Source organism: Centrocercus urophasianus, unplaced genomic scaffold (assembly GCF_019232065.1).
Source record: "Centrocercus urophasianus isolate 14NV4802_14NV808 unplaced genomic scaffold, USGS_Curo_1.0 seq_15, whole genome shotgun sequence".
Taxonomy (NCBI): domain Eukaryota; kingdom Metazoa; phylum Chordata; class Aves; order Galliformes; family Phasianidae; genus Centrocercus; species Centrocercus urophasianus.
In genome coordinates, this window is record NW_024884697.1 from 20,519,757 (window position 1) to 20,591,435 (window position 71,679).

The 71,679-nt window shown below is 41.0% G+C and overlaps 1 protein-coding gene and 1 long non-coding RNA gene across 4 annotated transcripts; one reads left to right on the forward strand and one right to left on the reverse strand.

The window, feature by feature from the left end:
* Positions 1-948: 948 nt before the first annotated feature.
* Positions 949-3,958, reverse strand: LOC122158705. The gene is made up of 2 exons (XR_006168297.1): positions 2,124-3,958; positions 949-1,690 (listed from the first exon to the last, which is right to left on the reverse strand). It is a non-coding gene; the product is annotated as an uncharacterized LOC122158705 (long non-coding RNA).
* Positions 3,959-5,353: 1,395 nt separating this feature from the next.
* WASL (WASP like actin nucleation promoting factor) lies at positions 5,354-54,887 on the forward strand. 3 transcript variants are annotated; one of them, XM_042815597.1, is made up of 12 exons: positions 5,354-5,485; positions 31,879-32,013; positions 33,226-33,312; positions 33,838-33,934; positions 38,137-38,160; positions 43,003-43,171; positions 45,328-45,370; positions 45,643-45,796; positions 46,557-46,574; positions 49,632-50,152; positions 50,734-50,842; positions 52,193-54,887. In XM_042815597.1, exons 1-12 carry the CDS (start codon positions 5,369-5,371, stop codon positions 52,252-52,254), a joined length of 1,536 nt encoding a protein of 511 aa, XP_042671531.1. In that variant the 5' UTR covers positions 5,354-5,368; the 3' UTR covers positions 52,255-54,887. The 3 variants fall into 3 exon arrangements, with proteins under 3 accessions (XP_042671531.1, XP_042671532.1, XP_042671533.1); XM_042815599.1 differs by lacking the exon at positions 5,354-5,485 and adding an exon at positions 5,928-6,026; XM_042815598.1 differs by lacking the exon at positions 46,557-46,574.
* The last annotated feature ends 16,792 nt before the right edge of the window (positions 54,888-71,679 follow it).

Below are 71,679 nucleotides of genomic sequence, written 5' to 3' on the forward strand. Positions count from 1 at the left end.
CTGCAGTACTCCATTCATGTTTATTGTTGGGTGTAAAATTCAGGACGCATCTCTTCTAAGGTATAAGCCAAGCAAGAAGAGTTAAGAGTTTCAACAAACCCTGTGGCATAGTAATTTTGAAGATGAGCTATGATGATAGCTAGGCTGGGGAAGTGAAAATGTTTTCTTCTAATTTTCAGAGCAGCCACAGAACTGTTCCACTGTTTCTGCAGACAATCATCAATATACTTGCATAACCAAGAGGTATTAAAAGGAAAAAGAAGATGCCTCATGTTCTACTTTGGTCCTTCTACACAGCCCTGAAAAGGACAGCAATACTTTCCTATCTTTCAGGCCATTAAGGAACTGTAGATAAGCTCAGGAACTGTAAATGATTTCAAAGTTTTGTTGTTGTTGTTGGGTTTTTTTGTTTTGTTTTGTTTTTTTTTTAATCAGTATCTGAGACCAATATATTCAAAATAAAATTCTACATCCAAAGCAAAATCAATAATATATTTTGCTGAGCAAAACAGGAGAGTACAAATTACTTTCCTTCATCCTTAAGTAAATAATTCATTGCTGAAAAAAAGGTCTAGAGAAGATACAAGAAACAAGGACTCAAGTAACAGGCAAGACAAGTGGAGAAAAAGTTCTAGCTGACACACACGTCTGCATTCGTGCAAGAAATGAAAGAACATATTGTCCTACTGCATGGGTTCTCAGGCTTCAGTCTGCTCACTCTAGCGGCAAGGATCTCTTCTGCTGGCTGGCCCTTAAATGGAGGATTCTTCTACTGACACAACAGTTTCACATTTACAGTGAGTTAGCAGAAGCTTTACTAATCAAAATCAAACTTAATTGTCAACTTTCAAACTCAACTGTCGACTTCGCAACATCTGTGGCTGCTTCATGTCCTTCTGTGACTGAAAATTATAGGATATACATTCAAGATAGAGAAAAAAGACATGATAGAATTCAGATCCTCTTTATTCCAGGCTGTTACCCACCTGAAACAAATGATACAAAATCTCAGAGAAAAATGATATACAGTGACTGGACCTGAAACGACCTGTAACCTGATGATCCAGTTCCCTTCAGAGCAGGCTAGGATTCCTGAATGCTTCTTGGTTCAGTATATAGACAGTAGAAGTGAAGGAACATCTTCTGAGTAAAATAGCTAATATGCTATTTGTCACTGATTCAGTAACAATTTAAGCCCAATTCTCTTAAATGAGGTGTACGTAGAAAAAAATAATGTGGCTTATTGAAAAAGAGAACTTGTATCTTCACAGTTCAAACACCATTTTCAACCACAATGCGACTTCTCTTTTTTTGGTGACCGCAAGTGGTTTTGCAGTAAATGGATAAGTGATTTCTACAGGCCCATCCAGAAAGGGTGCTGAGGGAAAGGAGCCTTTCCTTTTTTTTTGGTCTGTTCTGCCACCCTGTTGACACGCTCCCTGAGTGTGGTGACACTAATTATACATTCACAACTGTGATCTCCCCCAGCCATGTTTATGTGGTTGCTGCAGTGATGTTTGTGCCTGTTTCATACTGTTTCACTTGCCACTGAATATGAGATTGAAGATAGAAGTTAGTTAGGATTTATTTTTCATTTTTAAATTTCATTTCCCTTTAATCTTCAAGTTCTTCAAGTGTAATCAAACTGTCGCTTCACCTTTTGGAAAATAAGAGTACCACACTGTAGGACCTGAGGAAAAAAATAAAGATTTGAGAAACACAGTGCTGCAAAAACAAACAAACAAACAAGCAAACCATACATAAATCCTCGGAGAACTAACTTACTGCATTCAGACAATTCAGAAATTAAAAAAAAACAACTCTGAAATACACTGCAATTTGTGGCTCTAGGGAAAGAAACAGTAACTCTTCCTTACCTTTTTTACTTCATTTTCAATTGCAGAACATTCTTCCTGAAATTGGGTTAATATTTAAGCTCTGAAACTCAAAGTGTGTATTTTAGACTAGTTATGGAATTCAATTTTCAGCTTGCAAAAAATTACTGAGAATTGTAAAAGTCTACATTTAAAGATAAACTTCAGTGTTACAAAATTTCTGTAAAAGATAAGTCTGCCAAGGATCATAAAATCTGTTTACTAAATATAAATATCTATATTACAAACCTGTAAAATCATGACACTTGTTTATGTTGATACTAGTTTGTCACTTCCAACATACTTGTTATGAACTGGCATCACCGGGGAATAGAAAAAAACAAATTAATAGCTGCTTCCCAGAAGTTCAGAGGCATCAGAAGTGGGCAACACAGTTTGAAGCTTCCTACTACAGTAGGAAATTCAGAGGAAAGCTGAGGATAAACAAAGACAGCAATTTCTCTAAGAGAGGTCAGAAAGAGCATTGCAATTTCTTCAAAATATAGTCAGATAATTCTGCTTGGTGGCTTTGCTTAACAGAATTTTGCTTGAAATTGGATGTTTTATGCAGGAATAGCAGCTTTTTGCTGATATTAATGCAAATGTAAATACTAAAGGCACAAATCTATTTTTCTTTAGGTCCCTCATACTCATCATCACATACTGATATTTCCATTTCACCTCAGGACTCACTGCTCTGCTGTGATACAAAAACAGAAACAGCTTTTGCATAATTAATGAAACACAGGATCTGAAAATAGTCCTTTTTTCTTCCCTTTCCTGTCTACCCCATTAAAAAAGCAAGCAAAACCCAAACAATAGAGCCTGAAAGTTGGCCCGTGAGAATAACTACAAGCTAGCAGGTGTCAGAAGAACAGCATGAAGCAAAAAGCATCACAACTGAAATCAGGACTCTGAATGGAAGGATCTACACTGTGAGGAACAAGAAGTCAAAGTTACCAGAAATGAGGAAAAGAGCAATGAATGCAGCGGGGCACAAACATGAGGAGAGTATCAGCATTTACTGGTGAAAAGTGGATTACATTTTTAGCTATTTAGACTGTAACCACCAAGACAGGTACTTACAATTCCTTGAAACAGGCACTGGCTATAAAATAATTGTTATGCAAGGGGAAAAAAAGTGCCTTGTAAAGTGCTTCCATGTGTTTTATCTCTTTACATATATCTTCAACAAACGGAATGCTGCCAATATTCCTTAGCAAAAATATTTCCCCTTCTACTGAAATATGCACATACTTACACAGTAAAGAAATGAAGACTAAAGAGCCTATGACTGATAAAAGTACTTCAAAAGTATTGATTCCTACTGTTTACTTTCCTTTACAGTAAAGACCCATGCCACTTCTGTGAAACCTTCATGCTGAGGAGTCCTGTATATGCATACACACACACACACACACATAAATATATATATTTTTTTCCTGAAAGATTGGGATTTTCCACTACTCATTCTTCCTCATGTTTTCAGACATAGTTAGAAGCTCCTTTAAGTATGGGAAAAGGGTCTGTAAGCAGAAGGGGCTGCCATCTGTTTCTGCCAGACCTTTTGGAAGATACGAAGAGAAGTCAACAGAGCTTCATACAAAGATTTGTGTTCGCAGGTTTTCCCATGGTGCTTCTCTAGTTTCCTTCCTCCTGTGCTACTTCAGTTCTTTTAATACAAAGCATATCACCATGGCGGGTGTTGCCTTGTCTTCCAGATGGACAATTGATTTATCAGAGGAGGTAAACCCAAAGTATCACAGAATTGTAGCTGTAGGAAAGGACCTCTGGGGATCACTGAGTCCAACCCTCTGCGAAAGCAAGTTCCCTCACATTTATATGATACTTCCCATGTTCCACTTTTGCCTATTGCCCCTTGTCCAGTTTCTGCAAAACACTGAAAAAAAGTTTCATCCATTTGACTCCCACACTTCAGATATTTATAAACAGTGATGAGATCCCCTCTCCGTCTTCTCTGGGCTGAATAGTTCCCTGTCATTCAGCATTTCCTCATATGGGAGATGCTCCAGGCTCTTCCTCATTTTCTCTCTTCAGAAGTTCCCTGTCATTCTTGAACTGAGGAGCCCAGAACTGAACACAATACTCCAGATCTGGCCTTACCAGGGCAGAGAGAGAGGATCACCTTCTTTGACCTGCTGGCCACGCTCTTTTTAATGCACCCCAGAATCCTACTGGTATTCAACTTTGTCCTCAAGAAGCATGAGCACTTCTTCCACACAGCCAAAGCCAGCCTAGTCACACAGCAGCTGAGGTCAGTGTCTTTGAGCTTTGAATGCCTTCAGCCTCCATCTATGCTGGATACCGACATATGAAGCAGGAGTGAAGCAGGGCAAGAGCTCTGCTGCCAACAGGCACTGCCTGTACGCGGTGTTTCTTCCCAGCAGCTTCACCTGGGAGCTCGCAGTTCCCATTACTGCTTGCACGGCAGTGCGATGGCTGACACCCACTGCTCCCCCCCCCCCCCCGCGTGACTGTGTAAAGAGGGAATTGCTTCTGCACAGCAAGAACGCATCATTAACTCCCAACGTAACACAGCATGCGTTAACGCAATTGATAATTTGCATGGTGAACCACAAGAAGAGACATTCCCCTTCCAATGTCAAAAGGTCACTAAGGTTTTTAAGTTACAAGTTAGACCACGCTTGACTCAAAACTGGACAGCAGCTCAGCTCCCGAGGTGCGGCACACCATGGAGCCTGGCCGCTCGCTGTGCTGTCGAACTTCACTTAACACAAATGGCGTTTGCTGACGGCTCTTAGCATAGACCTCCTCACTCCCCAAGCGAACGCACCGCGGCCCCGTCCGTGCTTTCAGACCCGGGGCTGAGAGCTTTGCAGCAGCGAGGGGCCCGGCCAACTGTCCCCGCAGCCTCGGGAGCACCGCAACGCTCCGCACCCCTTCCTCATTCCTCGCTCCTTCCTCCTCCGCCCGCCGCACTCCCCGCCCCGCAGCAGCCGCCGGGCCGGCCGGGCAGGTACTGAGGGCAGGGCAGGGCAGGGCAGGGCGGAACGCTCCGCGCCAGCTGGCGGACGAGGAGGGGCGGGAGCGGAAGGCGGCGGCGGCCCGCACGGCGCATGGTCGTGGCGGCGGCGCGCTCCCTCTCTCTCTCTCTCTCACGGCCTCCCCTCTGGCTGCCGCGCGCTGTGGTCTCGCCCGCCCCCGCTGCCATGTTGGATTGTGCGGCCGCCGGAGCCGGGCCGAAGTTGGAAGTTTAGTGCCTCTCGGAGGGGCGGGCGCCATCGGCTGCGGGCGCCGGGGCTGCCTCCTGCCCGGCGCTGCCTCCTGCCCAGCGCCCCCCCTGCGGGCCGCTCTCCGGGCCCCCCTACCCCTCCGCCTCCCTCCTTCCCCGGCCCCGAGAGGGAGGCTCCGCGATGCGGCTGCTGTGAGCGAGGCCACAGCGGAGGAGGAGGAGGAGGAGTAGGGGGCCGCGGGCTCCAACGGTCGCAGGGCAGCGCCGTGCCGGCCCGGCCATGAGCGGCGCCCCGCAGCAGCCCCCGCAGCCGCGGCGGGTCACCAACGTCGGCTCGCTGCTGCTCACCCCGCAGGAGAACGAGAGCCTCTTCAGCTTCCTCGGCAAGAAATGCGTGGTGAGTGCCTGCCGAGCCGTGCCGAGCCGAGGGGCGGCGGCGCTGCCCGGCCCCGGTCCTTCCCAGCGGCCCAGCTCTCCTCCCCCCCGCCCCGTTCCCTCCCTGCCCCGTTCGCTGCTCTCGCCCGGAAGTTTGTCCGGCCTTCTCGCTGCCCGGAGGGGGCTCGGCGGCGGGGCCCGGCCGCTGCCCGGAGCGTAGGGGGGACGCGATGAATGGCGGCGGGACCGCCCGCGCGAACCCTCGGCTCGGCCTCGTCTCTCCGCGGGGATCCGAGCCGCTTGGGCCGGGGCTGCGGGCGCTGTGAAGAGCTGAGCTCCGCGGGGGAGCTGGCCGGGGGTCTGGAGGCTCGGCGCGGCCCCGGCTGAACCTGCGGCACGACAGAGCGGTGGAAGGCCCTTGTCCGCGCCGGGCCTGCCTTGCTCCGTACTTGGCCCGGAGGGCAGGTCCGTGTGCTTAGGTGCTGCACCTCCGGCTCTCGGCTCAAAAATAAGGCAACGCGGCAATTTAAGGAGAACAAGCTTCTGGTGAACGCGTTCCCCAAGTATGTCGCCGAGTTCTGCGTTTTTAGAATACCCTCTTGCAGTTCAGTGTAGAGTTGTACTCATCTGTGTTTTAAAAACGGCGACAGAAACTGCCTTTAAAAGTTAGCTCCATGTCTTAGGAGAAATGCAGCTTATCTTAAACTTTCTTTTCAGTATTTTTGAATAAATGCTCCTCTTTTTTTTTCCTTTTTTTTTCAAATGGCCACTTGAAGCCACTCAGAACTGTCACCTGAACGTCTTCCAGTGCTTTGTGTGCAGTGCTGGGTTACTAATGCTGGGTACCTGACGTCCTGCTGTCATGCAGTGACGGTTTGTCATGAGCCTGAGCTTGTGCCTTGAAGTAGGACAGCAAGGCAGTCTCAATGGTTCTGCATAACTCTGGACTTTGAGATGGTGTTGTTGATCAAACCAACTTCTGCAGGAAAGCAGGAGATGCAGTAACTGAGCAGGAAGTAAGCGATGTTGACATTGGGTGAGTTAAATAGGATGCTGTCATAGTAATTACACTGGAATGGGTCAAAAGATGTGTTCGTGAAACACGTCAAGAGGAGACTTTTTGTAAAGTAATAAATCTGTAAGAAATCTGTAATCAAGCTATTTTTCAGGCACACATTTCACGTTTGATTCCTTTGCCAAAAAAAAAAAAAAACCTAAATTAAAAAAGCACATGAAATTGTGTGAGTTTGTTTTTCTACAAGTCTGATTTTCTTGTCAAGGGAACACGTTATGTTCAGCTCTAACACTCACCTACTCACATTCTCAACTTTTCTGCGTAAATACCACTTAAGGCAGACTTTAGAGACAAATATCTGTATAGTATCTGGGTGATGTGATTTGTGGCGGGTTGATAGCTTTATAGATGTGCCTTGCTTCATGTTTTTCCTGAATTTATGCATTCTTAAGGTTTTCACTGAATTTTGGATGCCATTTCAGTCAGATTTCCCAATTGTCTCAGCCACTTCCCTTTCAACCCCTGCCCTGTATAGTCTCCAGGTTAAGCATAGGCTCATGTTGTAGTTCGTCTCTGCTGTATCCCTGAGGGCTCGAGTCCAAAAGCTCCAGAGATAAACCAGACACGTTGGGCTGAGCCAAAAAGGTGGCAGTTTGGAAACTGATTCATGAACAAATCTAGCATTTCTGTTGCAAGGGTGGCAGCCTCTATCAGAAGAGTGGAATGGGCACCTGGGGATGGTCACCACCTTTGCTATCCAGTTTGAATCCGAAATGTCAGATCAGAGCCTATGTGCACTCCTGGCACTGTTGACCTTCTAGCTTGACTGTAACTCAGTGTTAGCATGCTGTGCTGATGAATGCCCTCTTGCTGTAATATGCATGATATTTGATCTCTTAATATCCATGCTTGAATTATTCATTAGCGAAACTTAATAAATGGTAGGGGAAGAAAAATCTTGCGAGTTTCTTAGGATGCTACAAGTTTGCTTTCACACAGACTGGTCTGGCTGTGTTCTCAGACTGCTGCAAGTGGTGCATGGGTTTGATGCTGTGCGTGATGTTTCTGTCATCCCAGTATCACTTCAGGTTATGTTTTATATAACCTTATGTTTATGTTGTTGAGTGCCAGAGGAGCAGTTGAGACATGAGACTATGATCCTAGATACTCTTTTTATAGTAATAACTTGTGATGCTCTTGTGGAGGGCATAGTGCTGTAAACAGGCTTGGGGGTCTTGGTTAAGAAAGCACGTGGCTTTCTGGACCTGATCTACTTCAACAGAACTGCATTTGGTTGTCTTGGACTGGTTACAAGGCAGCTACATTGAGATTGCACTACTCAGATTTTTATTCTGGGGAAAAGCAATTTAATTCATCATACTGATTGAGTGTTCACAACCTATGAAATTCAGTATTGAACGTAATTTCAATGACACCTTAAGTCATTATGACTGATAGATGTGATACAAGTGGGTGAAGAGCCATAATTGTGTTCGTGTTGGTGGGGCTGATACCTTTATACTGGTACTCTGAGAATCTCATTGTTTAGTAGTCAAATCCATGTAAAGGTTACTGATCTTGGCTTTATTATTATTATTATTATTATTTTGCTGAGATATAAAATGCTTGTCTGAGTTGGTAAGCAGATGCACTATCTTTGAAAGCCTAATTTGTCAGGGGCTAAAACAAGCCATTGACTTATAGTTAAAGCTGTAGCTAATTTAGTTTAAATACTAAGCCAAGTGTAGAACTGCTTACAGTAGGTGTCAAGCAGGTAGCCAGCCAGGACTTTCATTGCTGCATGGGTACATGAAAAGCGTTTAACTAATTTTCATTCAGGCACGTGACGTTTGTTATCTGTCAGGTGTGAAGTTTACTCCCTTTAGTAGTTCTTTATCTTATTTGTATCACAATGTAAAATTAAGTCTGTGTAAACTTATCCTAATCTGAGCTATGAGATTCTTGTATATATTATCAGAATATTTTAATAGCTATGCTAAGCTTGTATGATTTTGCTGAATTTGCTTTAGTTTTGACCTAAGGAATATGTTTAAGGATAAAATAGTAGGTGTCCAATTAATTCTTTCTAATAAAGACGACACTTCATTAATTTGCATGATTAATAGTGATTAGTAACATCACTGATGTAGAATTACTTTTTCTGCAGAAACGGTTTTATGCTTTTTAAAGACTTCAGGAAAGAAAAAAAAAACACATGGCAGTTGTGTAGTTGATGGCACTGGAAGCGGTCGATGGAGTCAGGATATCTTATAGTGCTTAGGAGTGGGACTGAACACTCGGATAAGAAAGCAAGGCTAGGGATAGCTAGTTGCTAAGATCTTTCTGTAGTTAATGTGGTAAACAGGAACTGGTAAAGAATGCAGAAAGTGAAGTGACACAACAGTAAACCAAGAGAGCTATTTTGGCTGCTTTTAAAATGCATGTGACCAGAATGAGATTGTATGTCAGAGCCAAAGGACAAGTTTCAGTAATGCTCCAGATTAAACAATTAAAGCGTAAATGGAAGTTTTAGTTCTTGATTGATAAGAATTAGATTTCTCCAAGAAGGGACTTGTAAGATTACTTGTGCTTATGATAACATGAACTAAGACTTGACAGCAGACTACAGGTCGGAGTAATTGGAGGCCTCGTGTGTCAGAGAAGTATTGGGGCTCTGTCACTTTGAGTTTATGCTGCAGGCTGCACGTCTGTGAGGGTAGCAGAAAAGCTGAGGCTGTAGTTTGAAAAGGAGTTATCTCTTGAAGAGCTGGGAGGAAGTTAGTCATCTGTTTAGATGTGCTGATGGCTTCATGTTTGCATCTGGTCTTAAGCGAGATGTGGAAGGAGAATACAGAGGGAAAGGAGTCCTGTGAAACACAAGATGTTGAGTTGAGCCTGAATTTCTGTGTGTTGGTCCTATTCTATCCAAAACCATGCAACTTTTTCAGATGCCTCATTAGTATCCACTGTAGTCATATCCCTAAGCAGCGTGTCAGGGCTAACCTGAGAATTACATTGATTTTTAACTGTTCCCTCTGAACCAAATCTGGGCCTACAAAAGTGATTTTCACAGGATTGGGTCAGGTGGGACTTTTCAGAGCAAGTCAGTGTCCTCAAACTGCCTCCTTATATCTGCAGCAGCAGTGTTTTATCATTAAGTATTTCTCAATCTTATTTTCCTTACAGCCTGCTATTAAACAAGGGTAGTGAACTATGGAGTAATTTACTCGTGGCTGAGAAATGTTTTGAGACTACACGTGAATGCTGTACAAGATGTTGTGTCTTACTTCTGAATGTATTTGAGGGAAAGAACCAGTTCATGAAAAGTACAATTGAGTTCAGGATAAGAGAAATTCCTGTGTTTGAGTTCCACAGTTGTCAGTGGCTATCACTGGCTCTTACCTAAACTCAAGAAAGTAATTTACAGTTATGATCTGAATTTGTCTGTTTGGCTGTAGGCACTATAAATGTCTGTTAACTCATGGTAGACACCAAATATTAGGTGTCTTGATGTGTAAAGTGAGTCCTACTTTGTTAGGAAGTGTTTGTAAGCATAAAGGAGGAAATCTAGTAAGATTTGACTGGAGTAAACCTCAATCCATTAAGGCTTCAGAACTCTTGCATTCTCTTCTGAACTACTTTGTAAACCTTTTACCTTTCACAGGTAGTTGAGTCCCAGAAGCCTCCATGATTACTCAGCTGGTCACAGATACCAGGCATGCTGCTGATAATGTGCTCTGGAATCCTGTAGGACCAAGGCACAACAGGATGGGAGCAATTTGTAGTCACAAGCAGTTGTGTTGTAACTTAGCTGCACTTTGCAGCTAAGAATCAGGTGGAAGAATTTGGATGAACACTCATGAGATGTTTTGAATACAGGATTTCCACCAAGATGGCTGAATACTGCTTGTTTAGGAGAACGCCCGAGAATGAGGTAGCTCTTAGAAGATAAGACTGAATTTATTATTTCATGCAGATATGTAAATTGGAAGACTACTTTGTTGCTCCTTGAATGATGAATTTGTGATTTCTCTGCTTTATCTGATCATAAATATTGATTTGAATCTTCTCATTTTAGAGTGTTTCCTCTGGGACTCTTTCTTCTGGAGTTTTCAGGAGCCTAACATAGGCAGAGTGTATAAGGTCCTTCTAAAAAAATCTCTTGTCAGGATTGAATTAGTATTCCTGGAGGCTGTTTGGACTTGAGATTTCAAACTTCCTTTAGTGGAGTTCTGGTAATTCCCTGTCTTTTGTAGGCCTTCTCATGACCTTTATTGCTTGGCTGTTGGTGTCTCCACAAACTGCAGGAATTAAGAGTTTGTTTGCCACTGTTATTGCTGGTTGGCAGCAGCTGCACATGGCAGCAGGCACTGGTAGCTCAGCACTGAGGTGTTGAAGTGGTTTGCATCTGATGAATGATTGTCACTGAGAAAACTTGTAGTAGTTCAGTAACCAGAAGGACAAAGGGCTTTGGTTTTTATGTTGATCTATAGGCAGAGCTGCCTGCAGCAGAGATAGTTTGGGTGAGCTTTTCAGTGTTTTATTTGAGAATGTTTGCAATTCACTTAAAGGAGTGTGTTAAGATTTATAGTGTCCTCTCTTCCAGAGAGCATGTTTCCTAGACTTGTCTCTTGAGGAATCTCTGCAGTACAGAAATAAGACTTGGTATAGTGCAGAGCACTCGTGATTTCGTGACCTAATACCTAGATAATACAAAGGATGTAGCAGAAATGTGCCATGAGCACTAGACAGAGTGCTTATTAGTTGGTCAGGGTAGGATTTCCTCAAGAACGGTTGGCATTGTGTTGCTTGTGCACAGAGGGTTTTTCTTGGATGACCAGTTTTTCCTTGTAACAGTAAATCATACAAAGTGGATTTAGGGGAATTTGACGTGTATCTTCATGGGTGGTTTTAAACAGGAGTACTATCAGATGCTGTAGAGATGGTTTTGTTTCTCAATATTATTGTGGGTGTGCTGCCACGCTAAATTCTGTGGCTTCCAGACATGTTGTTTATGCCTGGGTAACCAATAAAATGGGTGAAATAGCTATACAGTTACCTTCCTGAACTTTCCCAGCTACATTCTAAAACTCTCAAGTGGGCTGTGATCTTTGTGTGACAGGAGCAGAAGGGCCAAGTGGAGAAAGATGTAATGCAGACAGTCGTGGAGATGCTTTTACAGAGAACTGCTCCCTTTCTTAATTCTTCAAATTCAGTTGGTACTTTCATCTACCTTTGAGTTAAAGGTAGGTAATTTCTGATACCTCTTCATGTTTATGCAGTGCATCACACTTCAGGGATCTCAGATTAGAATTCCGATGTTGAACTTCTTCCATAACAATATATTCTTAACAAAACTTCTTACAAATTACTCAGTTCCTGTAGACTTAATGTTCAGAGGAGAAGATCGTTGCTGGCAAAGGAACAGCTGCTGCTCCTTGACTCCATGACATGCTGACAGATCTGCAGATTTCAGCTCAGCTTAAGGCACTTGCATTCATGCATGCATCCACATGTTGGTGAAGTGGTTTAATCAGCTATCTTTAAAATCCTTATTCCTGGCAGCTTTTTTCTTTTTAACTTTTCTGAGAAAGTGTTAATGGGTTTTCCAGTTCTCCATTGTGACTGGTTTAAAGCTGAAAGATCACACTGAGACTTGCTAATCAAGGTCATAAGCGTTTTCAATTCTGTAAGATTTCACACACTATTTTCCCCTTCAGAACTTTATGTGTAATTCAGAATTCCCCTGCGTTCATCTCATTTCCCTTCAAAGTGAATGTGTTATTTTGCCTTTTTCTCCCCTTTTCTAATTTGCCACTGTGCAGCATAAGAGCAGTATAGTCATACAGGAGCCTATTTGTGCTCATTAAGCGTGTTTTATATGCTGAGGGTGCTGTGCCTGCAGTATGAGTAACACCAACCTACTGAAAGAAAATACAGTTTTCTGCTCTTCAAACTGCTAAGAAAACTGTATTTCATTATCTGAACTCTTAGCTGTGGAAGGATAACTGTTGCCTCTGAGTTTGCCAACACTTTAAAAATATGTTTGCTTCTAATGTCTAATGATGATGGCTTTCCCAAAGTTACCCAAGACAATTGGGAATATTTACAAGAAAGGTTAAGTTAAAATATGAATTCCTAAATTACATACTTTGAATATTAAGTAACGAAACCTAATGCTTATCTTTCTGTCTAGCAAGAATATTTGAGTATGGGAATTCATCCCTAAATAGTAAATGCTTGAAGTGACTGCCAAGAGATTTATTTATCCATATGTGATACATGGATAAGAAAAGAACAGAGTACTAATTTTTGTATTAGTATCTTTCTAAGGAATAAAGAAAAGTGTAAAATGCTTTATAACTTAAGACTGCTTCTGTTGTAACGTGCTACCAATGGCCTTCTTAAAGTATGTTTTTCTTGGAGGAAATCGAACTCTGTTAAGATTTTTATATAGCAGATAATTATGGAGTTGTTAATGATACTTGGGACATAGATGTGGTGACTGTTGCTCTTGTAAGCTCTGTTCTGCTGGTTTGTTTCAATGTCCTGTGACTTATGTCCCCTGAATTTGGTATGTTTGCGTCAGGGTCTCCTTCCATTCCCTCATTACAACATTCCTATCTTTAACAAGATTTCTGCCCTTCTTTACCAGCAGGAAGATTTCCTCCCCGTTTCCTCTTTTTCCTTGGCACCTCAGCTGCTTTGTGAGAGTAGCCCTTTCTCCCTCCAGCCCCTGTATCCAGAATGTGCACAAAGGCATCCCAATGAAAAGGAGAGTGTTTCTTCCTCACTGTTCTTCCCTCCACTCCCTTATCATTTTGTTCTTTATTGCACAACTGCTTTGTTCTTGCTGATGAACTGGTTGTCTCATCTGGCATGTAGCCCAAGCCATACCCAGTGCTGGGCTGGACACAGTTTGTATTCTCCTAGCTCAGTAGAGCGTTGCATGGGGAGAGAAGACAGTCGATGCTAACCAGCTGTTCTCTGCTACTTGTGTACAATGCACTTCAGCCTGAGATGTGCCCATTAGACATTTTTCCTCCTATTTCTCGTTGCTGGCCCAAAGTCATTGTTAGCATTACTGTAGAAAAGAGAACTTTTGGGTGAGAGAAGGAAAAGCAAAACCTAAGTGTGATATTCCTCAGGCTTGTACTACCCCACCCTCCACTGCTGTTTCTCCAGGGAGGGCCAAGCTCTCCAGTTCGGACGCTGCTGTATTAGGAAGCTGAATGCTGGAAGATACGGCTTCAGCAACTGTACACACTCAGATTTGAAACCACAGAATTGCTTAGTGCTGCTCTGAGTGGACTCTCAGTTATTTCCTGCTCCCCTAGCATGTGACAGCTCTCTCTGAGCACAGCTAAGATGTGGTCATTCTTTGTAAGTAGACATTTTTCTCTCTTACTCCCCCTCAGTCAGCCAAAGCAAACAGAAACATCACTTGGCTTATGACTCCAAATATACACAAAGGCATCCAAATATACTCGTCTCTGTAAAACTGTATTTGATTTTTGTGGTTCTCAGACAAGAGAAGGGAAAACGATGAACATCCTGTGGTAGCGTGTTCTATGCAGTGCTGCTGCCAAGGGCTTCTGCATGTGTCTGTGAAGGAAGAAGCTGTAGTTTCTAATAAATTAAATGTAGAGTTGGTGTTCCTTTGTTTGTCTTTAGTTATCAGCATCTCAGGTATGAAACTTGTATGACTAGGTACACAGGATGATTAGTAGCTTTTAAATATATATTTTTTTGAAACAGTTAACTGCCAGGTTACTAAAAACTTACAGGTTTGGTGCTTAATTTTATGCAGCTTTTTATCAACCAGTATTTTTTGGCCACACAATGTTATTGTCATTTGTATCTTTCATAAAGAAGTTGACTGTGTTGCACTGTAAGTTGTTTTCAGTTTGGGTAGCTGGAACTTTAAATTTAAAACTAAATAAGGTTTTAAAGTATTATCACAATTGAAAATGCTTGTAATTTTTAATCTCTAGAACTCAGGAGTGATTCAACAAACCATTTGTCCTTTAAAAAAAAAAAAAGTTGAGAGATTTGTTATATTCAAGTGCCAGTATTTACATACTCGAGAGACTTGCAGCTTCTGACTGCAAACATGCTGTCCTTCTTGCCTTAGTTCAAAGCTGTACAAGGTGCAACCCACCTAGATGCATTTCAGTTGTTTGATGAGTTTTGTGCTGAATGTTTCCCTAAGTTATGGAGCTTTCACTTCGTTTTTTTATGTCATTTAGGAGTGCTTTAATTCTTCATTGAGACATTTCCTTAACAGATTATTGGAATATCAGTGCCCCTCTGCTGCCTGTAGACAATGTATCTGGTCTGTTCCTCTGCCCTCTATTTATAGCATATATAGGTGAGGTGTGATTACTGAACAAATGTTCCAGCTGTGGCCTCAGACTTGACCCAGTGTAAGTACAGCGTGCATCCCTCACACTGGCCATGTGTATGGTACGTGGTCCATACTTTTTTATCCCTGGGAGCCAGAATTGGCAAGCTCAGATGTGAGATATCCATACAGGATGCGTAGGAGCTTTGTGCAAGCAAAATGCATCCTGTCCTTTCCCTCACCTCTGGTCTGTCAGTCAGCTTTTATTGATGCTAACAAAACCTAAGTAGGGCAGTAACATAAACTCAGGCACTGTCCTGTGATTGCCTGTTGTGTTTAATTTGTTGGCATGCTTCCTGGCATAGATTTAGGTAATGCTACCTAGTGCTCACCCAAATTAATGAGCTTGGTTTAGGAATGGAATGGCGATGTAAACACAGTTTCTAATGGGTGGTATGCATAGAGCAATCTGTGCCCAAATTGCATTGTGTTGGGAGTAGCGGGAGTTCATCTGTACAGAGGTGAATTTTACTCTACCATCTGCCATCAGGTCCAGAAAGTATCTCTGATCCTAGTTGGTGCAAACTCCAGAAGCCACCAGGAGGCAAAAGCAGTGGTGATCAGGAGAATTTAATGTCATGTCAGTTCTAGCACTTCTATTAGCATTGTATTGTAATGGCCAGCTCTGCTGCTCTCGTAACTGTCCTGCTTTGACATCAAGTCAGAGTACTGTGAGCAACAAAATTCAATCTTCTCTTTGCTCTCTGAAACTGCTTTTAGAAACCTGAGAAAATGCAGGTGGCTGGAAGTTTCCAGCAGGTGAAAGCTTGCCTTTGCATGTAGCAACCGACTGCTGTAGCAGTATCAAGTGCATCGGACATACTGTGAACACAAGGTCGTAAGGCTCCTGATCCTGTTCTCTGATTTCAGGGAGGAAAAAAATAAATATTTTGCTTCTTGTAACAAGATCTGTCTAACTTGTAGCTGTTCTGTAGACTACACTAGGTACAGCAGGGATGACTGTAAGGGCTGCTGCATTTCACTTACTGTACTTCTTGATTACAGAGCACAGGCTTATCAAGAAAACATTCCCAAAAATTTCTTTTCAGGGCTTGAAATTAGATTTCATGGAAGAAGGGGTTGTTTCAGATGAGTTTCACTGTCACTCTAGAAAGCAGTGGAGAGAAACCTCAGATTTCTTCCAAAGGTTTTTGGGAGGACTTCTCCAAGAAAGTAAAGCATCTGAAAAAAATACTTGAAGTACCTCTAAACCAATAGCTGGAGAAATTGGAAACCACAACACAGTCGTCACGCTTGCAGGCTTTCATCCTGATGGGGGGTTTCAACCACCCAGATATCTGCTAGGAAAACAAAATGGTGAGATGCAAGCAGTTCAGGAGACTCTTTGAGTCAACTGGTGACAAATTTCTGATTTGGGTATTGGGCAGACCCATCAAAGTTGAAGCATTGCTGGACCCGGAGCTTAACAAAGCCGAAGAGATCGTAAAAGTGGCAGCCTGGGCTGCAGCAACCATATCGTGCTTGAGTTTGTGATCTTGAGGAACACAGGCCTGGCAAAGAGTGGAGTCAGAACTTCAGGCTGTTTAAGGAGTTGTTGGATGAGATCCCCTAGAAAACTGTCCTTAGAGACAGTGGAGCAGAACAGGGCTGGCGGCATTTTAAAGGTGCCTTTCTGAGAGTAAAGTGTTCTCCATCCCCTAGAATAAGAAATCAGGCAGATAAGGCAGTAAATCAGCATGGCTGATCAAGCAGGGGAAAAGAAGGGTAAGTATAAGCAGTGGAACCGGGGGTGGGTTTCCTGGGAAGAATATAGAGGTGCTATGTGGATGTGAAGGGTTGGACTCAGGAAAGCCAAGGTGCAGATGGAATTGAACTTGGGGAGGGATGTGAAAAACAACAGGAAGGGATTCTTAAGATACAGTGGACAGAAGAGATCGAAGAGGCAAAGGAGAGTATACCCCCTCTGATAAATGAAAAGGGAGAACTGGTCTCACCAGACGTGGAAATGCTTAATGAGTTCTTTACCTTGATCTTCATCTTCAGTCAGGGAACAACAGGTTGGTGAGCCTCACATCCGTGCCTGGTGAGATCATAGGGTGGATCCTACTGGAAAAGACGGTTAGACATATGCAAGATGAGGAGGTGATCAGAGACAACCAACACAGCTTCACCAAGGGCAGGTTGTGCCTGACCAGGCTGGTGGCCTATGGTGGAGCAACAACATTGGTGAACAAAGGAAGGACAAATGATGTTGTTTGCCTCAGTTTGTGCAAGGCCTTTGAAGTGGTCCTATGCCACATCCTTATCTCTAAATTGGAGAGATATGAATTCAAAGGTTGTACTTGGATGGTCATAGCAAAAGGGTTGTTGTCATCAGCTGTATGTCCAAGTGGAGGCTGGTCATGAGTTGTGTCCCCCAGGGATCTGTCTTGAGACTGGTGCTCTTCAACATTATTGTTGTCAAAAATGTAGACAGTGGGATTGAGCGTACCCTCAGAAAGTTTGCTCTTGACACAACAGAAGGATCAGGGCAATGCCAGGTATGAGTACAGGATGGGAGAAGAACTTACGAGCAGCCCTGCAGAGAAGGACTTGGAGGTCCTGGTGAATGAAAAGCTGGATGTGAGCTACCAATGTGTTCTGAAACCTGGAAGGTCGAGAGTATGCTGGGTTGCATCAAAGGAAGGGTGGCCAGCAGGGTGAGAAAGGTTCCCCTCTGCTCTGCGCTTTGAGTACTGTGTCCAAGCCTAGGGCCCCTAGTACAGGAGGGATGCAGAGCAGTTGTAGCAGGTCCAGAAGAGAGTCACAGAAATGATCAGAGGGCTGGAGCACTGTGAGGGTAGATTGAGGGAGCTGGGCTTGTTCAGCTTGGAGAAGAGTAGGCTCTGGGGGACCTCACTGTGGCCTTCCAGTACTTGAAGGAAGCTTATAAGCAAAAGGCAGACTAAGTTTTTACACAGTCTGACTGACGGCAGGAGAGGAAGGGGGAAGGGCTTTAAACTGAAGCAGGGAAAACTTAGATGTTAGGAAGAAATTTTGTGCTCGAATCATGGTGAGGCTGGAACGGGCTGCCCGGGGAGGTTGTGTGTGCCCCATCTTTGGAGAGCATTTCAGGCCAGGTTGGATGGGATCCTGGGCAGCCTGATGTAGTGGTTGGCAGCTCTTCTTATGGCAGGGAAGTTGGAACTAAGTGATATTTAAGGTCCCCTCCAACCTAATCCATTCCATGATTTTCTGATATGTATAGTTATAAGTAATTCAAGAGGAAAGTTCCATGTGTCTTCAGAGACTCTGGAGATCTGTACTGAGGTCTCCTGAAATCACTATTGTGGCTGCATTTTAAATAGTTCCTGCAATTTTCTGGAACTTATTCTCTACTTGAGATCCAGAGACTGTGCTAGGGAAGGAAGTAGCATCATTAATGACAGCTAAATCATTGCATGCTATCTGTTTTTGTGTTCCACCTTAATCTTTTGGTTCTGAGAGGGTTGTGAATGTGTGTATGGCTTCTATATCCAGTAGGTCTAATGTTAAAGCTGAAGCACCTAAACGCTGGTAGTTTTTCTCTGCTGTCCTGTGGTTCCTGTGGTTGCTCTTTCCTTCTCTCCCCTCACTTCCTTCCCCCATCCCCAACCCAGTGCTTGCTGTTATGTACGTGCTGGCAGGCGCCAGACCCCTGGTGATGCTTAGTGCTGTACAGGCAGTTCTGCAGCAGCAGGCCATCTTTGCTTCAGAGTGCAAGGAAGGCAATAACCCATCATTTAGAAGCTGAATGCTTCTTGTCTTTATGTTACAGTGCTGACTTGCGTGTCAATTCTGGCTGCAATAATTGCTGTAGAAATTAAACGTGCAGGTATTGGTACAACGCCATTGTTGCATCTCACTAGAAATAATTTCTCCATAGTCACTGCATACAGGCAGACACAGATGCAGGTCTGAAATAGCAAAAGGTATTCTGTAGTTGGCTTGAACCTAATAAACAGACCAGCCATAAATGAGACTGCTTGCTGTGTATCATCAAAGCTGTTTCTCATGTCAAATGCATTGAATACTTTGTTGAAGTGCGGCATGGTGCGTGCGCTGTTTGAGTACTCAGGTCCAAAAGTGAAGTAGCTGACATGTCACTGCCTCTGGAATTCTTCAGAGATGTCTGCAAAATGTCTGTTGCAGAGCAGAGGCTTGTGCGTGGGGATCAACAGAGGTAGCAGCCTGTGTTCCAGATCAGCCCTGTAGAGCTCTGAAGTTCTGTGTTAACATTGCACATCTCGCTGTGGGTGGCAGAAGCCTTCTGAAGGATGCACCTTTGGTTAACAAAGCTGTTCTACAGGACACATTTGTTAGCGAACTTGGCTCCAGTTCATTGTGTGAATCTGCTTCATCTCCTGTCAGTAGCCTATCTGCCCAGGATAGAATTTGGTCTAGCAAGAAAGGAGGGTTTTGCCCCCTCAAATGTTGTTAAACTCTAGCCCTTTTGCTGGCATAGTCCCATTGCCAGCTTTTTATAGGAAGGTCAGTGTTTTTACTACAGTGTTTCTGACAAACATAATCTGCAGTTTGTAATTCTGAACCTCTAGCAACTTCTTAATGCACTGATAATATGTAGGAACCACTCTTGTAATTATTTCCTCTGGCAAACTGCAAGGGAGATCCTATTTCTATGCCTATACCAAATATTTTGGGTAGGCTCCCAAAATTTTTGAGCTCTATCTTGAAACAAGCTGATTATTTGATATTCTCAAAACTGTGTACCTCAAAACCTGAGGCTGATGTTATTTTTCATAAATATCAAGAGCATTCTGTTTCTGTGCTAACAGATTGTGGCTGTTCAAGTACTGAGAGCCACTGATGTAGTTAGTTGAACACAAAGGAAAGGAATATTAATGTAAAAACTGGCAATCCAGTGTCAGCTCTGGCACGGGGAGCTGCTGTTAGTCTCTGGATCTTAAGTTGTATCAGTGTGATACTGAAGGATTATTGCATTTCAAAATGTGTTATACTTCTGGAGAAAAGTCCCTGTCATTAGTAACCTTTTTTTTTTTTTTTCTGTTAATTGGTTACAACCTGTATTAATGAACATTTTTATTGTTAGCAGCCGTATCATTGCACTGCACTGTCTTTATGCTATCATAAAAGCACTGTAAGTTATTACATGAATGGAGGCTTTCAGAAAAGTGGCAAATGTTTGACCTGACAGAAAAGCTGTTGCCAGTTGTTTGAGGCAGCAAGAGCAAGTGATGTTGTGCAGCTTCACCTTATTGTCAGTGATCCCAGAACAGGCGGAAGGACTTGTGGAAAAAATAGTTCAGAAACTGAAGTATGTAGCACTTCCAATCTGATGCTTGATTGCATCGGTGGTACTGGCTGACTGGCCTACCAGTGCTGTACAGACTGGTTGTCTCAGAATTTCATTTTCATTAGGATCAAAAGCAAAGCTGTGTTAAGATCTTTTTAATTAAAACATTCTTTTGTTTCAACTGGCTGTATTTCATTAATTCAGAGAATGCTCACTAAGAAGGCTAATGGTCAGTCTCAGTCCTACTAATGTTTTTTTTTTTTTCTAAATGTTCTTCAAAGTACATTTTCTACCCCAAGATTTTTCAAAATGTCTTAAACTACTGTTTTAATGTAAATTGTGTTGGTAACTTTAGAATCCACAAACTCTTGTATTGATCTAATTTAATAGTGATTGTCATTCTTGTAAACTTTGCTTCTCATGCAACATGCAGCACTACTTACCTGACATTTTAGGTAGAGTAAAATTGTTTGGATTATCTGTTAATTCAGACAGGTACATAGTTCTAATATGTGACTTAGTATGTTACTGCTACTGAACAACGTTTACAAGTTATACTTAAGAATGGGGAAGCAACAATACTGTAGGGAAAATTGTCCTCAGTTTTTATGGAGTTCTGGCCCAGTCAAACATGAGTACTTAAGGATAAAAATCACAATATCACTGCCTCTATTCCTCTATTCTGCCTGTAGTTGCTAAATGTAGCTGTTCTGTGTGAAGTTGTACTGCTGCCCTCTCCTATGGATTTAAACTGGGAGTTGGTGGATTTCTTTGAAGGAGAATTGTTGAGTGCAAAGGAGAAATCCATCCTGCTGCCCTTTCTACAGAGTTTTTGTTGTATGAATAAGCATATCTCATTAGTTGTAAATGAGTAGATTCTTTACTGTTTTGCTGTTCTGGTTTTGCCGCGCAGGGCAGAGCAGGCGCCTGAGAACTACATCTGGCACCCAAAGGAATACTCTTGGGATCTGGGCAGAGGAAGAGTTGAAGCTTCTGAGGAGGAGCTTTCCCATTCAGCAGTCATCTGTGCATTTATTTTTGGATAGTAGGTAGTAAGTTTAGATAGGAAATTGTCAACTCCACGGTCAGCAGGTTTCTATTTGCAGCTGTTTTTTGGAAGTCCTGACTTGGCAGAGGTCACTTCCATCCATTTGTCCCCTGCCTTGAAAATTGAATATTGCAAGGTCAGCAGTTTATCTTTCCCTAAGTTTTTTCAATCAATAAACTACACTCAGCTGTTACCTTCATTCTGTTCATTTAGGTGGTCCTAAGGGAACCCATAGCAGAAGTACAAATTGTGCAGGGGGGCCTTTCTTACATGGTAGAAATTTAGGGTTTATAATACTAGTGGTGAGAATTGCAAAGAAAATCTTCAGCTGCAGAGCCCATACTATAGCAGATGGCTGAGATTAAGCTCTTAATGCAGTTTCTAGGAGGTATTAATAGTAATGCCCAAATCCAAACTAAAATATCCCTGTACGTTTCATGCAGCCCTCTTTCTTAAGAGGAAGAACCTAGGTGTATGGAGAAAATGATTACTTGTATTGAAGAGCTGTATTGGAATTAGTCTGCTCAGCTTTTGAAACTGCTGCTATCAGGCGACTGACTAGAAATAGGTGGAAATAGATGATTTGCATTCAGGATGAGGTTTGTGTAAAATTGGCCATATGTGACTACTATTTTGTGATAACTAATTCCAAACTATTAGAATTTGTTTTCATTCAAGTCAATTCAAACTAATTTTGTACTTCACGATGCATTGGCAAATGCGGTGCTTTGAACCTGTGAAGAAGAAACCCTTTTAAGTAATGACAGTTGTAACTGTTAGCTGTAATAAATGTCATTTTAATCAAGGGTATCCTGTATGGTGGAAGGATATCTCCATTTCCTTCATGGTTATAGCATATCTGAGACTTTCTAAAACAGTGAACAGCCTATCAGATAGTAATTGATGTTCAAACAATAATTGATATTCACAGACTGTGGAGAGAAGTTCCACAGTACTAGTATTAAACTGTTTTAACCCTTGCTATTAGCAAATGAGATAATGTAGCTGCCTTCCCTTCTCCTCACCCCAAGTAATGGATTTTTACCTGGCAGCGTAATGCTGTTTTCTTCATCAGAAGCTCTTAGTGCACCCTACAGAGGTGGAGGTCACCATCTCTTCCATAATACGACAGTAAAATGAAGCACAGGGGAGAAATGAAGACAAATGTCACAGTACTGGCTATTGGCAAAACTAAAATTAAAATAGATGTTCTCCCAGATGATTATTGGATGCTTTCATAGTTAGGCACGTCCTCTATGTGAAAGAGACTTTAGCATTGTATCCCTGGATGCAGCTTCAAATTTGGCTAGGCATCCTGCAAACATTCAATCTTCATGCTTTTTTTCTTCCTAGTAGCATACCTACTTTTGAAGACTTTGAAGTGGGAATAATGTCTTTATAGTAATTTTACCATTGGGCCCATGCCAACCTCATGAAATTCAGCAAGGCCAAATGGAAAGTCCTGCATGTGGGTTGAGACAATCTCACGCGCAGATACAGGTTGGGTAGAGAATGGCTTGAGAGTAGCCCTGAGGAGAAGGGTTTGGGAGTACTGGCTTATGAAAGATTCAACATGAGTTGGCAGCGTGCACCTGCAGCCCAGGAGGCCAGCTGTATCCTTGTTTGCATCAAGAGAAGTGTGACCAGCTGGTTGAGGGAGGTGATTCTGTCCCTCTGTGCTCTTGTGAGACCTGGAGTATTGTGCCCTGTTCTGGAGCCCTTAACAAAAGAAGGACACGGAGCTGTTGAAGCAGGTCCAGAAGAGGACCACGAAGATGAATGCCTGCCCTGCAAGGACAGGATGAGAGAGCTGGGGCTCTTCAGCCTGGAGAAGAAAAGGCTCCAAGGAGACCTTATAGCAGTCTTCCAGTACCTGAAGGGGCCTACAGGAAAGCTGGGAAGGGAACTTTTTATAAGGGTACTTAGTAACAGCATGAGGGGAAATGGCTGTAAACTGAAAGAGGGTAGATTTAGATTAGATATTAGAAAGAAATTATTTACTGTGAGGGTGGTGAGGCACTGGAACAGGTTGCTCAGTGAGGCTGTGGATGCCCCTTCCCTGGAAGCATTCAGGGCCAGGCTTGAGTGGGCTTTGAGCAACCTGGTCTAGAGGGAGGTGTCCCTGCCTATAGCAGAGGGCTGGAACTAGATGATCTTAAACTCCCCTTCCAACCCAAACCGTTCTATGATTATTGATGTAAAAGAAAAAAAAAAGAAATCTATGCACTATTACACGGTTGAGTTTCCTTGTCTGACCTGTGTTATCGTAACTGTTCTGTTGAAATGTGGACTGCTGAAGGAGCAACTAAAACGTATTTTTGTGGCATAAGGAAAATGGAAGGGGAGTTGCATCTCTGTCTACCCTTATATTAAGTGGAATGTGTGTGTTTTAGGGGGCAGGGCTCCAGTTATGTATACCCAGTTGCAAGAGCAGTTGCTGGCTATTATTCAAAGAGGTTTTACTTTTAATAGCCTTTTCTCAAATTTGTTCGTATTTTGAAGGGAGTTCTTTGTTCCATGTAGCATTAAGTGGTTTTCTTATGTAAGAGACTTTATTTTACAATTTAAACTGTTTTGTTTGTGTTCTCTAAGCACCTCAAACAGGTACTTGTTCTGTCTTCAGTTGTAAAGGTCATAAGGAGAGTTTACCTGAATCTTACTCTGCAAAGCAAGCTTTTTTTTTTTTTTTTTCTTTTTTTAAATCTAAACATGAACATTACATTTAGTAGATGTTAAAGAAAGTTTTCAAGGGCTCATAAGTTAGCATTCCTGAGCTAGGATAATTCAGGAGATTCTGAGGCATGTTCTGCATCCGTTCTTCAGTGAACATAGCTGTTGCTTTGAAGACTCTTCTTCATGGAAGGGATGATGCATGTACCATTGAGTGTGTCTGTAAAGAACTTCAGTAGATCTAACTTTTTTTTTTAAAGCTGCCCATTTTCCTTTTTATGAATAAAGGCTGGAATTCTAACTCTCCCTTGAAGACATTGACATATTTTCTAAGTAGGTGTGAGGATCTCCTGAGAGCCTGCATTAATACAAAATTGTGTGTGCATCATCTGGAAAAATGTTATTATTTAGAAATGAAATTGTTGGTGAGTGCTGAAGAAAGAGGATGTGAGTGCATGAGTGCAGTAGCTGGAAGCAGAGAAGAAAATGTTGGCTTTGAGCTGGTTTACTTCATAGCTGGATAGGCTGTAGTACAGGGCAAAATGGGTTTGAGCTACAGTTGGCTGTCATGGATTGTTTGAAACGCTTGATTCTTGCCTTGAGCTTATAAAGCCAACTTGCAATTTCTGTGCAGGAGTATGAAACATTCTTTGTACATATCTGTGCAATGTTTTATTTGTGTAAGGATCAATATAGTCTTGGAAGTCTTTGTTAATTTAAAGTGTCTCAAAAGGTAGACTTAAACGTTTAATCTTAAAATTTCCCTGAACTTGGACTTGCTGTTTAGTTGTCTAGAGAACCAAAACTGAAAGGTAAATGTCTGCAGTGAGCAGTAATACAGGGACCAGTTGGTGAAAGGTCTCATGCTTTCATTTGTTCTGAAAATAACTGAAAGCACAGTTTTGACAACAGAACACAAATAACTGTTTTGTTGAGTGCCTGCTGCTTGCTGACAGGCCAAGGTTTCAGTGGAGTTGAGATGCAGGCCGCAGCTGAGTAAGCCAGCAATAAGGCTGTGCAGGCAAACAGGAAGCATCAGTGCTGTGGTGGCTCAGCAGTGGAACTCCAGGCTGTACGTCATCTGGTCCATCAGCTGCTCAGCTGAGATGGGCCGGCGGGTGCGGTGTGGTTGTGGTTATGTCATGCCTCTGGAAGGCTGAAATCTTGCATGTGCTGCTTGAACCTAATTTGTAGGATATAAAAAGTATCTCTATTGTGTCTGGTAAAAGCATCTTTTTTTTTCTATTTTTTTTTTCTTCTTCTGTTTTCTTTGGCTTTGTATGCTACGTTGCTTACCCACAGCTTGAGTGTTGGTCTCCTGCAACTCACAACTGGGCAGTGAGTGTATGGGAAGTCACCAGCTGGCTCTGACTGAACTCACGGGGTCTGGGAAGTGCTGGAAATGCATGGGGCTTGAAGATGGCTCAGAAAACTGAGTTATTGCTGGCTGACCAAGTATTACAAGTGAAGGATCTGCTGGCAAACTCCAGAAATTCTGTATTTATTTCTATGGGAAAAGGGTATAAAATCATGTCTGTAGCATCTGAACTTGAGTATAAAATCATGTCTGTAGCATCTGAACTTGACTTTTGGCAATAAACAATTGCCTTCAGAAATAAGTATTTCTTTAAATGTGTTTTTACGAGCTCTAATAGCTTTGAAAGTTTAAATGATTGCCTTTTACTCAGATTGCTCAGAATGTAGTATCCAAATCCCCAGTGAGTGAATGTTATCAAGTGCAAGATGCATTTGTGAAGCTGCAGGAGACAACCTGCCGCTAAGATTCTAAGCCAGTCTCGGAGTTGCATAAATCTACTTTACTAAAATTTAATTTCTTAGTCAAAATATTGTAGAGGTATTGAAAGGTATTTTTATCTATGGAAAAGTCTGTGTGTGGACTGTCAAGGCAATATCACACACAGTTATTCTGTGAGGTGTAGGAACCTTAAGTAGCCTGACTCATGGCTGTTAAGGGATAGATTAAAAAGGTAGTCAGACTGCATCTGTTTCACTTGTTCCATCATCCTGTTTATAAAAAATGCAGAAGTAAGTTGCAGCTGCCAGTTGTGAGTATTACAGACAACCCAAAATTTTAGAGACTTCAACATCTTGTGCTGCCTGAAGTAGACCTAAACCATCCTAATAGTCCCACGTGCTTGAGAAGTGGATCGCATGCTGTCCAGGGCTGATGAACACGGCGGGCTTCTTTCTGAACTTAGCTGAGGTCAAGTTGGTAGAGTTTTTGTAGAAGAGCCAGGAAGTATTTTTGTCCTGTGTAGCAATTGCCTCTCCTACTGACAATGTAGAAATTACATACTTGCATGTCATCTAAGTGGCCTAATTAGAGATCATCTCAATAGAGGGGCTCATTCAGTTCATTTAAAAGAGTAGTTGGAGGAGTTTGCAAAGCATGCCGTCTGTAGGATTACTCAGTGATGAGTGCATTCACCCTGGAAGTGGGATATCAGCTCTTCCTAGCACGAAGGGAACACACTGATCTCATATGGCAGGGGACATCCATGGTGCCAAGAAAACAACCACATTTTCTCTTAAAACAAGTGGAACTGCCAGGGAGTACCAGCAGAACTGTGTCCTGTGTGGCACCAAAGGCCTTCCGTTGAGAAGGAAGGAGGTTCCAACAGCCACTTCATGCAGCAGGTGTTGTTTATACTTTGTGTTAAGAGTGACGAAATAACGCGTGAGCCATGTGGAGCGTAATGCTTCTGGAAGCTCCAGCTATTTCTGTCGCTAGAGATGAGCTAATTACTGATCAACACGAAGGTATTATCACTGTCTAACTCCGGTTTTGTTCACTTTGAATAACATGAGCTTATTAAGGTGTTGACATTTAAATGTGTAATCGCTTAACCATTACATTTTTGAGGTAATCTAAGATCTCAAGCAATGTTTCAGATTGATTTTTTTCCTGCTAAGTACTTGTATCCTGGGGAAAGAAATGTCAACCACTGAGTTCTATCTAATTGCCAAATTCTCTGTAGATTAGTCTGATTTCTTGTAATTAGCTACCCTGCATTCTGGCTTCTACTTCTTTCTCTTTCATGACTCTTAGTGAGACTTGAATAATACTTGGCTAGTAGCAATTTCCTCACTAGTGAAGCTTCCTGTCCTTGCTGTGGTCAAGACTGAAGTTACACCTCACTAAGCATTTTCCACTTTGAAGTGGTACTTGACTTAGCGCATCTCTGGAACACTGCCATCTGGGGAAGCCTGTCACTTCCCACTGTGTTAAGGGCACAGAATAGCAGCATATCTTTATTCTTAAACAAGTGCTCTAGGAGCAAACTGAATACTACCTCACTGATCTGGCATCAAAGAAGAAATGAGTGACATGGGAGCATCTGGCATTACCTGGTCAGGCTTCAGTGCGTTGGTTTAGGTGTAGTAGGGATTGCCACCAAAGTAGGTCTTAAAATGCTGGCTTCAGTACCTGCTCACCAGTAGTGTTATTGATCAGGATGACTTCTCCAGATACCTATTTTACTGGGGGGGGGGGGGGAAAACCAAAAATTTCTGTTCTTACAGGATTGGGTAGCTATGTCTGAATTGCAGTTTGCTATAGCACTTCTCATGGAAATACTAAAGCAGCAAGTTGTGTGCACTATGACTTGAGCTGGAAGTCTTTTGACTAGCCTCCTGAGGAAGCTAAGAGCGTCACACCAGCACTCTTTTCCAAGAAGTTAATGTGCTTGGAAACAAACCACAGCCAGTTTTATTCTTGCATTATAGGGTAAGATTATCTTTCAGTTTTATTTGCAAGATACTTCCAGGAGCTGGGAATGGGAGCTAAGAAAAGCAAATCTGTCATATGGGATTTAATTACTTCGTTATACATGGGTCTTCACTTTTATAAGAAAAATCTTAAGTCTGAAAACCAATGTTTTCAGTAGTATTATCAGCATGTAACACAACAGCACTGAATCATTAGAATAATACATTATAGTTAGTTGCATTTTTTCAGGCACTAAAATGGGAGTGATTGAGTGCTGGAATAAGCTCCCCCAGAGATAATTAACTTCAAGCTTAACTGGACAAGACCTTGAACAACTTGAGGCTCTGTAATTACCCTTGCTGTGAGCCGGAGGCTGGACTGGAAGACTTACAGAGGTCACAGGCAAACCAAAGTTTCCCTGTGATTCTTTGATTTGAGCAGCACAAACAGTTGTTAGCTGTACGTGAAGACTTGGAGATTGTTACCTCGACAGGGGATTCTGAAGAGCTACCTAGCGTGATGGTTCTGTCTTGTTATCTGATGTGCCGCTGGCTGTTGGCCTGCTTTACAGTTTTTGAGACACACTGAGTTACTCTGAGTCATTAATTTGACAGGCTGCTGCAGCAAGTGTTCATACCAGAAGCTGATCAAAGTGCACAGATAGCTGTTGCCCAGCTGGAAGCCCTCAGTGGCTGGTGTGATCACATTCTGCAGGTGTGCAGTGACTAGTTGTGGCCATCTTTTGCAGGCAGCAGGTGCTTTCACGAGCCTTGTGCAGGTGCCGCGTATCCTGCCGCGTGTCCAGGGGTGAGTCCAGCTCTGCCGCAAAGACACCCAGTGTACAGCTGACACCACCAGGCTTACTGCTTCAGAGCTAATTAGTTGTTGGGGTGTGACAGCTCTCTGGAATCAATGGCATGTCCTCCTGCAGAGTGTTGCCTGTGGGATGAGTAAAGGGAACCAAAGAAGGTTGAGTCTTCTCTTGTGCGTTCAGTTGGTCAGCTAACTTCTTGTTTCCTGTGCACCTTTTTCAAGTGTGTAGGTATATAAAAAAGACAGTTCTCACCAAAAGTGTTGAGCACAGCAGTAATATTAGCTTCAGGGTCTTTCTACTAAAAATAGAGTAGTAACTTTGGGTATTAAGTAACAGATGCTTACTGAAACTCAGGAAAAAAAATGCAGTATTAATTACTTTGAGGATTTAGTGGCACTCCCATTCGATTCTACCTGTGAAGTCAGTGGCATGACTTATTGTGAAGAAATAGTTATGTACAGCTTTAAAGAACCTATGCTTTAAAATGCAACATTATCTTGAAGAGTGGTGTGCAAAACCAAGCTGTATATATTAATTGGCTTCAACGGGCATTGAATGTGAATTCAGAAAATGCTGTTGAATGTATTGTATGAATTGTAGTATTTGCATAAATATTTACTGATGCTGCACTTCTGCAGTTAAAATTGAAAAATAACCAATTTGTGAGACTTGGATTTACACTGAGTATCAATGGGTAGAAGAGTAGGGACTGAAGTAAAATGAAGTGGATTTTGTCATCTTCTTACTACCTAAAATGCAGCTTTTGTTTTTTGCTTTATTACTCATTTAATTAAAAAAAAATTGTAATAATGGAATTCATGACTGTGTTCTAACATGTGAAAACCTCACTGCAGTCCATCAACATTAGGAATTTGCACAACACTAATTTTGGTAAAGTTTAAATGTAATTGAGCTCTAGACTTGGTAGGCCCTGAAAGAACACCTTCGTTAGATTGAGTGAAATTGTTCTCTAACTTGCAAATTAAGCTCTACTAGAGTTTTCATGTGTAAATTAAACCCGTTATGCTTGTGCACAATGAGAAGACAGTGTTTTAGGGTAATACCCTGTCTGTGTTAACAGGAGCTTGCTGATTCAAGGCGTTATACCCAGATCTTGGTGGGTTTGCTGAGATAATCCAGTTGGTGCTTTTGCTGCCAGATGGACAGAATGAAAATGTCATGAACCCTTTTCTGAAACAGATTGTCCTTCTGCACTTTGAATGCAGGGTGCATAAATTGGTGCTGAAGCCACCTATTTCCCCGGATAGTCTTGTTGGGAGGAGGCTAGTGGAGTCACATTTGTTTGGGAGGTTTGAGAATGCTTCTTGTAGGGGCATTGGGATAATTCCTTCGGTGGAATGTGATGCCTTCTTGATCGCGGCTGTAAATCAACCAACTTTCATTCCTTCTTATTCTTCTGAGCCTCCAACACAGTTAAAAAATTAGATGAAATTTTGGAAATGGGAGAAAAGGCTGTTGGATCTGAACAAAATCTTGCCAGCTGTGCCCAAAGTGAAGCCTTTGACAGTTGCAATGTAAGGTAAAAGTAACATCTGTTACACCTGCAACATCTGCCATCATACTGGCTTGGTGCAGTATCACGGCTAATTCAGATTTCCTTTTTCCTCACCTGGCAAGTCAAGATTAATTTATATTACTCTGTATGCTCTAGGGGAAATAAGCCTTGCTTTACACCCAAAGAAGTGACTGAAAAGTGATTAGTTTTCCAGAGGAGTTAGGGAAAACCTAATATGGAGCCTGTTACTCAAGGTGGATATTAGGAAAATATTCTCTGAAAGAATGATCAGGTGCTGGAATGGGCTGCTCAGGTAGATGGGGGAGTCACCATCCTTGGAGGTGTTCAAGAAACATTTAGATGGTGTGCAAAGGGACATGGTTTAGTGGGAAATATTGGTTGTATGTGGATGATCTTGAAGGTCTTTCGCAATCTTGGCAATTATATGATTCAGACCAGATACCATCTTCCAGGAAAGTTCTGGGAACTGAAATGGATGCATGAAAACATCATCTTACTGTCCCGTAGTTGAAAAAGAAATAAAACACTTTGATTTTCAGGGAAAACAGGAGGCAATTACTGTGATATTTTGTTGAACAAATTGAGAAACTAGGTATAGTTACATGCGTTGTAAGACTCATCCCTACTCTAAGAAGAATGTATGTATTAGGATGCATGTGAAAGTCAAGAGTAATGAGAGTAGAGATTGATTTTTCTGTTATGAATTTTTTGTCATTTAATATTTATTAATATTTAATATTAATATTAATTCTATAAAAGCAGGGAAGTAAACGCCATGAGAGAATAGTTAGAAAAGTATTTACAGCATGAAGAGTCAACTAAGGAACACTGGCACTGTCTCCTGGTATTAGAACTAGAAGGGACAGTCAACTAAAACAAGCAGGTGGTGATCTTTTTAAATCAAAGGAGCTGGTTCTTCACAAACTACAGAAGTGAACAGTGAATTACAGTCCTATACGCCATTGCAGTGTCCAGAAATTCACATGGATTCAAAGAGTGATGAGAAATTCATTAAGGGAAAACATGCTGGTTGAGGAGGGCTTTGAGCTTCAGCCTGCCTTGCTATGAGAGTACATTTCCCCTTGTGTAGCAGTGTACTGTTGTATTCTTTCCTAGGCCTCTGCTACTGTCAGAATGTAGATCCTGGGATGGATAGCCTCTGGCCTCTGTAGCATTACAGAGGCATTAATTTCTCATCCTTTTTGGTGAGAACTGGCTACAGAGTATATACTGTTCTTTAGAGGCTCCAATTTTCATTCCCTCCTAACCCTATAACAGTAGAATACAAGTTATGTAAATGCTAGAAAGTAAGTTCGGGAATGTTCCCAGGCACTGAAGGAATCTGGTGTAGAATAATCTTAGTCTCTTAATAAAGTCTCTCAATTTAAAAATGGGGTTATTTCACGTTGCCAACTGGGAAAGATTCGCGTCCTTACGCATTCTCAAATCATGTCCAAGAATGTTAGGATGCTTGTTGGCATAGGCCGGAACCATGCCAGAGACCATTTTAACAATTAAGCAATATAAACAGTTGCATTCCAATACCTAGGAGTGTTTCCAGGCATCGCAATTTGTAGTTCCAGCTTGAATATTGCATTCTATTCAGTTTGAAGTACTGAACAGAAAAATTTAGTAGCACAGTAGGACTTCTGTGTGACAGCCATAGTTCGTGTTCTGCCTCTTACAGGCACATTCTTTTTACTGATTTTTATGATCAAGGACAAAATGTTCCATTAGATTTCTAAGCCACCTAAATCTTGGAGGGGAGAGGGGACAGCACGGACATAGTTTGGGTTCATTGTAACTTGCCTGTCTTATTACCAGGAAAATCATCACAGTTGCTGCCTAGAATGAGGAACAAAGTTAAAAATTGCTTTGCTAAAAGGTGAAATGTAAAATCTGTGGTTTTTACTTTAGAAATAATCACTTGTTTTCTTTTCTAGACGATGTCTTCAGCTGTTGTTCAAATATATGCAGCAGATCGCAATGCCATGTGGTCAAAGAAATGCTGTGGTGTAGCTTGCCTTGTAAAGGACAATCCTCAGAGGTCATATTTTATCAGAATATATGACATTAAGGTAAGTTTTTCCTTTTCAGACTTTGTTCTATTCGTTCTCCATTTTTAATGGAATGATTTTAGGTGATTGCAGTTCCACTCTTGTACAGAAATCCTCAAATAAATGGCTGTTGTGAGCAGAGCACTGACTGCTTATTAATAGGCTTCACAGCTTTCTTATATTCCGAATTTGAATTATTTCATGGATATTATTTCATAGATATTTCATAATATAGATATTTGATCTCTTACAGATCAAATAAAGATCAGATACAATTTTCTTATAGCTTGCAGAAGTAGTTCTCTGCTAATCAGATTTGTGAGACTAGTGAAAATTCACATAGTGTCACTGATACAATTAGCTGTGATAACTTTAGCAGGTACTGCTAGCATTAGTACTTTGGCTTGTAGTAAAAAAAAGATGCTGTGTTCTGTAGGGATGAAGACAAGAGTCTTTTTTTTTATGGTTAACATGTTTGTGCATATGAAAACTTCAGAGTAAATATATTTATTTAATATAATTTCCCACAGTATGTAGTTTCATATGGAGACCTCTGTCCTATTCTATTATTTCTCTCAGGACAATGGGAGTTAGGAGCTTACGTGTTCCAAGATGCATTTTCTTAATAAAATAATAACACTGTAAAAAATATCCTACTGAATTCCCATTCCTTCTTTAGCTAAGAGCTCAGTACCTGTCAGCATTTACTCTCTGAAGTCATTCAGGAAAGCCAATTGGCAGTTCCATTTGAGATTTGGTCAATTAGTTAGACTTGGTAAGAAACCTGTCACTTGGGTGCTAAGCCATAATTCCATTTAAATATCTAGAAGATCTGAAAGTGAGGTTTTTGCTCCCTTGAAATTCACTGTTTTTCTGGTCAGTCTTGAAAAGGTAACGCTGGTGGAGGTTTCCTTTGTTTTTACTCCTATTAACACTATTTCACTGCTATCACTGGTCAGTACTAATGCTACCAGTATAACTATTGCAGGATTATGGAACTTCAAGTATGTTTTTTAAAATATGGAAGAATTAGAACAGAAGGTAGAATGATGAAATAGTTTAATTTCTCCACATGTTCCAATATACTTGGACTGAGTTCACTCTTGGGTAAATGGCAAATGCTCAACAATATGCAGCTTCAAACTCTTGATAGGTTCTATTATGAAAAAAGCTAAACTGCAGTTTGTCTCCAAGTGTTTCAAACTTACGTTGTTTTGCCTATTTTTTTTCCAGGATGGAAAATTATTGTGGGAGCAGGAGCTGTACAATAACTTTGTATATAATAGTCCTAGAGGATATTTTCATACCTTCGCTGGAGATGTGAGTCTCAGCATCTTTGAATACCTACCTTAGAATGCCTTTTATTTGAATGGTAGCTTCTAATAATATAATGAAGATTTCCATTTCATTCTGTAAATTATTTAAGTGCCATATCACTTGTCCTTTTATACTTATTGGAAGAACTTTGGATTTCAGCTAGAAAAATCAATCCATTAAAGAAGTACCTTTTACATTTCTGTTTTATTTCAACTCCCATTAATAGTGAAATTGTTTTGACTTAGGTGATATTTACGATGATCAAATAAATTTTCCTTCCTTCACGTTTGATTTCAAGCTACAGGATTTTCCTCAAATTTGTTAGAGTATGAGCTGTAGAAATCTGACTGGGAGGCTGACTTTCTTAGTTTAGAATGTTTCACGCTGAGCTGTGTTCTTCCAGACTTACAATGGTGATTTTTTTTTTTTCTGATTATATCTTCAGAAGAGTAAGAAAACATGTAAGAAGAAAGTCTTTGTAACACTTTCTTAGTCATGGGTGAGGGGATGTATTTTTTTTTTTTTTAGACATGTCAAGTTGGTCTTAACTTTGCTAATGAAGAAGAAGCGAAACTATTCCGCAAAACAGTAACAGATTTACTTGGACGACGGCAGAGAAAATCTGGTAAATATTCAGATTAATCTTAAATTTGGGACTGTTTCTGTTTTTCTAAGGGGAGGCGAGAAATTATTTGTGTCTGAAAATGGCTGGAAGGTTTTCCTGCCATTTATATTTGTATTTATATTTATTTATATTTAGAAGTAATTGTGTTACAAAAGTATAATTCATCTCTGTTGTGCAAAAATATCTTTTGTGAAATAGCTTGATGCTCCTCTTGCTGTAAGTTTCCTAGTAAGCTGGGGCTCGAAGAATGCGGTGTTTGAACATACAGAACAGAAAGAAACAAAGGGTAAATAACCTATCAGTGGGAACACAAGAAATCTTCCTGTAAGCTGTTTTCACATTTGATTAAACCCTACTTTAGCTCTGGGCTGTTTGCGCTGAATTTGTTTAAATTCAGCCCAAGTGGGTTGTAACAAAGATTTTTACCATCTGGTATGTTCAGCAGTCCATGTGAATGAATTATTGGCATTGGTCCAGCGCTCAGAAAAATATCTTTTATTCAAAACTAATAATCTTGATAAGACACAGTGTACCTAAATTGTCCTTAGCAGTCAGAAGCACAGTGTGCATTTTGCCAGTTTCAGCAATGCCTCAGGAACATAATCAGTGTTTCATAGAGAGCTCAGGCTTCTTCCGGATCTTCTCTTGGTCGTTTTCCATTGAACTCATAAACAACTTGCTTGTCTGATGTTCATATGACCATGAAGAGTGAGGTGATAAAAAAAAAAAAAACAGGTTTGATGCACATGGATGGGATCAGGCTTGCAATAAGCTGTAGCATGTCTCAGCTACAGGATACTTTTCTGTTGTCTATTTTGGGATTGAATTGTGCTAGCAGTGCAGCATAGACTTTTGTAAAGGGAGGAATCCCTTGGAGTAGCATCCTTGCAAGTATTTCATTCAGGTGAAGTGGCTCAAGCACAGAGCGTTTGTTCCAAACCTTGGTTGGCTTGTTTAAGACCATCTCTGCTTAGAATATGTTTACAGGATTTTTGAAGAGGTGGCATTAGTGTGTGACATCACTGGAGTAAAAGTAATCTTGTATTAGCTTGCATCTCCTGTTCTTGAAATTTCATGCAATTACACTTCTAAAACACAGCACTGCAGTGCACTGTGACTTGGAAGAAGGCAAATACATATTTGCGTTCTTGGCCACAGCAAAATTTGTTTGAGAACAGTGGTTCAAGCAAACCTCCTGTTCACAAGAGGTTCTGCGTGGAGATTTTCTTGTTTCATCTTTGAGCAAGTAGTGTTGGCTTGTGTGTTCAAGTTCATGCCATAGGATGAGTTTACTCCTTGCACTCTTTAGTGTTTCTTAAAGGTAAATAACTTTATCCCCAAAAGCTTATAACTTGAAAACAACTTTAATTTTAAAAAAATAAATATATAACAACTGATTTTTTTAGTTAAGCTACCAGATGGAGTTGTGTATTTCTCATTGATTGGACGATATCTGGTTGTGCTTATGTAATAACAGGCTTTGCATTTGCCCAAATCAAAACTGATTTGTTGATGGAGTGTGTGTATGCATTTAGTTTTATCTAAATGCCTATATAAAAATAGATAATATGTATAACATACATCATTTAGGCTGTGCACATTTTCATATAAATTATTAGATATAAATTGTGTGCATGTATCTAACACATTGTAACTTCTAAAGCTGAGATAGTAATTTGGCTTTCTAACTTTTTTTTTTCCTGTTTAATGGGATTTTTACTCCCATTCCTTCCAAAATGTGTCATTTCGTGGTAGTGGCACCTGACATGCTTTCTAGTGAAATAAGTACTCTGTGGCATCACTTTGCAAGACCTGAATGGCTTAACAGGCTGCTAGAAGAATTTCTAGGAGTCTTATGGAAAGCTCATGTTATTGGAAGGTAACAAGAACAGCAATTCTGCCTCAGGAGAGCTGTGTCTGTATGCTGACACAACTGTACCAAAGGTCATCAAACAGCTGTAAGAAAAGGCAGCAGTATTCTGCTCTTCCTCTCTTGGAATGAAATGTGTTCCGGTATACAGGAACTCCTGAGTCAGTGTATCTGGAGCTCTAGAGGTAAAAATATGGGTTCAAGTAGAATGTGTAAGACTTTACAAATACTAAATATTCTATAGAGGGGTAGAATGAGGAAGAAAGGGCAGAGAAAGAATTCTTTATGCAAGATCCTCATCTTTTTAATATCAGGCTGATTTTCATCTAGTTAAATTCTGATTAAAATAAAATCAAGTTCTTAGCCTTAGATTAGGAAGAAATTAGAATAATTAGTTAATTTCTCTAGTATACTTACTTAAATGAGTCTCTCCATTTACTACTTCAGCAGACCCCAAATAGCAGGGTGAGCAGTGTTTCTCCACTCTGCGAGCACAGTACATTCATACTTCTGGTATATCTTAATACCATTAATTTTATGTTTATCATCTTGCCTTCTAAATGCTAACGTATGTAAACACACAAGTATCCTCTCCACGTACTGAGAGAAATTTGCCTGATTGCTAAATGCCTTTCAAAAGCAGGTTTCAATTTTTGTCTAACTTTTACAAGCTTGTAGCTCATGGCTTGGAGCTTCTTCCAGCCTTCTGAAAGCATCTGCTTCTCCAACAAGCTTTTAGCTCCTGATGCCCCTGCTAGTGCACTTCGAGCTTAATACTGAATGCAAACAAGTTTTCACTTGTTTGCTTACTTTTTACATGCGGATGAGAGCATTTTCTTAGGCATGGGCAACTGGTGAAGTTGATCAGTAGATATCTCCATCTTCAGTCAGACCTCTTGTCAGGTTACCAGCATTTCGGAAGAGGAGCTGTTATTTCTAGTCTGCAGTGGAAACAGCAGAAAAACAAATCCAGTGTCTTTTGGCCACAATTATTCTTATCTGTACCCAGCAAAAATTGCAGGAAGTGTTTAAAATGTGTTGTTTTGTTCTCCAGTGTTTTATCTCTTGAGCTCTTTCTCCTCATGAAAACTATAATAGTTACCATGATTTGGCGCAAAGCCACTCAACTTTTCCTATGAATGCCTACTGCTTTTGCCAGTTTCCCATTCTTTGCTAAACGACCTGCCATCAATCCTGTGCTTTCCTTTTCTGCTGTTGATACTTCTTGGATAGGACTGTGATTAGGCTCCAGAAGTTGAGCAGGCTTTTTCAAATTCCAACAGAAGTGTTTTCTTAGCCTGAATATTCAAAGAAGAGAATGTGTCTGGAAAACTCTATGGGTTAGCAGTTTTTCTGAAACTTGTGAAGAGGAATCTGTTACAAATTCATTTTAAGCTCTTAAGGGAGGCCCTACTAGATTCAAGACCTGAAAGGAATGTAGTGTTTTCCGTATAGAGCCGTGGTTTTTGACGAGATGAGGTGATAAACTGTCAAAAGTCTTCTGAATGTCTGTGTAGGTACACAAATAGTGTATGTGCAGCTGTGTACTGGTTTTGTTCAGCTGTGTACTAGTTTTTGCTCTAGACTGTGCTTTGAAGAAAGATTGCAGGATTGGTAAATCCTGTTTGAAGTGGATAGAAATGAATACTAAGTGAGGGAAGGCTCCTTCAAAGAAGAATTTACTGTTACAGGCTGAGAGCACTGAGGTATGAAATGCCTACAAATACATCTTAAATTGTTAAGCCAAATTCTTCATGGTCTTTGAAATGGTGTGGCTTTGTGAATAAAATATCAGTGTAAGGATATCTGAATTCTGTTCCATGTTGTTACTTTTCAGTAACAGGGGAAGTGTTTTGCGCCTCTGTATCCTAGTGTCTTCATGCTAACAAAAATAATTGTGAAGTACAGATGCTTTTGTGGAAGAACATTACTGTATCAAAATGTTCATTGTATTTCCACATAAAGCAAATAAAGTGAAAATCGTGAAGCATAACACTTTAAAGAAAAAAAAATCTTAACTTTGCTGGGTTGTACCAAAACAGCTTCTTTTTGAATAGTTCACCTTAGTTTGGAGTCAGAGTATATGAAACAAACTCAGTGGCTGTTTCCTACTTCACATCAACACACATGATCTAAAATGGGTTTTTACAGGTCTCTGATGCTTAACGTGTTTTTCCAACTGTTCAACAGGTAGGCTTTAAAGATGTTTATAGGTTAAATCCTATATGTTTATAGGTTCAGGATCACTGAAAGTGTCAAGGGAAAGCAAAGAATGTAGAATGTATTTCTGTTGTGATATCTATGAATAATAACTCTTTTTCTTTTTCAACAGAAAAAAGACGAGATCCACCCAATGGTAAGTTTTTTGCACGAACCACTGCATTTTAATTTTTCCTGCTACTGTCAATTATGGCTTGTATGTAGCTTTGTTTTGTACTTGTTCAGGATAGTCATGTGGTAGCAGAAGCAGTAAACTCATATTCTGGAGGTTGCTATATTTGTTTTGTTTCTGTTCTTTGGTATTTGTTTAGTTGTAGCTGGAAGATTTGTGGCTTTTTAGCTGGCGTTTGTAAAGAATGTTTTTGGAGAGGGTTATGATTTTCTGTGAATAGGACAGAGGCCCTTCAGCTGAAGCTGTGAAGAAGGCTTTGTACCTTTCATTTACTGCTTAGCCTTCAAAACATACCTGTGAAGGGTAACTATACAAAACTTAGCTGAAATTAAAAGGTAGGCTGTTTTTTCTAAAGGTAGGCATGGTCATGACAGTTTTCATAAAATATCTGTAAAATTTTAACTGCTGATTCTGACTGACCTTATAACATAGCCTTCTGGTAATATGTCGTATGCTTGTAAATGTTGATCTTTTTTCCGTGAGAATGATTATGGTTAGAATATTTGAATGTATTTGCCTTGCATTTCACTGACATGAAGAAACAGATTTCTCAGGACATCCTGATGAAATTTACAGAAATAAAAAGAATGTATTGGTGTGATCCCAAAATTTTACCATCTTTTCTTAAGAGCAAGAGAGAGATGCTCATCAATTAATATTGGAGTCTTTGATCTAATTATGCTTCCAGCCTGAAACTAAAAAGAGATTTCTCCCATAGTATTTCAACTAATGCCTGATAGGTTACTGTTTGAGCAGGGATATCACCAACTAACCATGTAGGGACCCAGAACCCTGTACTGCCTGAGGAGATCTGATTTTTGGGTGGTCCTGTGTGGAGCCAGGAGGTGAATCAGTGATCCTTATGTGTCTCTTCCAACTTGGGATTTTCTGTGATTCCAGTCTTGGGTTTGTTCTAACTGAGACATCTAAACACCTCAGTCAGTACCAAAAGAGATAATCCTGAACTAATCCTTATGGGAACTACAGGTGTCCTGTATATCCCTCGTGCAGAATACTTCTCAAAGAATGAACATGCCTTTTTCATACATATTACATTCTGAGGAACTTTGGTCAGTAATCAGTTTAGTCCAGGCTTTTTTTTTTTTTTTTTTGTGTACCTTCATTCAACAAAGACTGGCTTCTTACTTCTGAAACAATTGTACTAATACCAACCTGTGATTATCTAATAGCTACTCTGAGCTATAGGAATGTTTTAATTGTTCATTGTCTTGAGCAACATCTGTTTTCTCTCACCTAAAAAGTTCTTTCCTGATAGCAGCATAAAGGAAGAAAAACAGTGATGGTGATGATATAGTTCCACCTACCACAGCAAATTTAGCCTTGGAGTCTCTACTCTAAGAGCTGACCATCAGTAATGCAAGTAGTTTATTTTCTGGTGGTGATTGGAATAAAGGAAACTAAACTTGTGAAAACTCCATGCCTAAAACAGTCTCAATAATTCATCCAGTCAGACCTTTGCCAACAAAATGTTTTTGAATAAAAAATTCAGTTGCATTCATTGATCTTCCCCGTTTATCCTGAATATTTCTTGAAAGACACAGAATATTCACAAGTTTGCTTGGTTTTTCAGGTTTGTAATCACTATTCAAAGCTCTCAGTGTTTTAGTAGAATGTTCTTGCTGGGACATCCTCTGCTCTTTTATGATCTGCCTACCTTCCTTTTCTGATGCTGTGAAGTGCTCTAATGCCAGGCTTCCGTGCTGGCACTTCATGGCCTCTGTAGCATCGGGTGAGACATGCTGAGGGCACAGGTCATAGCCTCAGTTGGTTCTGGCCTACAGGCAGCTCATTTCAGCATTTGGACCAGGTTACAGAGATATGTACCATCCACGTATAACTGGAGGGGTGGGAAAAAAGGCCCATCTGTTATCAGGGCAGATGTTTTTTCTTTTATTCTCCATATGCAGTGAAATTCTACTAGGGGAAAAAAAGATTGAGGAGTCTGCTTTTGTTCTATATATCAGTATGAATATATCAGTTAAAACTGAATAAAAAAAGCACAGTCATATTTATGTGCTCCTATAATTCATGCTTTGAAGTGCTGTGGGGAATTTTATTCTCATGGTGCTTTTTTGCCTGGATGTTCTGTATATGTTGAAATAAATGGGGAGTTGCCCAGAAAAACGCTCTTATTTTTTGTATGACGTTTTCAATGGTACAGATTTAAGACTTTTTTTTTTTTTTTTTTTTTTTAGAATTGCAGGATTAAAATCAAATTGGCATTAAGAGTTATGTAAAATGTATTAGCCTGTAATTTCCTGGGATTTATGTTCTACTCATTTGTTATTACTAGGTCTCTTCTTGCAAATAAAGAGGACTTACTGTGGTTGAACCAACCTCGCAGTGAAGTTCTGGATGAAATAAGCATTTGTCAGAGATCAGGTTTTGAGAGGATCTTTAAGAACCGTGTGGAAAAATTTTGTTTCAGCTGTTAAGTAGTTTGCATTTATTGTAGAGCTGTCTGTAGTCTGAGACAGATGTCCAGAGAAGTTCTGAAATCAGAAGAATTTCTTTAGACATTCTATTTCAAAATGTTCTGTACCACATTTTCTGGAGCCCCCTCTGAAGATGTCACAGATGCTGATGTCATTGGATGCCTGAGGCTACTGTACTGTCAAGTACTTCCTAATGATGAGCTCTATATGCCTCTCTCATCTTCACTTATTGAGCTGTCTACACCTGACGGGGAAAATGCATGTGTTTTGATGGGAAAAATTTTGTTGGATATAAATATGGCAGTTCTAGAAGAAGACATTTCTTTCCAGAGTTCTTTTATCCCTCGTGGGAATCTAAGGTCTAAGCCTGATGGTAAGAATAACTTTAATCTAGAGGAATTTACTGTGATCTCTGGTGTGAATGTTAATATCAAAGAATTCGGTATCCATCCTTAATTTGAGCTCAGTTGAATAAAATTTCATTTTGCAAATGGATGCTGCTTTGCACTTGTTAGAACCAGTTCCATTCAGAACCAGTTCCATTTAGTTTTGAGTTTTACATGGATAAAGGTACATTTTCAAGGGCTAAACAAGGGCTGAGTTGAAAAGGATATAAAACAATTGCAAGCAGTGTTCAGTGCAAGGGTATGTATTTCTTCTTGAATGTCAGTATAGCCTTTGAAAAGCTACAAATATAATTGTCTTAGGGAGAAGGTTTGATATTGGTAAATAAAGTGAATATGAACTCCTATAGTATTTTTTTTCTTTTTGAATTTAAATGAAATTTAAACCCTAATTTTGCAGTTTATCCTGCAGGTTTACTTAACCTAACGTGAAGTTCTGGCTTGATAATATTTAACAGTCGGTCAAGTTAGTGCAAACTTGAAGTGTAATTTTTACAACAAAGTGGTGCATAGATATGAGTGGTCAGTTAGTAGTTTTGCATTCTGTCAGAGGACAGCTGGCTACATCAGAGCCTCTCTCAAAGCATTTCTGCATAGCAGAAAAGATTAGAGAAATTTTGTTCTGCATTTCACATGCAATTTCACAAACTTGTCCTCTAAGACTGCCAGGGGAATGTAGGAGTTGTCATATGCTTTAAAATGAGTTTTGTCTAACCCAGTATCTTGTTTCTGTTTGTGTTTCGTAGTCTGGCCATTACTAGATGCTTCCCCTTGAAGTGTTACGCTGCAAATGTCAGATAATTTATCTGTCATATTGTCTGCTTCTCTTTTCAGGCTGTGAAAGCAGCTTGTTGGTGTTTCTGGAATGCCTAGGATAACTCTGAATAATCCATATAAAACACGCTTACAAAAAAATAATATCAAACTAAGGTTCTGATTCTCTTAACTCTCTGGGGTGTTTTTTATCACGTGCCCAGTAAAGCTGGATGTGTGAATCGTGTTCTCGTTGATTGGCTAACCAGTACTGACTGACTCACAGAGCATGCTTTTCAAAGTGGCCCTGGCCAAACTGCTCTTAGATAGACTTGCTTGGTTTCATCTGTGGAAGAATGAGATTATTTATTCTTTTAGTAGGTTTCTTTGAATATACACATATATGCACATACACACACATGAAAAAGGAATAGATTGCCCCATAGTGTTTAATTCTCACTTATGTGAGAAAAGTTACCTTCTGTAAAAAAAAAAACTGTGGAAAATGCCCTAGGGGTGTTTATATGCTGTTATTCCAAAAGTAACACAATACTGGAACGTTAAAATTGGCTGAATGTTTGTTTACTTTGTTTCTGTTGCTTTTGCTGTCATGAGCTTTGTTTCTCATCTGAGACTTCGATTATTTTACAAACCCATCAAAGAATAAGAAATCCTGTATAGCTCTGTCATTCCTGTCATACCTTTGAAGATGACAATGTTCCCACCTGATGCTTAATAAGCAAAGATAAAAACATGTACTGTGTTTCCAGGGGAATTGCACACTAAGTATTGCTGTTTGTGGCATACACTTTTTCAAATCTTGTCTGGGACGATGGTAATTACGTTGGCACAGTGCATGGCTGTAACTTAATCCCTCATTTCAGGCGTTCTATGCATGTGTGAAAACCCTTTAATTTAGAATTAATTTATTTGCCAATTTTGCAGGAATTGAATTCTAGCTTAAGAAATTTTGTGCCATTGCTCTGCTCTAGGAATACCCTTTTTTTCTTCAGCAAATGGCATTGTTCGTCATGATTCTACATCCAGAACCCAGTCAGATGCATGTAACACATACAGCTGTGGGTGCAGTACGAGCATCTAGCCACACGTATGCACAAAAATATGTTCTTAATTAGAAGTTAAATATGGCTTTATTGAAACAGTAGTAAAAGTCCTGCTCTTTGTCTTCACAGGTCCAAATCTACCAATGGCAACTGTTGATATCAAAAACCCAGAAATTACAACTAACAGATTTTACACTCCGCAAGTCAACAATATTTCATATACCAAAGAAAAGAAGAAAGGAAAAACTAAAAAGAGAAGGTTGACGAAGGCAGATATTGGAACACCATCTAACTTCCAGTAAGGACTTATTTTGGAGGTTTTGTCATTTATGCATGCGAATATGCAGGACTTACATGTGTGACTGTCACTGTAACCTGAACTTGAGTGAATGCTAACTGGCATTCTGTGGGATTTAAAAGCAAGTTAACTTAAACACATGGAGTTTATCTGCAATAAAAAGTAACTTTTTGTCTTAAAGTAATTTGATTAAGCTGTATTAAGATGGCTTGCTTAAGTGGTCAGCTCCGAGTAGATTCCTATTTCTTTCAACCTCACCAGTTGACTCTTAAACTCATTATTCCTACAGCTGTGCACTCTTAGCTGTTCTGTGTCAAACAAAATACACGCATAGGTCCTTACTTTCCATAACGGTGGAAGTGGCATAGCTGTATGATACCTGACTTTGTAAGCTTGGGTATATGGGTTCACACTCTATGTCTTGTGATGAAAGCATGCTGTGTGTATATGCTTTTTTAGGAACAGGTTGTTTTTTCTAGTATTTCATAGATATCTTTGTTCTTCTAGAATAGTTATCTGTTGTTCTAAGCTTCATTTTGAAAGTTGGTTTGGTCAGTTTACTGAGTTAACTGTTGTTCTTCTTAAATTATAATTTAAGCTTCTGCCTTTTAAAGTAAGTGCATTTATTTTGTGTATTTCTTTGCTGTGCTAAAGCAAGCAACAGAAATTTGAAAAGCTTGAGTTAGTCCAGGAGTGACAGCCTTGATGAAGTGTCGGAAAACCAGTGTGAGGTTTATATGCCAAATGAGCATCTTGTTTTTTCAAGCCATTATCTTGCACTGGTTCCACTGACATGCTTTTCCAGGATAAAATTCCATATAAGTAATGCCAGTATTAACAGTTACAGTAATGTTTTTGTAGTGTATTGAGAGACTCCTGTTACATAGTGGACAGAAGCAAAAGGAGAGAAGCTAAAATGCATCCCTGTTCAGATTGTGCTTAAACAATTCTGACCTCGACCATCTTTCTTCCTGACATGATTGTTGAAGTCCTGCATCTGTTAATGTCACTTACTACTGAAAAATGAAGAATGAGAAAGAGTGAGACATAAGGAAATGTGAACAGAGATTGGTAGCTGGTCACTGTTGTGGCTGTACTGATGCAGACTTCAGCATATGCAGATGGATTGTAGTTAATGATCTGTATTAGTTTCACTTAGCTCTGATGGGAATTCGTGGAAGGCTTGTGCAGGAGTGAAGACAAACAGGATTTGATGCTTTTGTTTATGTTTGTTGGGTTCTGACAATGGTGGAGCACTTCATGTGCATTCGTGAAATATTAAAGCAGTCATAGAAAAGCTGAGAATAAGATGATAAAATATTTAATGAAGTTCAAACAAAAGATAATTGTATTTTATGCCAGTATTTGTCTACTGGATAACATTAAGTGTAATTTCAAATTTTATGTGGTAAACCTTTGAAAAAGAAGCTTGGAAGTCTCTTGTTCCATGTTAAGTCTAGCTCAGTTTTGGATAGCGTGCACCAAAGTGCCATCATGCTATGTTAAATACTTGTAATTGCTGCTTTTTGCAGATATGTATGAATTAACTCTTGGTGGTGTTCAGGGAATAAACCGTTAGAATAAGTTGTGTGCAACTCGAGCTGTGATACTGGTGAAGACCAACATTCACTACTGCCCTTGGCAGGATGAAGTTGCAGTCAGCAGATAAAATGATTGAATTGCTTCTGCTAGTCAGATGTGGACATGTAGTGTTTTGAGAAACAAGCAAAACAATGAAATTATGCTTATGCTTAATGTTAGTATAGCTTGATACTATAGCTTGATACCCACTCTTTAGGTATTTATAAGCAGTGATGACATCTCTTTTTGTCTTCTCCTGACTGAGCAGGCCCAGGTCTCTCAGCCTTTCCTCAAAAGGGAAATGCTCCAGACCTCGAATATTTTACCACAGCAAAACTAGCAGAGGAATCTAGATTTCCACTTGATAAAAGTGGAGAATAAAATAAAATAAAGGAAGCTTTATTCTCTTCTCTACTATGGTGCTAAAGAGTTAAAAATACTTAGTGTCTAAAGAGGCTGAAGATAGAAACTAGTAATAATGCAGTTAATTGTGTGTCCTGTTTATCTTAGATAACAAGGTCCTTTTTACTCTGATTAAGTGGACTTTTCTGCTTTTTTTTTTTTTTTTTTTCCAGACACATTGGACATGTTGGTTGGGATCCAAACACAGGTTTTGATGTAAGTAATCTTAGTGTGTTGTTCAAGCTACTGAATGATGGAAGGCTGTAAGGGCTTTGTAATGCAAATTGTGGAGATAGGCATCAAATAATTTAGCTGCACATCAAAATAATTACACTTCTGTAATAAGGCACTCCAAAAATGCCTCCTATTTATTTCCATGGAAACTACAAGACATGCAAAGAACACAATACTGTTACAGGTTTTTTTCCTCACTGCAAGGATATTTTAGAAACTTCTCTGTCAAGCTCCTAAACGTATCTGACTTGCAGGTGAACAACTTGGACCCAGAACTGAAAAACTTGTTTGATCTATGTGGAATTTCAGAGGCTCAACTGAAAGACAAAGAAACTTCCAAGGCCATATATGATTTCATTGAAAAAACAGGAGGTGTGGAGGCAGTTAAAAATGAACTGCGCAGACAAGGTAGGCTTTGTTTTATTTCCACACAAAACTTTGTATGGTGTTTTTTACCGTAGGGACTTAAATAGAAGCTGTTGATGAGAAACTTGATTATCTTTTTTCTCTTTGAACTTCGTATTGCCTCAGATGTATTGGGTTTCATGTTTCTTTAGGCCATACTCCATGTAAAAATGTCCGTGTGTGACCCACGAGAGTACTTTCTCCGTAAGGGTAGGAGTGGTACCTGTGTCAGTTAAATAATGGCTTGTAACAGTGACTGCATGTGTATTTCATACAGGGGTTTCAGACTGCAAAAGTTGCACGTTTGTTTATAATTTTGATCTTCATGAATTTAAACTTTAGAAGCAATATTCTTGTTGTCAGTTATAGTGGAAGTACATGAGAGATGTGTGTGGTGCCAAGCATGTCTGCCCTGCCAGCACCGCAAAAGACAGAGACCTGTTCTTTAAGGTAAAACGTGTAAGCTTTTGAGCAGGAAGATCTGATTTCACGTTCTGACGCAAGGAAATTCTGAAATAAGCTTTTTCTTCCCTAGTCTTCGTATGTGGTCTCAGCTGATGCATTATCTACTACAGTATAGCAAGTTAATCTGAATATTAGGCTGTCAGTATAAAAGTTATAAATACTTGCCTACAACACTTCTCAGGAAAAACAGAAAATGGAATAATAATGCCATTGAAATGATAGCAGTCTGGATAAATAATTTGCATAGCAGAATAGTTAAAAGTTCAGGGTACAGTGACTTTGTTACATTTATTTCTAGGGCCCCCACGTTGGAGTGGTATGTACTTGAGCTGGAATCTGAGGATATGCTTTGAAATATTCATGCTGCTGTGTGATTTCTTTCCTGGATGAGAAACGTTAATCCGCATCTTTTTGACTGCAGTGCTATAAATTATGATCACAATGTTGTACATAAATTGCAAGCAAAATTTCAATTACAATCTTTTTCAGCAACAAATCTTCAGTTTCTTTATACAATCTTAACTCTATTAAATTAATTCTATTAAAATATGTACAAAGTTCTTGATCCCAACCTACTCATCTTGAGATTCGATTGAGAGGACTTGGCTTGGAGTCTTGCAACTAGCTTGAAATACTTCTAAAATGCCATTTTTGTTGTGTCTATTCAGGTTATGTCCACTTGCATGTATACAACTGAAAGAAATGCTGACTCATCTTTAACATGCATGATAACAATCTGCCTCTGTGCTTTTTGATAGAGGTAGATAAAAATACTCCGGTGGTTTTATCTGATTACATAATATGTAGACTTGGCTGACGTTTGAAGTGTTTTTTTCTCAACTGAAACACGTTTTCCTATTTCACTGCAAGAATTTCTGTGCTTAACTACTCACGCCACCAGGATGCTGTGCAGAGAGTTGCTGACACTTTGTTCTGCTGAGATAGAACTTTCTCTAGTTCTGATATTGATTGTTTGGTTTGGATTTTCTGGGGGCAGTACTGTCAGCAGAAGATTTTACAGACTTCCATGTTAACAGCCATGCAGCATTTATAAAAACTAAGTTGTTCTGTTTTGCTTCTCTCATCTGTTTGGGGGGAAGGGAGAGAGGATGAGGTCATGGTGCTCCCTCCTTGCTACTCCTCCCTCTTCACTTCAGTTGAGTCCAGGCAAGCCTTCTGAAAACAAAGCAAAACTTCCTGTGGAACTGTGTTTCCGCGACTGGGAGGTGGCATATTGCTTTAGATGTGATGTAAGCGAGATCTTTTGCCACAGGAAAACTTGAGCTGTGAATTCAAAATCTGCAGGCACCACAGGCTGAAGCATGGCTGTGTTGCGCATCGTTTGTGAGTTGCAGAGAAACTCTGTAGTGCTTGCAGAGTAAGTTGTGTTTGAAAATACTGCCCTCCGATGGCCAGAAAGGAAGCTACAGTCAGGATAACAAGAAAGGGGAAGGCAGTGTCTTTTGTTTATTTTGTTTTTAAATCAAGAACGTTGGCAGTATTTCTCTTGTATAATACATACAGTTCGAGAGGAGATTTTTCTCCTTGCTGTGTCTTTTTTTAGGTGATGGGAAGCATAGAGAAGTTTGTGGAATTTGGGACATAATGTGTGAATTTAGAGTGGATAAGTCTGTGAGATGAGCAGGGAAGGAGGGATGAGCACTAAGGCCACCAGTGCCTCGCACTCCTTCAAAATTCCCTTTTTTGGCCTTTGCTCTCTGTACTGCAATGCAGGCAGGCTGTTCTGTTCTCTGAGCATGTAACAGGACAGAAGAAGTAAAGAAGCATCATCTAAGGATAATAGTCTTTTATGCTATCAGGCATATAAAATCAAATGAGAACTTCTTAATAATCCAGGTGCTGTCTTATGACTCAGTGGTAATGGGCAGCAACCACAACTTACATTACCACAATGGTAACGTGGTAATGACTTGATGGAAGAGGAAATACAGCTGTTATTTAAAATGCCATTAGCAAAACAAGCGCATTTGAAGGGCACGTGATATAGAAGTGATGCTCTGTGTTGAAGTAGCCCTGTATTACTTTCTAAAGTCCCTTCCACAAAGATGTTGTTGAAACTAATTTTGAATAAAGGGACAAAGAGTTTATTTACAGAGGTTTTGAACTTTTGGGAGGGAGTGGGAGGATTTCATATCATTCACTCATATTTTTCAAGCCTATGGCTCACTGCATCTGCTATTGGCAAATAAAGATTGAGCAAAAGTATATTTGCCACTGGTTGCCAGTTTTTTCAAGGTCAGTTTGTCCATATACCCAGAATTCTCATACAGTTAGAGAACTACAAAAAAGATCGTTCTCAGATGATAGTTTGGTAGTTTAAAATGTTAAAAAAATGTCTCTAAAGAGCCATCATGTTACATTACTTCATTGCTACAAAGCAAGAGAAACTCACATTGTTAGGATAGTATTACTAAATGAGTATTAGATCATTTAGTTACTTTGCTCTTAAAAATAGGCTTATTTGCCAACCTGTAGATGGTGGCAGAAAAGAAGATAACTCTCAGTAGTTGTAAAGATACCTTTGTTATGGTGAAGCAGTCAATGGAGAGCTTTGCAATAGCTTCTCTATCCTGTTGCCTGCAAGAGGAAACTGCTTCATTAAATTGAAGTTTTGCCCTGACCTGTCACCTTGAACTTGAAATGCTGTATCAACAGTACTGCCTCTCTGTTTGTCTTTGTAGAGGCTGCCACGGGGTGCTTAAGGATATGAAGGCATGCTGTTAAACATAGTAATGCAGTATGTTCATCTTTGTGTCCCACCTACTCCTAATTGTAGTGCATTCATATTTTTTAAAGCTTCATCTTCCAGTAGCAAAAACTTTGCATCTTATTCCCTAATCGAATAATGAATTGTTTGTAAAGTGGAAATCCTGTATTCATTTTAAGTGTGTTTTATAAAACCCGTTCCCTTTGCCTTCTGTCCTCAACGTTATCTCACAGTATTGTTTTGAGTTTTTTTCTACATCTTTTAGTGGGGAATTGAAACCTTGACTTTCAAGTGCACTTGTACCATGAAGGATAGTCCTAGCATAGTACCAAACAAAAATGAATGACCTGGATAGTATAGTGACTTCAGTCTTTTTCTGTACTGCACTTGCTCCCTGCAGTGTTACTGCTTTTACAAGAGTTTACAAAATAAATGACAGAGATGAGCTGTATTCAACTTAATTTGGATTCATGTAAGCACAGCTTATATTCAGTGATCTTCAGCTTAATCCAGGGTTGGTAAAACTTGTACGTGCACAGAGATCCTTGCAAAAACCAAGTCAAACCCTTTTTTCCTTCTTCTGCCAGTCTCTGGAGGACTTGAGAATACTAACTAACGCAATTGTTAAATTATCTTTTGTTTCAGCTCCACCGCCACCACCACCGTGCAGAGGAGGACCCCCTCCGCCGCCACCACCACCTCCCCACAGCTCGGGCCCCCCTCCTCCCCCTGCTAGAGGCCGAGGGGCACCACCTCCACCTCCCTCAAGAGCCCCGATAACGGCACCTCCGCCCCCACCTCCATCTAGACCAGGTGCCGCCGTGCCCCCGCCTCCCCCCAACAGGATGTATCCTCCTCCACCGCCGGTGCATTCATCCTCTGCGCCACCCGGTCCTCCTCCGCCACCGCCACCACCGGTCAGCGGGTCGTCTGCTCCCCCCCCACCACCTCCTCCTCCGCCGCCTCCTGGTCCTCCTCCACCGCCAGGCCTTCCCTCAGAGGTCGATCACCAGCTTCCAGTTCCTGCAGGAAACAAAGCGGCGCTCTTAGATCAAATCAGAGAAGGAGCCCAGTTAAAGAAAGTAGAACAGAACAGTCGACCGGTGTCTTGCTCAGGAAGAGATGCGTTGTTAGACCAGATAAGACAGGGGATACAGCTCAAATCTGTAAGTAAACGTTTCTCATTTAAGTCCCCCGGGACTTGCAGATGGCTGCAGTATTGCAATATGAATAATGACTTCTGGCCGTTTTTGAAATGATGCTTTAAACAGTACTACTGTATAAATGATTAGAAAGTGAATTTACTATGAATGAGTACTGATGCATGAAATTATTCTTGTTTAGAAATTTCTCACTTTTCAGTAAAGCTTGAGGCATACAGTAATGTTTGATGCCACAGTGTCATGGCTGTGAAGAACTTGTGCAGGAACTATCAAAGATTGGTGATGTCATGAATACTTCAGTCAAATCTTCTACACATCTGCAGAGGATGAGTTAGGCAGTAACAGTACTGGAAGGCAAACACTAGATGTTTTTGTGGTACTTCAGTATTGACTAACTATTGACTGTGGTAAAAGAATATAATTAAACTTCATATTTCGAGGTACATTTTTAACTTATAAAATAAATTGTAGTTTCAGTCTTCTTTGTGGCTGATAGTGAACTCATTGATTTTATAAGGTTTTTTGAGAAGCACAGAGATTCTGTTTTGTTAATAGTATCAATCTAACAAGTCTCTTCTTCCAAGGTATCTGATGGCCAGGAGAGTGCACCACCTACACCTGCACCCACCTCAGGTATTGTGGGTGCGTTAATGGAAGTTATGCAGAAAAGGAGCAAAGCCATTCATTCTTCAGGTAAGCCTGATGGAATTCTTCTCACTTCTGGGCATCAGGTTTTCAAGTGTTAACATCTCTACTGAAGACCAAATTTGGGGAAAAGGTATGGGTTTCCAGCATGCAGTTAATTACAGAATGCTCTAGGCAGACCACTGCTGATGGTTTGAGTGAGTGCTTTGTGCTACTTCCAGTTACTGGTGTATAGTAGCCTTCACTTACATTGACTTCAAAATTACTAATCAAAGTTAGGGTCCTATATAAAAAAAAAAATAGTTCTTACAGCTGAGGTTCTTTTGGAGTTACCTGAAATACTTTCCCAAAATGTTTTGAAAAGGTTTCTCACAATGTGTTTGTAGAAGCCAGGGCTGTTGCAGAAAGTTACACTTAAAACTGTGGCTTGCTGTGTGCTTCGGATGCCACCTGCTGGGTAACAAGCAGATAACTCATGTCACTTGACCAGTCCCATTCTAGTACTGAATCACTTTTTCAATCTTTAGTGCTTGGAAAACATAAGGCTGGAAGATGATTTGCACTTCTTGTAATACCAGTTTGTAGTAAATGCAGTTCAGTAGCTGCAGTGCAGCCATTGAGGTGCATCTCTTCCCTTTGAACTTTGCTACGTGTTTTTCTTTCAGAGGTGGCATTAGTACCAGATCTACCCTTGCAGTCTGTGTACCATTTGACCATTAAATGTAGTTTAGTGGCTTGGTGCCCAGTGTTGTAATCTGCGTGGGTTCTTCACGCTAATTAAATCCTGGGAAGTTGCTACATACACCATTTCCTGGAAGGGAAAATGCTCTTGCCAAACAAATCACTTTTTATCATTAAAAATTTGCAGCATGCAAAAACTACGAATGGAAGGCTGGATAAAGGTAACAAATCTGATGTTGAAGTTGAAGTTGTGCATTACACAATTTAGAATATTCCAGTCACCACAACAGTCCTAAGCTCACAGAAATATTTTTATCTGCTTGTACAGTAGACAGATGATATCCTGTTACAGAAGAACCCTGAGATAGCGGTTCTTAGAAATTAATCTGTCTTAAGTTTAAAATTCAATTTGGAACAAGCTGGCTGGCTCTCGCGTTCTCTGAAAAGGAGTAATAGAGTGTGCAGTGAGAATTTGACTATTTCCTCTTACATCCCAAAACAATATTTTTTTCCTACAGAAAGGATAAACATTTAACTTTCATCCATTATCAGTCTAAACTGAATGCCACGTCTAGCAACCTTGAAATATTATATTAGCAAATGTCTTGACCTCCTCAAACTGCTTGTTCTTTTGTCAGAAGGCTCTGAGAACAGTCAATAGCACTTTCGTGATGAGAATTTGATGCATGCAAGCATCTTGTTTTTCCTGTTTTTTAGATGAAGATGAGGATGAAGATGATGAAGAAGACTTTGAAGATGATGATGAATGGGATGATTGATCATATATTATATTATATATATATTTTTTAAGGTGAATGATATACTAAACACTACTTTCTGTCTATGGATTCTGTAAAATTATTATGTAAATGTTCTACCAATTTGCTGTATATTTTTGTTGCCTTTTGCTTTTTTATTAATCTGTGCAATACCTCATTTAATCTGTAAAGGTTTGTCATAATCCTCTACAAAGCTACTCCCTGTTAATGTGTGCAAGTTTACACCTGAATGATCATGTACATGTGAATACTTTCCATTCCATCAGTAAGGGAGTTTAAATGTAACATGTGAGACTGACAAAAACCTTAATGTAATTTAGTTATAATGCAAGAAGGAAAACACTATTTTCATACCCTACTTTTTCTGTATCTAAATTTTCTTATTAAAACCTAGTATAGCACTATGTTCTTTAAGTGATGCAGCTCTTAGTTTATTTAGCCCCTTCATTTCAAATGCAATGCTACTTGAATGTTGAGGCTGTTTTAATACTATTGCATGGTTTCAGATACATCACAACGTTGCAGTTCAAATCTTAGCAGTATACTTTCGTAAAACAGAATCACCACAGTGCACAGCTAGTTGTGAAGATTGCCTTGCCATAACTGTAGCAATACTGACTGCTGTTGAATAGCAGGAGTAGTTGAATGCTTTAATTAGGGAACTCTCCATCAGAATTAAACAGGATGGCTTTATGTTGTGATACAGGCATCTTTGATGCAGACCGGTTCAGTCCTTTTTTTCCTAGTTCTTGACTTTTCAGAATGAAGAAATGCAGATTACTGGGGGCTGTACTGAAGGCTCGCAATTGCTACAGTTTGATTTATTTTTAAAATCATTTTTATGTGGTTTTCAAGCTGAAGGGCTGCGTTTAATGCTTGCTTCAATAATGTTTAATTACTTTTAAAAATTTGTAGGGCATTGGTGTACTAATAAAGTAAACATAAGCGGGATTACTTTGCAGTCTTTGTGTTATGGTACATGGCAAATACTGAAACACCAGTCCTACATGCAAAAAGTTGGAAAGCCATTAACTCACAGCATATGGTTTGATGGCATACTGGAACTTCATGGCAGTATTCTGTTTTCATACGCTGGCTTTAAGACCAAGGGTTGTGGTGAAAGTCAAGACCCCTACTCACACGAGTTGTGTTTGAATAAGTGGACAAAAAATGGGATTCTTACTTCACAGCTTGAACATTTATACGTTGTGCTTTGTAGTGCAGTAAATATCAGCATATCTGCCTATTATAAAATACTAATCTTTGCTAAGTGGGTATTTAATATTTGCAGCATTAATTACTGTACCTACTGTAATTTTCAGGTAGAATTTTTTTTTTTAAATATACATCTGACACAGAATGTTTAGTTAAGTCAGTCATATTTGGAACATAGTTAATGCATAGTCTTGGGTCCTTGACTGTAGTCAAGGTATCAGACTCGATTTAAGTTATCAGAATTGTATTGACTGAAACCCAGTGACGACCTGATGTTGGCGGGCTGGACCTGCATGATATGGCTTGGATTTCTAACCCAGTGATAGCCTAGTCTCTAGTGAATTAATTTAGTCATATGAGAAGAAAGGAAAGTTGCTTAAAAGTAGTGGGAGAAGTAAGGTTGTAGTTAAATTATTCAGAGGATGCTAACTTCCTTCTGAGAGTAATTTAAGCACATAACATGAGGAAAAAAAAATTCCAAATGGTCTGATTTTCTTGCAGTGGCTTTCTCATTGCCCTCTGCTGCTGGAAACACTTTCTGCTAGCTTTGCTGCTCTAGTGGCTTGAGTGTTGGATCAGGTGCAAGCGCAGCCACAGGTAGCTAATGGCAGTGGAGTTAAGAACCTGTGTAGGAGGAAAGTACTTGTATGGCTTTTATATAACTTCTGGCACTGCTCCTTCATTGTTCTAACTGCATATAGGGCATTTTAAATTAAGCGGATGAGGCCTGGAGGATTTCCTAACATGCTACTTACTAGACATGTTTAGCTGTTATGTTCCCAGAGCTGGAATTTATGTAATATAGTTGGTAATTAAGCGTCACAGTTCATTGATCAATTTTCTCTTCCAGGTTTTGGGAGCTCTGAAGTTACGTTACTGAGTAAAACTTTAATTTGTAGATACTGGCCAAAGAAAGCTTTTGGTTTTTCATTTCCTTTTCTTCATGCGAAAATACACTCACATTCTGTGGTGTCCAGGTTAATATTTACTTTAAAATAGTGTATGTACATGAAAATTTCAGGCATAAACACTGCAGTTGCAGTTAAGTTAGTCATAACTGCATGCTTCAGCACTCTGCTACTCGCACTGTGAGCAGAAGATAACATTTCACGATGCTGGTGCATTGTTGCTAAACATTGTAATGAAGGCCTCTCTCATATATATTCCAATTAAATGACTGTCCAGATAGCCTTAGCAATTAACAAACTAGCATGAGGCTTTGTATTTCAACACTCTATGTGCATAGACAATTTCAGCTAGCACTTGTATGTATGGAATCCGTAAGAACTTCTCAATCATTCAGTTCTCCATTTATCAAACTGAAATTTTTAGTATGTGAATTTTTGAAATGTACAGTGAATAGGATGTTGCACTGGTGGCAATTCATCATGGAGCATAATAAAATTAATTTGACCCAACTAGTGTAAAACTGTGTGGTTTGTAAGTGCTAATTGTGGCACAGCTTTTAAAATAGATGTGCATCTTGCTCATAACGCTTTACAAGTGGCTTGGGTTGCCTCGTCAAGTTCACAAAGCAGTGAACAGTGACTGTCAAATTGCGGTAGTTTTGGCGTCTGGAAAGTTGGATTGTGCTAGTGAGTAAACACAATGAACAAGAATGTGACACCCTCTGCTCCTGGCAGATCTCGCAGCTGCTCACAGCGCCTCTGGAAGCAGCTACTGCTGGGGGAGCGCAATAATACAGCGACATTTCAAGGTCAAACAAACTTGGTTTTGTTAATCCAGCATGAGTACTAACTGGTTAACTCTTCTCAGTGTTGTGACTGTGACTTACAAGGTTTTTACAGATGTAAATCCTGGTCTAGTGTGCTGCAGCGCTTGGGCTCGGGGCGCTTCAGCCTGCTTCCTCTTCTAAAGCATCTGATGGGCACCTGGCATTTCACGTTTTTTATCTGGTGTGTGCTGTATTCTGAAGCTTATTGCTGCTCTGATGTTCAGCCTGTAAGTGGAGAGCAATTTGAAACTGTTACTTCTATATTAATTCAACACTTTCTGATTTTCTCTTCTCTCGGTAAACAAACTTTAAAAATGCTTCTGAAAAGAGGCTGTTATTTTTTTTAATGGTCTTATTTGATGGTTTACTTTCCTAAGTGAGACATAGGTGAAGAGGAAAAAGGAGATGCTCTTTTGTTTTTAAAGCTGTTAGTGATCCTTTGCAACTGCCTCTATCTAATCGTTAGAGGAATTCCTGGTCTAATTAAAGCTCCCGAAGCTCAAGTACAGCGATAAACAGCTTTATTTATAGAAAAGTGTAAATGGGGGAGGGAACTTAGACGATATCAAACCTCTCTGCAAAGGACCAGCGCTGTCCTCTTGCACTGCAGTGGGAACGCCTCTTGCTCTGTGCTTTATCTATTGCCTGAAGTTTTCTTGTGAGCAAGAAGGGCAGAGCAATGTGAACCTTTCTCTACTGTTTGAAAGTGTGAAAATGTCTGTACAGTTAGAGAGGAGGCTTTGTATCAACAAATTGTTACAACACATCCAGTTTTTGCTCAAAAAAATAAACTGTTAGTTGGAACTCACAGATTTGGAAGTGTGAACACGCTGAGAAAATGTTAAAATAGCGTCAGCGTGTCAGTATTAAAATCATTTTTTGACAAATTTTGTTTTGTGCTGAATTTCACAGTATTTGCAAAGCAAAATGTAGAGTGATTTATGAGAGCGGTGATTTATCCAGTAGTCAGGTTCATACTCTGATGTAGTTTTGGCTAATACTTGCAGGACAGGTAATTCTAAACAGCTTTGTACTTACTCTCAATGGAGAAGCTTGATATTTTGCATTTATTTTGTCATCTTTATTAGTGCTGACAAACATGCATGCTTAAGGACTGTTTTGCTGGTGCTCTGAGTTTTCAGTATCTTTGAGTGTAACTCCTAAGCTGTCATTTTGTTGTTTTTCCCTCCATGAACATTAATTGTTTCTTCTGAGTTTGTTATTCAATCGGTACGTATTTAAACTTGTTACTTGAAGATTAAATGGGGAAGGTTTTTATGTTTTTATATGTGCAGGCTGAGGGACACAATAGTACCTAAGTTTAAAGCTCGACCATAGGAAATACAATGCTTGTATCGCATATCGGACATGAAGCGTTTGCTTAAATGCAGTTGGCAGGCACTCAGAGTCAGCAGTTGGCTCTTCTGAATGTTGATGCTAAAAACCAGGCAACTACTGGAACAGCTGAGCTGGATTTGAAGCCCTCTGTTGAGAATTGGCCCTTTCCTGGATGGTCAGGGTACCAGGTACACAGACTGCTCGAATGCTTGTGTCTTTTCCTTAACTCCTCACCCCCGTTTCACTGGATAATGAAAGCTGTGTGATTTTCTGGTAAGAATGGCCCTTTGAATGAAAACAGTGACTGTTGGATCAAGGCAAGAAATACCCTCGGCATGTGTAGTCCTTTGTCAGGGTTATGCCTGTTGAACTGTCAGCAGAGAATGTCTTTTTGTGTTCAGAATGAAATGGAAAAAGCGGTTTAGACCCAGTTGACATTAACCACGGAATGCTTTTTTTTTGTTTTTAATCTCTGGAGGATGATTTCAGGAGATTCAGGTTGGAAAAATTTCTTCTCCAGAAGAATGGTCAGGCACTGTAATGGGCTGCCATGGGAGGTGGAGTCACTGACACTGGAGGCGTTCAAGAAGCATTTAGATGTGGTACCAAGGAACGTGGTTTAGTGGGAAATATTGGTGGTGGTAGGTGGACAATTGGACTGGATGATCTTGGAGGTCTTTTCCAAGCTTGGTGATTCTGTTGTTTGTGTTAGGACAAAAGGCGTTGTGCCCAAAGCAGAAAATGTACTGGCTATATACGTTCTCTTTCAAGGAGTGCATCAAGACTTAAGTTTTTACCTGCAGGTGCTGGAGAACCCCAGTCCTTGCAGTAGGCATTACTGAAACTTAGTTACTGTCCCCAAGATGTTTAAGGGTACTTCTGGAGACCAACTGAGCTACTCTGATATCAGTGACATCAAACACTGGTTGTGCCTGAATTTGGCATTTTAAACCATGTCGATAGTGGAGTATCTGGCATGAAAACAAATGTGAGGGCTGCTCCAAAAGTAATGCTTCCTGTTTTATTATGTTGGCCCACAACATCAGAGGAAGATACTGTTGGTACGGCAGTAGAGGTTGAACCTTTCCACCAGTATTGTGTGACGTTTTGCTGCTATGTGACAGATGGCAGCAGAGGGGCAGTCTGACAGAATGGTGTCTGATGTGTTGGAAGTGCATATGAAGCAAGAACGTGTTGTTGAATTCCTCCGTGTGGAGAAAATGGCACCCACTGACACTCATCGACACTGAATGTGGTGACCAGACTGTAGAAGAGAGCACAGTGAGGCAGTGGGTGGTGTTTCAGCAGTTGTAACAGTGATGTGAAAGACAAGCCACCTTCTGGACGGCCATGTACGAAGAGCACCTCAATCAGCTCATCCACGAGAATTGGCTAATGGTGATGACTGCGTTGAAAAAGAGTGTTTTGTAGCTGAGAATTTGCTCTCAATATAGCACTCAAATAGTGTTACTGTGCTCTTTGCCTCTGTTGTACTTTCCATAGAAATGAAGAGGAGGCATTACTTTCAGTGACCCACCAAAATTGGTGCCAAGATCACATGAAAGAGAAAATATGACCACGTATTCTGATGTTCGGTGTGCTTTTGAAATGAAGGTAATATTGATTAGTGCTCAGCATCACATCCAAGTCCTGCTATGTAACGTATTGCTCCATTCACGTGTGAATCAATGTAATTCTTGGATGACGTGTATAGTATATGGTCACCAGGCCTTAAACAAAGAACACATCTTTAGATATTTCCAGATGACCTTTCAAAAACTGGCATCCATATCTGAAAGGCATACTGTGGTTTAGAGAGGGGAGGGAACTAATGATTTTCTTGGCAGAAGGTCCCCATGCATGCTCTCTGTTCTTAGAAAAGTATTTGAACATAGCACGTTATGCTGGTGATGTGTTCCTTGGCCAGATGATGATCTGTCACATGTGGGTTACTGCTTATGGTGGAGAGAATTCATAATAGTTTATAATGAATATATGAACTTAGTTCTTCATGAAGTACTTCGATTTTAATACAAACTATGGGATAAAGCAGAATTCTTATCAGGCTAGGAATAAAGGGAAGTTGACAAAAAAATTAAGTCCTCAGGAAGATGCCTGGGAAGCAGGCACAACCCTACTGTGTTTTAGTGATTAAAACTGAACTAAATATATTCACTACACATAGTGTTCAGAGATCTGAAAAAAATAATTAAAAGTGACTACAAGTCTGCAGGAAGAGCAATAGAGTCCAGTAGAGCAAGACAGATATTGTATAAAACCAGTCTGTAGTTTTTAAAAATGATTCTTTTTGTGGTACAATGTTTTCTGTGCTGCCCTTGCAGGATCCAGGATGCTCTTGTGTCTCCCGCTGAGCTAGTGTCTCCTGCCCAGATAATCCAGTTATTTTTTCTTGCAGATACCCTGTCATGTCTCAGCTCTTACTGCTCTCAGTCATTGTGGTCTTCACTACAAATGTGTTATTCCTTATAGGACATGTTTCCTAACCTCATCTCAAAAGTAGGACACTTGTCTGAAAAACATCTTTAGTAGTCCACAACATGCAGCTACTGCAATACGTGAGCTGTTTCAAAGCAAACAGAAGTCATCTTGGTGTAGATTCCTATTGAAGGAAGAATGGTTTTATCTACATAATCTGAAGAGGTATTTAATGACCAGTAGAGAAAGCGCTGTGTTGGTGAGAAACATGAGAGATTGCTGGCTGGTAAGAGGATAGCTTTAGTCTGAGGTGTATTTTTCAAGGAGTCAACGTGAAAAGGATCTCTGCTGCCACAGAAAATAAAAGAAGAGCAAATACTAGAAGCTTTCTTTGCTGGGCACATTGCCTGCCTCATCGTGTGCTGACTCTAGGCTTTGGAGCGCAGGAGCCTCTCACATGGACGTCGGGCAGTGACGGTCATTGTCACTGTTCTACTGGGGAATCTGCCTCAGTCAAGCCGCCTGTCCAGTCTAGAGGTGGTATCTGGATCTGAAGTTGACTTAAAGCAGCATTCCTTGTTCCTCATTACCACAGACCCTGGTTAATGAGGCAAATTCAGCTACACCACAGCACAAGATTTAGCGAGAGCTGTATTCTGCCGACATCCAAAGACTAGCCTCATTGTGCTGTTACCTGTAAGCATAAGGTATCTTATGTAACCAAATGCTGTGGTTGTTGAAGTTGCTTTTCATGTTCTTTGTATTTTCACTATCAGAACAACCTTTCCATTAGATCTGAAGTTGAGGAGAACAAAAGAGATGCAATATAAGATCACAAACAGGAGGGGAATCAACTCTTTGAAACGGTAGATAACAGCAGGACAAGGGGAAATGGTTTTAAGTTGGGGAGGGAAGATTTAGGTTGGATGTCAGGGAGAAGTTCTTTACAGAGAGAGTGGTGAGGTGCTGGAACAGCTGCCCAGAGAGGTTGTGGATACCCTGTCCCTGGAGGTGTTCAAGGCCAGGTTGGATGGGGCCCTGGGCAGCCTGGTCTAGCATTAAATGGGGAGGTTGGTGGCCCTGCATGTGGCAGGGGGTTGGAGATTCATGATCCTTGAGGTCCCTTCCAACCCTGGCCATTCTGTGATTCTGTGAATTGCCCAGGTCTTGCACTACTGTTGGATGCTGGAATCCATAATTGACTTAGCTGTAGGTGTCTTACCTGAAGCCAAATCTCAACCCAGCCTTCTCTGTGCCTTAGTGACACTTTTGCATATGGGTGGTGACAGCCCATCAAAGGTAATGTAGAATGTATCGCAGTGTGGTTGACAGAGGCTTCGGAGTTCATCTGGTCCAACTGCTCTGCTCAAGCAAGGCAGCATTAGAACAAGGTGCAGCAGTCCAAAGAAGGGACATTTAAAATATTTTAAATGCCTTGTTCAAATTTAATTCTCTCTGTTCACAAAGCAAAAATGCCTGATTTTCGGATGCCATTTTTAAGTGTTCAAAAAAATGCAAAATCCTCACCACCTGAATCACAGCCATATTCCAGAGTTAATCTGAGCAGTTTGGTTGTTTGTGGGTGTAAATGCTGGGTCATACTCCGGTGTTGCATTAAACAGTGCTTTTGAATATAATCTCCTGTGCGATTACAGCATTGGAAACCCAGCTGCAGCATGCAGTTCTCTATGGATTTAGCTTTAATAAACTACATACGAAAGATGTGAGTTGGAATAGCATTTGGAACTTAAAGAGCAGCTGCTAATCCTGTGGAATACAAGTGAAATGCCCTCCCCAGGTTCAGCAGCACATCCCATCACAGCAGGTCCTGTCAGGAGAACCTCACTGTGACAGACAGTGTCAGGAGCTTAACAGATCAGAACATCGAGTCCTGGCTGCTGAGCTGCCCCATGTCCAGGAGGGCTGCCTGTGTGGGCTGCAGCAGTTCTCCCCTATCAGGTGGCCACAGAGCTCTGCCTGTGTAATGCAGCAGGCTTTGCTGCTGGTTGGCAGTGAGCAGCCATGCATTTCCTCCCGAAGATGTAAGAAGCATCTAATTTTGCAGGTGTGAGTTAAATAATCACAGGAATGGGTCAGTGCATTGAATTGCACATCTGCAAGACCAAAGGGTGCAGCGGTGCAATTGCCACACTTCTAGAAAGCTCAGGAGCTCTGAAGACTTGAAGCACAGAAGGCATTCTGTTTATGGCTCTGTGTTTTGCTGGCTTCTGTGGGTTTCGCCCTACTGTCTCATCTGCCTCTACCACTGTGGTTTGAAATGGGCCATCCTGTTTTCATCATGGTGCACATTAAAGCTCTGACTTAATTTGAGGAAGGGCAGCCAATAGCTTTGAAGTGTGTGATAATATTTTTGCTGCTGGTTGACAGTCACACTACATCATCAGCCATGCAGACCATCGTGGCACGTTAAGAGAAACTGTTGCTAGTTGTGGTTGAAGTCAGATTGCTTAATTTTCCCCTTTTATAGCTTTACTGTTTGTACTTAACAAATGAAGTACTGCAGCCATGTGGTAGCAATGTGTCAGCTCCCCCTTTCAGCTGAAGGATGCGCTCCACGCTTTGTTCCAAGTGTTGTGTTTGCCATATATTTCGGGATCCAAACGAAGAATTTCTTAATCTTTCTGCATAATTTTGAATGAACAGCTGCGCTGTCAGTTTAGAGGCAGAGAGGTCTTCCAAAAAACACAAGAGCAAATGCAGCTCTTTAAATCTGGCCTCCTGGTTTTATTACTATGCAAACAGTTGGACTTAAATTTAGTGGCATCACTTCTGCAGTATTAAAGAAGGAAAAGGAAACAAAAGCTTTGTTTTTCATGTTGCTCATTTAATCCAAACTGGCAAGATGTTCCCGTCCAGGGCAACTTCTGAAGGGCTTGCTAAACAAATCTCATAGTCTTAACTCCAAAGATTTTCAGTTTAGATATTTTCTCTGTGCACGAGTGGCAGTGTTTTATTCAGGTCCTGCAAGCACTTTTCTAACACTATCCAGATCAGACTAGAAAAGGTTGAGTGAAGGGTTCAAGCAATAGAACATTGCTGCTCAAGTTACAAGTGAGGATTCACCACAGCTTTCACAGAAGTTTGTGGCTGAGGTACTTCCTCCACGTTTTGCTCCTTATATCAAGCACTGTATTTTATCCGATCACAAAAGCCTTTCAACCACGCTTTATGTGGAAGTATTAAACTGGAGTGAGATCCTGGTATGGACTCAGTCAGTCTAATTCTTGGCATGCTCTGGGAGTAGAAAGGATGGGGGGCTGCGACAGGAAACAGTGCATGGCTCACTTAGCAGTAACAGAGTCTGCGGTTCAATTGGTGTGTGATGGTTCAGCCACAGGTGTGGTGAGGAATGGAGATAGCAGGCTGCTGAGAGGGAGTTTATTATCATCACTGAGCAGCTCTCATGTGTATCATAGCTACCTGCTGGGGAAACATGCTATGAGGTTCTCTCTGCATTTCATCACTGGTTCCTCTTAAACATTCACTGTATCCAGAGGAGAACAGAACACACCTGGTGTACAAATACACAGTTATACCAGAGATGGGAACGTCTGAAGCAATTTTGCAGCATCTATGATCAAAGCCCTGAAACACCCCCAGGGCACATGAGCTTTTGACAGAAACAAAGCCTGGAATCGCAGGGTTGAGGAGAGATTTGTCAGGCTATCTGAGGTGGAGACCCATTGCACAGAAAGGTAACTGCACGTACAAGAATATATCAAGAGATCTACCAGTTCACATTACAGTTTTGGCAATTCCTGCAAGCAGAGACTTCAGTTCTAGAAAGGCCATGGCCCTGTAGTATCTAGAGAAGTCATTTGCAATAAAAATCAGGCTAATTCTGTACACAACGTTACTTTTATTAAATTGCTTAGATAGAGAATTTTTTACTCTGGAACAAACAAACTTTATCCTCCAAGTTGTAAATACACATTTCACGTGCAGTGCAGGTGCTTATGTAGCTGTAGGCATCTGGTTTCCAATAAAATATGTAAAAGATTTTCTTTAGAACGGAGAAAAACACCAAATATGTATGAAAATGCTTTGTAGATTGCTTTGAAGACATTTGTGCTGAACAACAACATTCATTTAGACTCATTGGAAGCGTCAGTTTTATTTTTCATTATCTGCCAGAGAAGCCTCTCCATTTTGCCTACCAGACTTCCAGCCACCAGAACAGAACCTCTATCTGAAACATTCCCAGTGATTTAAAAGCCCTTCTGTAGTTTGATGTCTGCTGGGAAGTGCTTTCTTCATCTGTTGTGAGAAGTAAGATGAAAAGGTGTTTTATTCTTTGTTCTGGTTCAGAGTTGGTAGGGAGGAAAAGGCAGCTTGATGGAGCTTTGATTTGCTCTGTCTTGGTGGTGTTGTGCTGGCTTTTCTTTACCTCATGGATTTACATCTCCCATGACCTCAGCAATGCTAGATGAGGATTAAAGGGGAAAGAAAAGATTGCGTGGTGTCTTTTTACATGACAACGCAGATCCCAGAACAAGTGTTAGGGAAGGACTGGCACTGATGAGAGCAATCTGAGCCCAAGCTGATAATACTTTGATCATGCTGATCGTTCTCTGAGAGGAGTTATTAAACAGAAAAACATCCCAAGGCAAGCATGGAAAAAGCAAGCTTCGCCTCTGCAAAACACTGAAGTGCTTGCAGGAACAGCATAAAGGCTATAGCATCTTTAGTTCCTGATGTGTTTTATGAAGCAGTCCTCTCCTGCTGCGGTGGGAATCGTTTTCGAAAGTGTCTGTGCTGATATCATGCAGGAAATTCTGCCACTTGTCAGCCCAGGTGTTCACATTTTAAAGCATTACAAAATATCTGTTTTAAGAGCTGGGAAGACAGGGTAAAGCTACAGCCTCAGCAGCATTTCCAGACTAACTCCATATTTTCATGTAAAAGCTGTCTGTAATAAATTATGCAACTCCTGTTCTACTTTCAGGTAATTCCCAGCCTGTTTCAACTAAATCAGCCGCACTGCTTTTAAGGTATAATGATGTATCCGAAATGACATGTCCAAGTTCATTGTTTGCTTCTAAATGCTAGCGGTGGCCCTGAGGCCCTGGTCCCGTGATCTCAGGACAGCAGGCTGGGAAGACAAGACTGCAATAAACATCCGTAACCCATCAGAGTGGGGTGGATCTCAGTGTCTCTTCCTGAAGCAGAAAGGCTAGAACTGAGGGGACACACTTTTCACCTTCTTTCTCCTTTTCAGGGAGATCACTGCAGCTCTCCCAGCCCCAGACAGAGGACTGAATGACCCTGTAGAGGTTTTCCATCCCATGACTCTTTCCATCCCATGACTCTTTCCTTCCCATGACTCCCATAACAATTTCACCACTCTCCTCAGGAAGAAAGGAACCCTACATTCTTCGTCAAAAAGCAAGTGAGAGGAAGGACCTGAATTAGCTCAAGAAATGCATTAACGTCAAAATTCACATAAGGAAATAATGTTACAGTCAAACTGAAATTATCCACATTCCAAATTACTCACCACCATGTCTCCTCCTCTGGCACTGCTGCCTGGGTATGTTGGAAATACAGCGGAGGGGCAGAGGAGTAGCATGCTGCAGGGGTCTGCTTCAGGATTCAGCTGTGATTCAGTTGCTGTGGTCTTGCCTAAGTCACAGCTCATTAATGTGCAATAAGTCATGGTCCTATTAATTTTTGAATGGATGAACGTCAAAGGCCCAGTAGCCTTAGCACTGGCTTCCCTGCATGTAAACGGCAGGATGAGATACAGCATTGTTGTAATATTAACGTACTGTACAGTCACTCACAGACCGTAGAACCACAGAACCATAGACCAGACCCCCCCTGGCACAGCTCCATGCCGTTCCCTCGGGCCGGGTCGCTGTCACACAGAGCAGAGCTCAGCGCTGCCCTCCGCTCCCTGTGAGGAGCTGCAGCCACCATCAGGGCTCCCCTCAGCTCCTCTGCTCTGCGCTGAGCAAACCAAGGGAACTCAGCTGCTCCTCGTACACCTTGCCCTCTGGGCCCTTCCCCATCTTCCCACCCCTTTGGACGCTCTCTAATATCTTTATATCCTTCTCGTATTGTGGTGCCCCAAACTGCGCCCAGTGCAGGAGGTGAGGCCACACAGCACAGAATAGAGCAGGACATGCTCTTCTCTCACCCAGCTGGCAGTGCTGGGCTTGGTGCACCCCAGGGTACGATTGACCCTTTGGGATGCAGGGGCACACTGCTGGCTCATGTTCAACTTGCCAACAACAAGAACCCCAGGTCTCTTTGTGGCTGCTCCTTGAGGTTGACAAACCAGAATGATCCATTTTAAATGGTTTTATGGGTCTAGGGTAGATGACACCACAAGTAATGGACTCAACGTTCCAGTCGGGAAAACTAAGCACTAAGAAAACTTTCCAGTGGTAAATATAATGAATGATTGTTGAGGGAGACTAGGAGCTCCATCTACAGTGTATTTTTAATGACTGATTTAATTATGTTTGATCTTGCCTTGGAGCAATGGTATCCCTGGAAGCACTTTCTAGAAATAACTTCTATGTTCTGCAGAAGTAGGGAGCTGGCACGACTTGCTCAGTGCCCTTGAGACACACCATGCCTGATAGCAGCAAACCAGTGGAGTGGAATTAGAGCCAGGGATTGTCTGACACCCAGCTGTGAGCTCAGTTCTCCATGTGATCCATGGGGTTCATCACAGTGGGAACCTGAGACCAGGAGCCAGTGGCACAGCAGGGTGATGCGGGCTGCTCAGCTGTGCCAGGATATCAACATCCACAGTTCTGTTGTCACAAGGATCACAAAGAGCAGAGGGTATGGATCCAGAACAATCTAAGCCAATCTAAATGCATGCTGCCCAGACACCATCATCTCCCTGTTTTTGGCTAAAGACTCTCCTCTCTGCACCAGCAGCACAGCACAGAACCTGCAACAAGTGTTCAGGGAGCCGAACCAGCAGAACAGTGCTCTGTTTTTTATTTCTAGGTTAGTTTTGTTCTTAGCTCCCCTAAATAGTTGCAGGTTTGGAGCAAGAGAGAGACAGTAGTCTGCAACCAGGGAGGTAAACAAGGGACAACGGGGACCGCCACAGTTCAGAACTGCAAAATTCCCCTGGGGTTGTGCTGGTGTTGCATCTAAAATTCAGCAGTCAGGGTGTTTGCAGCGACTGGAACTCAGGTTATTTTTGATCACTTTAAAGAAACTGAAGTTGGGATCATGAATAAATAGATAGAATTTAAGGCTGTCATAAGATGTAGTCTACATGGGATGCAGCCTACAGAGCCACTGGGGACAAAAGAGAGTTGACTGAAAGCCAACGTTGTCCAGCCAGGCACCCAAGTCTGTGTGATAAACCTGGATGAAAGGCAGAAAACTTTGCGCTGGCTGAGTGCTACCTGTGGAGTCACACAGCTTTTGGACCAGTGTTGCTGTCTGTCCCACTGGCTTACAACATGGGCAGCATTTGCTGCTATCTGCCTGCCCTGTGCAACCAAGACCAGCCTGCTGTGGTAAGAGAAGGTGAAAATGGGAAGCTGGAAGGAAGTGTTCAGCAGTGTTTGAAACATGAGCACAGTTGCCTTTCAACTTGTTTGTGAAACACAGGAACATATGCATGTATCACAAATTTAAAGAGAAGTAAACTGAGACCTAGCAAGAGGAGTGATCCCATTTTGTGTACACATAAACACTTCCTTCAGGTGCCTGTGAAATACGCTGCTGGACATGTAGCTCATTTGCAGGCCTGAAGAATATTCATTACAAAATAAAGCCATAGCTTTAAATATTTCTAAATGTTTTTAAATGTTTCTAAATGTTAAAAAAAAAAAAAAATGCCCTGTCTTATAGATCCCAATATCTGGAGATTTTCGAGCAAATTTGAGTCAGTCTATGAGTCAGTGTTTGAAATTTGTATGGTCATAACTGTACAAGACTTTGAGGCATATCAACACTGCTATCTCCAAGGCGAAGTAGAGGCATAAGAAAGTAAGCAGTTCACCCAAGAGTATATAAACAGCAGAAGCAAAGCCCAGGACATAGCTCCCAAACTTGGCTCTGAGATGAATGCTCTAGTTCTTACCGAAATCCCAGATAATTTCTGCTCTGACAATATTTTAATGATAAGCAAGTTTCCATGTGTCAGAGTTCTGTAGAAAATGATTCACTTGTGCTATTAAAAAGGCTTATTAAAATTCATATTCATTTTGAACTGAAAAGGTAAAATGTTACAGATAGTAATAAATACACCTGAGAAGGAGGCTGTTGCCATGGTTTCAATAAGGCCAGAATTTTTCAGTATTTCCATTTTTCTTTAGGAACAATCCATCCTTTTTCTTTCCACACTGAGCAATTACACACAGCTGCTTGGTGGCGTTTGCCACCACCATCACAATAAAGTAACACCTCTAACTATGGGGTTAGCTGTGCACTAGCTGCAGTTCACTCCTTCACCTCCAAATTTCGGTGCAAGGCTTCATTCTCCCTGTCACAGTCTCTTGCTTGTAGGTTTCCTGCTTGTGAGCAGGAAATACTACTTCTCTGAAAGAGTGGTCAGGCACTGGAATGGGCTGCCCAGGGAGGTGGTGGAGTCACCGACCCTGGAGGTGTTCATGGAACATTTGGATGTTGTGTTGAGGGACATGGTTTAGTGGGAGCTATTGGTGATAGGTGGATGGTTGGACTGGGTGATCTTGAAGCTCTTTTCCAACCTTGGTGATTCTGTGATCCTGAGTAAGCCACCAAAATCACAGTCCTAGTCAAGAACTGAAAATACAAAATGAAGACATTAATCTGATAGTTCAACTTGTGGCATTACATGAATGCATCTAAAAATGAATTCTGTCTTAACTGCAAGGTTTGAAAACAGAGATCAGACAAAAACAGCTGGACTTAGCAATATGTAAACTACAGTTTGTTCCTTCTTGCACTTGGTTCCTGTTGGTATCAAGATCAGATGGTATAAAGCCAGCATCTAGTGAAAGACTTGGGCTTCCATGTCATAATCTTTTTATAAAGCTGCAGCTGACTTGCACAGATTTGAAAACAAGACACCTTACTGCAAATTGTAGGAGCTTTTTACAACTTCAACTTTCAGTACTATTACCATTTGCAGATCTTGTGGAGTTATCACATTTAATAGCATTAAAACAACAATGGCAGAACCTTCTGTGTCATCAGCTTCAAGCTTCTGCTACTGAAAGTACCACACCAAATCATTCTTTTTATAAGTTTCCTGCATTATTTTAACATGAAATTTGCCCATTCTTTTTTTTTAATGACAAAGCTCTTTTAACAACTCTCATGTTCTGTTAAGAATTTTCTTTTGATTTCTTATACAAATGTAGCCATGCACAGTTTACATCTATTGTTTTTCTACTGCTAACAGCGTCCTGTGGCTCTTTCCCCTTTGCAGTATTTATAGACATAAGCCAAAATCCTTTTGAGCCTTTGTTTGGCTAGACTGATCCACCACCTGTTCCCATTTCTTCTCATCGGATAGCTTCTTCAGCTTCCCAATTATCCTAGCCATTTTCTGTCTCACTTCCAAGTCAAAACAATTTGTCATGACTGTTAGTTACCAGAATTGTACACACTCTCCCAGATGATGTTTCACTTAGGCTTACACCCAAGAATAGTTCTTGGATCTACTTCTCCCATTACATCCACCAACTGCAGGTACTTTAAGGTACTCAGGAGTCATTCTCTTATTAACCTATGGAAAAGTTTTCTCTTTTGGCTAGGGAGCTGCTCTACATTATTCACCTTACATTTTTCTACATTACTTTCATCTATCTGATGAACTCCTGAGGAAACCGTATGAGTTGGGGAGTGGAAGTTTTGAACAGAACAGGCTGGAACAGGCTGCCCAGGGAGGTGGTGGAGTCTCCTTCTCTGCAGATGTTCAAGACCTGCCTGGATGCCCACCTGTACGACCTGCTGTAGGGAACCTGCTTTGGCAGGGGGGTTGGACTCCATGATCTCTGGAGGTCCCTTCCAACCCCTACAATTCTGTGATTCTGTGATTCTGTGAATACTCACAGCTTCTCTTCTAAGCTGAGGTGGCTGGTGTGCAGGTGAGGGAGGGTCCTTGGCAATAACCTCCTGCTCTCCTCTGCCTTGCATCCTTCCAGGTCCCAGGTCATCCATCTTCCAAAAAATCTTGCTAGAACTGTGTACATAAGCTCCTCTGGCTTCTCTTCTGCATGCAGGACAGACTCAGGCTCTAGAAATGCAGCTGGCTTCACTCAGATGGAGCTCTGCTGGCCACTTGCCCTGCTCAGTGGGAAGGAGCAACCTCCATGGGCCAGGGGGGTGAACAGAGTGTGTTGCTGGACCAGCACATCTACTCCCCACTGAATCCCCAGCTGCAGAGGAACACGGGTCACTATCCAAAATTTTTAAAAAGGAGCTTCAGCAGGTGGGCATAAAATTTCAGAAGACATGGAAACAGAATCTCTTGGAGTTCTCCAAGTTTGTTTTCCTTCTATAAACTCAGGCACTTTTCCAGGTGATAAAGCACTGACTAAAGGACTGCAATTACAGGCAAAAATTAAGCTGTGATTTTTTTCTGATGCTTTGCTGTGTCAGCAGCCAGGTGACAGCTGGCCTTCGTGTCACACAGTGAAGAGCAGCTGGGCAGCAGGAGGACTCAAGGTCAGCCTCAACAAGAGTGTGGCCTCAATGGTCTGTAGGGTCCCCCACTCCCTCCCCAGCCTGTATTTGGAGAACTCACAGGACAGATTCAGCTCAGGGGAGGCAGGTTTTGCTTTTTTCTTTTTTAGGAAGCTAAGTATTTCTGCTTTTCGGAGGAGGACTCCATTTCTGCCATTCACAATGAAACAAAGTTTTAAGAACACGTGGGCTTTTCCTAAAGACACTAATCTGCTGTATTTGCCTGCCTCTTCATCTCCTCAGTGACAGCAAGGACTTGGTTATCCTTTGTAGCTCTTCCATTACCGACCAATTCACCTGGAGAGATCTTTGTGTGTATGATTTCTCTGTCTGGTCTTTGACAGAGAGTGGACAAGGAATACTTCAAATTCACTCGAGGAGCTTCCTACATCCCAGAGCCTCTTTGTTGAGGCACTCAGCCCCAATAAAAACATAGGGATGTGCAGGAGCTGACACACTTACCAAATAGGCTGAACAAAAGGCAGCCAAACCTTCAAAGGAGGTTGTTTTCCTTCCTGTGCCTGAAAGGAAGGGTGCAAAGAGTGATGTGAGCTCAGCAGCAGGCCCCAGGCCCCAGAGAGATGCACAATTACAGGGTGTTTGCACCCAGGGAGCTGAACTCAGTAGGAGCACAACTTGGCTGCCTTCCACTCCAGGCTAGTGCTAAACTGGGAGGCGACACCATATCTCCCAGAGCAGTGCTGTGTGCTTGTCATATGGTGCTCCATCACCTATTTGAAAAGAAAACAAATGGCTTCTTAGAAGCTATTTATGCCCCTAGGAGGAGAGGGGGCAGGACTGCTGCCCACCCAGGGAGGGAAGGGGCTGCCTTCCCTTCCAGTGGGGCATCAAATGTTAACAAGGTGTATTTAGGAGCCCTGTCTCACAGCTCTGCTAGGAAACAGGCTTTGAAATGCCTCCAACTGAAAGTGCTGTGAAGTTTATGTAGGCAGAAGGTAATTACCCAGATTAGAATTTGGCCAGCACACAGAACTGACACTTCAGGAAGGAGTGTGCCTCAGGAGCTTAAATAACCACAAGTGATTGGCGCTTCTGTGACTTTACTTTTTAGCTGAAACATTAATCTCCATCAGCAGAGCAGTGATGGAGACAGGACTGATGAACAAGGTGTCAGCAACTGCAGGCTGCAGCTTGGACTGTGTTTATTTCTCTTCCCCTTCCCAAATACATGAACTGTAAAGAAGTAACTCAAGCTGTCACTGACCTGAAACTTGAATTCTATCTTCTTTTACTTTTTCTAGGTTTTATTCTCTTTCCTCATCTGCCACTTTTCAGTATTCCTTTTCTCTGAATTACCCTCCTTTGCAATTACTTTCCTCACTTTTCACTCTTCTCTCTTTCCTTGAAGACTTTTTTTCCATTTCCTTGCCTTTCTCCAAATAGTCTCCATTGTGCTTTCCCTGATTTCTTTCTTTCATTGCCTTTTCAACTATTTAGTTGCTTCTGCCATTTCATTAAACATTTTGCTGCTTCTCATCCTTCACAAAGCTGCCCAAGGTTGCAGTTCCCTCTAACCCACGGCTGCATTCTACCATTGTTTCCATCCTCAAAAGATCCCAAGTTCCAGCTTCTATTTGGGCACGGGATACTGACCCCAGGTTATTGCTTTTTATGCTATGGGAGATCATGCCATTATAAAGGCACCTAGAGACCACTTGTGGGTACCATATTTCCTGTGACAGTAGGTTTTGACCCTGAGAGAAGAGAAATAATGTTGGCAAGTGTTTCAGCTGCTTGTATTTTGCTTTTGGTTGGTTCTACTCAATGACTACCAAAGCAAAGAAATGTAAAATATAGAAAACAAATCTTCATTATTTTCTTGCTGTGACTTCTCTGTCAATTCACTACTGCATTCTTTCTCTGGTACACTTCATTGCCTTCTTTCTGGGGAAATCTGTCTGGTGAATATTTCCAGATAAAATTTTACCTGCATTTTTTGAGAATCACTGCAATGTTGGGTAACCAAAAGTGATCTCTTCTGCGTGGTTTCATGTAGAAGAGATACTAAT

What these genes read in the sequence shown, in the direction of transcription:
- WASL (XM_042815597.1), top strand. Translation starts at nt 5,369, where the DNA reads ATGAGCGGCGCCCCGCAGCAGCCCCCGCAGCCGCGGCGGGTCACCAAC. An exon ending in AAGACGAGATCCACCCAATG is followed by an intron (nt 38,161 to 43,002) that starts GTAAGTTTTTTG and finishes TTGTCTTCACAG; the next exon opens with GTCCAAATCTACCAATGGCA. An exon ending in GGAACACCATCTAACTTCCA is followed by an intron (nt 43,172 to 45,327) that starts GTAAGGACTTAT and finishes TTTTTTTTCCAG; the next exon opens with ACACATTGGACATGTTGGTT.